The sequence below is a fragment of the Daucus carota genome, chromosome 2 (genome assembly GCF_001625215.2).
Source record: "Daucus carota subsp. sativus chromosome 2, DH1 v3.0, whole genome shotgun sequence".
NCBI lineage: Eukaryota > Viridiplantae > Streptophyta > Magnoliopsida > Apiales > Apiaceae > Daucus > Daucus carota.
Genome location: NC_030382.2, coordinates 7,736,407 through 7,808,495, shown reverse-complemented (window position 1 = coordinate 7,808,495; position 72,089 = coordinate 7,736,407).

Here is a 72,089-nt window from a genome sequence, read left to right as displayed (position 1 = left end):
TGAAGCTAAAAGTTGTTTCCAACTTCAATCTACCAATATGAAGCTACAGTTGTTTACGGGCTCAAACGAGTCAAGAATGAAACTACAAGTTGATTACAATTTCAAACAACCGAAAATGAGCTACAAGTTGTTTTTTACTTCAAACGAGTCTGGAATGAAGCTACAAGTTGTTTCCTTCCAACTTCAATCTACATCAATAATGAAGCTACAAGTTGTTACCGGGCTCAAACGAGTCAAGAATAAACTACAAGTTGATTAAAATTCAAACAACCGAAAATGAAGCTACAAGTTGTTTTTCAACTTCAAACGAGTCTGGAATGAAGCTACAAGTTGTTTCCAACTTCAATCTAGTCAATAATGAAGCTACAAGTTGTTTCCGGGCTCAAACGAGTCAAGAATGAAACTAAAGTTGATTACAATTTCAAAAACCGAAAATCAAGCTACAAGTTGTTTTTAACTTCAAACGAGTCTGGAATGAAAGCTACAGTTGTTTCCACTTCAATCTAGTCAATATGAAGCTACAAGTTGTTTCTCCCCGGCTCAAACGAGTCAAGAATGAAACTACAAGTTGATTACAATTTCAAACAACCGAAAATCAAGCTACAAGTTGTTTTTAACTTCAAACGAGTCTGAATGAAGCTAAAAGTTGTTTCCAACTTCAATCTACCAATAATGAAGCTACAAGTTGTTTACGGGCTCAAACGAGTAAGAATGGAAACTACAAGTTGATTACAATTTCAAACAACCGAAAATGAATATACAAGTTGTTTTTAACTTCGAACGAGTCTGGAATGAAGCTAAAAGTTGGTTTCCAACTTCAATCTACCAATAATGAAGCAACAAGTTGTGTTTCCGGGCTCAAACGAGTCAAGAATGAAACTACAAGTTGATTCAATTTCAAACAACCGAAAATGAAGTACAAGTTGTTTTTAACTTCGAACGAGTCTGGAATGAAGCTAAAGTTGTTTCCAACTTCAATCTAGTCAATAATGAAGCTACAAGTTGTTTCCTTCCGGGCTCAAACGAGTCAAGAATGAACTACAAGTTGATTACAATTTCAAACACCACCGAAAATGAAGCTACAAGGTTGTTTTTAACTTCAAACGAGTCTGGAATGAAGCTAAAAGTTGTTTCCTCCAACTTCAATCTACCAATAATGAAGCTACAAGTTGTTTCAGGGCTCAAACGAGTCAAGAATGAAACTACAAGTTGATTACAATTTCAAACAACCGAAAATGAAGCAAAAGTGTGTTTTAACTTCGAACGAGTCTGGAATGAAGCTAAAAGTTGTTTCCAACTTCAATCTACCAATAATTAAGCTACAAGTTGTTTACGGGCTCAAACGAGTCAAGGATGAAACTACAAGTTGATACAATTTCAAACAACCGAAAATGAAGCTACAAGTTGTTTTTAACTTCGAACGAGTCTGGAATGAAGCTACAGTTGTTTCCAACTTCAATCTACCAATAATGAAGCTACAAGTTGTTTCCACGGCTCCAAACGAGTCAAGAATGAAACTACAAGTTGATTACAATTTCAAACAACCGAAAATGAAGTACAAGTTGTTTTTAACTTCAAACGAGTCTGGAATGAAGCTACAAGTTGTTTCCAATCCAATCTAGTCAATAATGAAGCTACAAGTTGTTTCCGGGCTCAAACGAGTCAAGAATGAAACTACAAGTTGATTACAATTTCAAACAACCGAAATGAAGCTACAAGTTGTTTTTTAACTTCAAACGAGTCTGGAATGAAGCTACAAGTTGTTTCCAACTTCAATCTAGTCAATAATGAAGCTACAAGTTGTTTCGGGCTCAAACGAGTCAAGAATGAAACTACAAGTTGATTACAATTTCAAACAACCGAAAATGAAGCTACAAGTTGTTTTTAACTTCAAACGAGTCTGGAATGAAGCTAAAAGTTGTTTCCAACTTCAATCTACCAATAATGAAGCTACAAGTTGTTTTACGGGCTCAAACGAGTCAAGAATGAAACTACAAGTTGATTCCAATTTCAAACAACCGAAAATGATGTACAAGTTGTTTTTTTACTTCAAACGAGTCTGGAATGAAGCTAAAAGTTGTTTCCAACTTCAATCTAGTCAATAATGAAGCTACAAGTTGTTTTCCGGGCTCAAACGAGTCAAGAATGAAACTACAAGTTGATTACAATTTCAAACAACCGAAAATGAAGCTACAAGTTGTTTTTAACTTCAAACGAGTCTGGAATGAAGCTAAAGTTGTTTCCAACTTCAATCTACCAATAATGAAGCTACAAGTTGTTTTCGGGCTCAAACGAGTCAAGAATGAAACTACAAGTTGATTACAATTTCAAACACCGAAAATGAAGCTACAAGTTGTTTAAACTTCAAACGAGTCTGGAATGAAGCTAAAAGTTGTTTCCAACTTCAATCTACCAATAATGAAGCTACAAGTTGTTTCCGGCTCAAACGAGTCAAGAATGAAACTACAAGTTGATTACAATTTCAAACAACCGAAAATGAAGCTACAAGTTGTTTTTAACTTCAAACGAGTCTGGAATGAAGCTAAAAGTTGTTTCCAACTTCAATCTACCAATAATGAAGCTACAAGTTGTTTCCGGCTCAAACGAGTCAAGAATGAAACTACAAGTTGATTACAATTTCAAACAACCGAAAATGAAGCTACAAGTTGTTTTTTTAACTTCAAACGAGTCTGGAATGAAGCTAAAAGTTGTTTCCAACTTCAATCTACCAATAATGAAGCTACAAGTTGTTTACGGGCTCAAACGAGTCAAGAATGAAACTACAAGTTGATTACAATTTCAAACAACCGAAAATGAAGCTACAAGTTGTTTTTAACTTCGAACGAGTTGGAATGAAGCTACAAGTTGTTTCCAACTTCAATCTACCAATAATGAAGCTACAAGTTGTTTACGGGCTCAAACGAGTCAAGAATGAAACTAAAAGTTGATTTACAATTTCAACAAACCGAAAATGAAGCTACAAGTTGTTTTTAACTTCAAACGATTCGGAATGAAGCTAAAAGGTGTTTCCAACTTCAATCTAGTCAATAATTGAACTACAAGGTTGTTTCCGGGCTCAAACGAGTCAAGAATGAACTACAAGTTGATTACAATTTCAAACAACCGAAAATCAAGCTACAAGTTTGTTTTTAACTTCAAACGAGTCTGGAATGAAGCTAAAAGTTGTTTCCAACTTCAATCTACAATAATGAAGCTACAATTTGTTCCCGAGGCTCAAACGAGTCAAGAATGAACTACAAGTTGATTACAAATTCAAACAACCGAAAATGAAGCTACAAGTTGTTTTAACTTCGAACGAGTCTGGAATGAAGCTAAAAGTTGTTTCCAACTTCAATCTATCAATATGAAGCTACAAGTTGTTTCTCCTCCGGGGCTCAAACGAGTCAGAATGAAACGACAGTTTGATTACAATTTCAACACCGAAATTAAGCTACAAGTTGTTTTAACTTCGAACGAGTTTGGAATGAAGCTAAAAGTGTTTTCCAACTTCATCTACCAATAATGAATCTACAAGTTTGTTTCCTTCCGGGCTCAAACGAGTCAAGAATTAACTTACAAGTTGATTACAATTCAAACAACCGGAAATGAAGCTACAAGGTGTTTTTAACTTCAAACGAGTCTGGAATGAAGCTAAAGTTGTTTCCAACTTCAATCTATTCAATAATGAAAGCTACAAGTTTGTTTACACGGGCTCAAACGAGTTAAGATGAAACTACAAGTTGATTACAATTTCAAACAACCGAAAATGAAGCTACAAGTTGTTTTTAACTTCGAACGATTTTGGAATGAAGCTAAAATGTTTTTCCAACTTCAATCTATCCAATAATGAAAGCTACAAGTTGTTTTACGGGCTCAAACGAGTCAAGAATGAACGTACAAGTTATTACAATTTCAAACAACCGAAAATGAATGTACAAGTTTTTTTAACATTCGAACTAGTCTGGAATGAAGCTAAAAGTTGTTTCCAATCTCAATCTAGTCCAATAAACGAAGCTACAAGTTGTTCCGGGCTCAAACGAGTCAGAATGAAACTACAAGTTGATTACAATTTCAAAAACCGAAAATAGAATCTACAGTTGTTTTTAACTTCAAACGGTTGGAATGAAGCTAAAAGTTGTTTCCAACTTCAATCTACCAATAATGAAGCTATCAAGTTGTTTTTCCGGGCTCAAACGAGCAAGAAATAAACTACAAGTAGATCCAATTTCAAACAACCGAAAATGAATGTAACAAGTTGTTTTTTACTTCGAACGAGTCTGGAATGAAGCAAAAGTTGTTTCCAACTTCAATCTATCAATATACGAAGCTACAAGTTGTTTTCCGGCTCAACGAGTCAGAATAAACTACAAGTTGATTACAATTTCAAACAACCGAAAATCAAGCTACAAGTTGTTTTAACTTCAAACGAGTCTGGAATGAAGCTAAAAGTTGTTTCGCAACTTCAATCTACCAATAATGAAGCTACAAGTTGTTTCCGGGCTCAAACGAGTCAAGAATGAAACTACAAGTTGATTACAATTTCAAACAACCGAAAATGAAGTACAAGTTGTTTTTAACTTCGAACGAGTCTGGAATGAAGCTAAAAGTTGTTTCCAACTTCAATCTACCAATAATGAAGCTACAAGTTGTTTCCGGGCTCAAACGAGTCAAGAATGAAACTACAAGTTGATTACAATTTCAAACAACCGAAAATGAAGCTACAAGTTGTTTTTAACTTCAAACGAGTCTGGAATGAAGCTAAAGTTGTTTCCAACTTCAATCTACCAATAATGAAGCTACAAGTTGTTTCCGGGCTCAAACGAGTCAAGAATGAAACTACAAGTTGATTACAATTTCAAACAACCGAAAATGAAGCTACAAGTTGTTTTTAACTTCGAAAGAGTCTGGAATGAAGCTACAAGTTGTTTCCAACTTCAATCTACCAATAATGAAGCTACAAGTTGTTTACGGACTCAAACGAGTTAAAATGAAACTACAAGTTGATTTCCAATTTCAAAACAACCGAAAATGAATGTACAAGTTTTTTTTAACTTCTAACGAGTCTGGAATGAAGCTAAAAGTTGTTTCCAACTTCAATCTAGTCAATAATGAAGCTACAAGTTGTTTCCGGGCTCAACGAGTCAAGAATGAACTACAAGTTGATTACAATTTCAAACAACCGAAAATCAAGCTACAAGTTGTTTTAACTTCAAACGAGTCTGAAATAAGCTAAAGTTGTTTCCAACTTCATCTACCAATAATGAAGCTACAAGTTGTTCGGGCTTCAACGAGTCAAGAATGAAACTACAAGTAGATTACAATTTCAAACAACCGAAAATGAAGCTACAAGTTGTTTTTAACTTCGAACGAGTTTGGAATGAAGCTACAAGTTGTTTCCAACTTCAATCTACCAATAATGAGCGACAAGTTGTTTACGGGCTCAACGAGCAAGAATGAAACTACAAGTTGATTACAATTTCAAACAACCGAAATGAAGCTACAAGTTGTTTTTAAACTTCAACGAGTCTGGAATGAAGCTAAAAGTTGTTTCCAACTTCCATCTACCAATAATGAAGCTACAAGTTGTTTACGGGCTCAAACGAGTCAGAATGAAACTACAAGTAGATTACAATTTCAAACAACCGAAAATGAAGCTACAAGTTGTTTTAACTTCAAACGAGGTCTGGAATGAAGCTAAAAGTTGTTTCCAACTTCAATCTACCAATAATGAAGCTACAAGGTTGTTTACGGGCTCAAACGAGTCAAGAATGAAACTACAAGTAGATTACAATTTCAAACAACCGAAAATGAAGCTACAAGTTGTTTTTAACTTCAAACGAGTCTGGAATGAAGCTAAAAGTTGTTTCCAACTTCATCTACAATAATGAAGCTACAAGTTGTTTACGGGCTCAACGAGTCAAGAATGAAACTACAAGTTGATTCCAATTTCAAACAACCGAAAATGAATGTACAAGTTTATTTTAACTTCGAACGAGTCTGGAACTGAAGCTAAAAGTTGTTTCAACTTCAATCTAGTCATAACGAAGCTACAAGTTGTTTCCGGGCTCAACGAGTCAAGAATGAAACTACAAGTTGATTACAATTTCAAAAAACCGAAAATCAAGCTACAAGTTGTTTTAACTTCAAACGAGTCTGGAATGAAGCTAAAAGTTGTTTCCAACTTCAATCTACCAATAATGAAGCTACAAAGTTGTTTCCGGGCTCAAACGAGTCAAGAATGAAACTACAAGTAGATTACAATTCAAACAACCGAAAATGAAGCTAAAGTTGTTTTTAACTTCGAACGAGTCTGGAATGAAGCTAAAAGTTGTTTCCAACTTCAATCTACCAATAATTAAGCTACAAGTTGTTTACGGGCTCAAACGAGTCAAGAATGAAACTACAAGTTGATTCCAATTTCAAACAACCGAAAATGAATGTACAAGTTTTTTTAACTTCGAACGAGTCTGGAATGAAGCTAAAAGTTGTTTCCACTTCAATCTAGTCAATAACGAAGCTACAAGTTGTTTCCGGGCTCAAACGAGTCAAGAATGAAACTACAAGTTGATTACAATTTCAAAAACCGAAAATCAAGCAACAAGTTGTTTTTAACTTCAAACGAGTCTAGAATGAAGCTAAAAGTTGTTTCCAACTTCAATCTACCAATAATGAAGCTATAAGTTGTTTCCGGGCTCAAACGAGTCAAGAATGAAACTACAAGTAGACTACAATTTCAAACAACCGAAAATGAAGCTAAAGTTGTTTTAACTTCGAACGAGTCTGGAATGAAGCTAAAAGTTGTTTCCAAGTTCAATCTACCAATAATTAAGCTACAAGTTGTTTACGGGCTCAAACGAGTTAGGAATGAACTACAAGTTGATTACAATTTCAAACAACCGAAAATGAAGCTACATGTTGTTTTTAACTTCAAACGACTTTGGAATGAAGCTACAAGTTGTTTCCAACTTCAATCTACCAATAATGAAGCTACAAGTTGTTACGGGCTCAAACGAGTCAGAATTAAATTACAAGTGATTACAATTTCAAACAACCGAAAATGAATGTACAAGTTGTTTTCAACTTCAAACGAGTCTGTATGAAGCTACAAGTTGTTTCCAACTCCAATCTAGTCAATAACGAAGCTACAAGTTGTTTCCGGGCTCAACGAGTCAAGAATGAAACTACAAGTTGATTACAATTTCAACAACCGAAAATGAAGCTACAAGTTGTTTTTACTTCAAACGAGTCTGGAATGAAGCTACAAGTTGTTTCCGGGCTCAAACGAGTCAAGAATGAAACTACAAGTTGATTACAATTTCAAACAACCGAAAATCAAGCTACAAGTTGTTTTAACTTCAAACGAGTCTGGAATGAAGCTAAAGTTGTTTCCAACTTCAATCTACCAATAATGAAGCTACAAGTTGTTTACGGACTCAAACGAGTTAAAAATGAAACTACAAGTTGATTCCAATTTCAAACAACCGAAAATGAATGTACAAGTTTTTTTTAACTTCGAACGAGTCTGGAATGAAGCTAAAAGTTGTTTCCAACTTCAATCTAGTCAATAATGAAGCTACAAGTTGTTTCCGGGCTCAAACGAGTCAAGAATGAAACTACAAGTTGATTACAATTTCAAACAACCGAAAATCAAGCTACAAGTTGTTTTAACTTCAAACGAGTCTGAAATGAAGCTAAAAGTTGTTTCCAACTTCAATCTACCAATAATGAAGCTACAAGTTGTTTCCGGGTTCAAACGAGTCAAGAATGAAACTACAAGTAGATTACAATTTCAAACAACCGAAAATGAAGCTACAAGTTGTTTTTAACTTCGAAAGAGTTTGGAATGAAGCTACAAGTTGTTTCCAACTTCAATCTACCAATAATGAAGCTACAAGTTGTTTACGGGCTCAAACGAGCAAGAATTAAACTACAAGTTGATTACAATTTCAAACAACCGAAAATGAAGCTACAAGTTGTTTTTAACTTCAAACGAGTCTGGAATGAAGCTAAAAGTTGTTTCCAACTTCAATCTACCAATAAAGAACCTACAAGTTGTTTACGGGCTCAAACGAGTCAAGAATGAAACTACAAGTAGATTACAATTTCAAACAACCGAAAATGAAGCTACAAGTTGTTTTTAACTTCGAAAGAGTTTGGAATGAAGCTACAAGTTGTTTCCAACTTCAATCTACCAATAATGAAGCTACAAGTTGTTTCCGGGCTCAAACGAGTCAAGAATGAAACTACAAGTAGATTACAATTTCAAACAACCGAAAATGAAGCTAAAAGTTGTTTTTAACTTCGAACGAGTCTGGAATGAAGCTAAAAGTTGTTTCCAACTTCAATCTACCAATAATTAAGCTACAAGTTGTTTACGGGCTCAAACGAGTCAAGAATGAAACTACAAGTTGATTCCAATTTCAAACAACCGAAAATGAATGTACAAGTTTATTTTAACTTCGAACGAGTCTGGAATGAAGCTAAAAGTTGTTTCCAACTTCAATCTAGTCAATAACGAAGCTACAAGTTGTTTCCGGGCTCAAACGAGTCAAGAATGAAACTACAAGTAGATTACAATTTCAAAAACCGAAAATCAAGCTACAAGTTGTTTTTAACTTCAAACGAGTCTGGAATGAAGCTAAAAGTTGTTTCCAACTTCAATCTACCAATAATGAAGCTACAAGTTGTTTCCGGGCTCAAACGAGTCAAGAATGAAACTACAAGTAGATTACAATTTCAAACAACCGAAAATGAAGCTAAAAGTTGTTTTTAACTTCGAACGAGTCTGGAATGAAGCTAAAAGTTGTTTCCAACTTCAATCTACCAATAATTAAGCTACAAGTTGTTTACGGGCTCAAACGAGTCAAGAATGAAACTACAAGTTGATTCCAATTTCAACAACCGAAAATGAATGTACAAGTTTTTTTTAACTTCGAACGAGTCTGGAATGAAGCTAAAAGTTGTTTCCAACTTCAATCTAGTCAATAACGAAGCTACAAGTTGTTTCCGGGCTCAACGAGTCAAGAATGAAACTACAAGTTGATTACAATTTCAAAAACCGAAAATCAAGCAACAAGTTGTTTTTAACTTCAAACGAGTCTAGAATGAAGCTAAAAGTTGTTTCCAACTTCAATCTACCAATAATGAAGCTATAAGTTGTTTCCGGGCTCAAACGAGTCAAGAATGAAACTACAAGTAGACTACAATTTCAAACAACCGAAAATGAAGCTAAAAGTTGTTTTTAACTTCGAACGAGTCTGGAATGAAGCTAAAAGTTGTTTCCAAGTTCAATCTACCAATAATTAAGCCACAAGTTGTTTACGGGCTCAAACGAGTTAGGAATGAAACTACAAGTTGATTACAATTTCAAACAACCGAAAATGAAGCTACATGTTGTTTTTAACTTCAAACGACTTTGGAATGAAGCTACAAGTTGTTTCCAACTTCAATCTACCAATAATGAAGCTACAAGTTGTTTACGGGCTCAAACGAGTCAAGAATTAAATTAAAAGTTGATTACAATTTCAACAACCGAAAATGAATGTACAAGTTGTTTCAACTTCAACGAGTCTGTAATGAAGCTACAAGTTTTTTCCAACTCCAATCTAGTCAATAACGAAGCTACAAGTTGTTTCCGGGCTCAAACGAGTCAAGAATGAAACTACAAGTTGATTACAATTTCAAACAACCGAAAATGAAGCTACAAGTTGTTTTTAACTTCAAACGAGTCTGGAATGAAGCTACAAGTTGTTTCCGGGCTCAAACGAGTCAAGAATGAAACTACAAGTTGATTACAATTTCAAACAACCGAAAATCAAGCTACAAGTTGTTTTAACTTCAACGAGTCTGGAATGAAGCGAAAAGTTGTTTCCAACTTCAATCTACCAATAATGAAGCTACAAGTTGTTTACGGACTCAAACGAGTTAAAAATGAAACTACAAGTTGATTCCAATTTCAAACAACCGAAAATGAATGTACAAGTTTTTTTTAACTTCGAACGAGTCTGGAATGAAGCTAAAAGTTGTTTCCAACTTCAATCTAGTCAATAATGAAGCTACAAGTTGTTTCCGGGCTCAAACGAGTCAAGAATGAAACTACAAGTTGATTACAATTTCAAACAACCGAAAATCAAGCTACAAGTTGTTTTTAACTTCAAACGAGTCTGAAATGAAGCTAAAAGTTGTTTCCAACTTCAATCTACCAATAATGAAGCTACAAGTTGTTTCCGGGTTCAAACGAGTCAAGAATGAAACTACAAGTAGATTACAATTTCAAACAACCGAAAATGAAGCTACAAGTTGTTTTTAACTTCGAAAGAGTTTGGAATGAAGCTACAAGTTGTTTCCAACTTCAATCTACCAATAATGAAGCTACAAGTTGTTTACGGGCTCAAACGAGCAAGAATTAAACTACAAGTTGATTACAATTTCAAACAACCGAAAATGAAGCTACAAGTTGTTTTTAACTTCAAACGAGTCTGGAATGAAGCTAAAAGTTGTTTCCAACTTCAATCTAGTCAATAAAGAAGCCTACAAGTTTGTTTACGGGCTCAAACGAGTCAAGAATGAAACTACAAGTTGATTACAATTTCAAACAACCGAAAATGAAGCTACAAGTTGTTTTTAACTTCGAACGAGTTTGGAATGAAGCTACAAGTTGTTTCCAACTTCAATCTACCAATAATGAAGCTACAAGTGTTTCCGGGCTCAAACGAGTCAAGAATGAAACTACAAGTAGATTACAATTTCAAACAACCGAAAATGAAGCTAAAAGTTGTTTTTAACTTCGAACGAGTCTGGAATGAAGCTAAAAGTTGTTTCCAACTTCAATCTACCAATAATTAAGCTACAAGTTGTTTACGGGCTCAAACGAGTCAAGAATGAAACTACAAGTGATTCCAATTTCAAACAACCGAAAATGAATGTACAAGTTTTTTTTAACTTCGAACGAGTCTGGAATGAGCTAAAGTTGTTTCCAACTTCAATCTAGTCAATAACGAGCTACAAGTTGTTTCCGGGCTCAAACGAGTCAAGAATGAAACTACAAGTTGATTACAATTTCAAAAACCGAAAATCAAGCACAAGTTGTTTTTAACTTCAAACGAGTCTAGAATGAAGCTAAAAGTTGTTTCCAACTTCAATCTACCAATAATGAAGCTATAAGTTGTTTCCGGGCTCAAACGAGTCAAGAATGAAACTACAAGTAGATTACAATTTCAAACAACCGAAAATGAAGCTAAAAGTTGTTTTTAACTTCGAACGAGTCTGGAATGAAGCTAAAAGTTGTTTCCAAGTTCAATCTACCAATAATTAAGCTACAAGTTGTTTACGGGCTCAAACGAGTTAGGAATGAAACTACAAGTTGATTACAATTTCAAACAACCGAAAATGAAGCTACATGTTGTTTTTAACTTCAAACGACTTTGGAATGAAACTACAAGTTGTTTCCAACTTCAATCTACCAATAATGAAGCTACAAGTTGTTACGGGCTCAAACGAGTCAAGAATTAAATTACAAGTTGATTACAATTTCAAACAACCGAAAATGAATGTACAAGTTGTTTTCAACTTCAAACGAGTCTGTAATGAAGCTACAAGTTGTTTCCAACTCCAATCTAGTCAATAACGAAGCTACAAGTTGTTTCCGGGCTCAAACGAGTCAAGAATGAAACTACAAGTTGATACAATTTCAAACAAACCGAAATGAAGCTACAAGTTGTTTTTAACTTCAACGAGTCTGGAATGAAGCTACAAGTTGTTTCGGGCTCAAACGAGTCAAGAATGAAACTACAAGTTGATTACAATTTCAAACAACCGAAAATCAAGTTACAAGTTGTTCTTAACTTCAAACGAGTCTGGAATGAAGCTAAAAGTTGTTTCCAACTTCAATCTACCAATAATGAAGCTACAAGTTGTTTACCGGACTCAAACGAGTTAAAAATGAAACTACAAGTTGATTCCAATTTCAAACAACCGAAAATGAATGTACAAGTTTTTTTTAACTTCGAACGAGTCTGGAATGAAGCTAAAAGTTGTTTCCAACTTCAATCTAGTCAATAATGAAGCTACAAGTTGTTTCCGGGCTCAAACGAGTCAAGAATGAAACTACAAGTTGATTACAATTTCAACAACCGAAAATCAAGCTACAAGTTGTTTTAACTTCAAACGAGTCTGAAATGAAGCTAAAAGTTGTTTCCAACTTCAATCTACCAATAATGAAGCTACAAGTTGTTTCCGGGTTCAAACGAGTCAAGAATGAAACTACAAGTAGATTACAATTTCAAACAACCGAAAATGAAGCTACAAGTTGTTTTTAACTTCGAAAGAGTTTGGAATGAAGCTACAAGTTGTTTCCAACTTCAATCTACCAATAATGAAGCTACAAGTTGTTTACGGGCTCAAACGAGCAAGAATTAAACTACAAGTTTGATTACAATTTTCAAACAACCGAAAATGAAGCTACAAGTTGTTTTAACTTCAAACGAGTCTGGAATGAAGCTAAAAGTGTTTCAACTTCAATCTACCAATAAAGAACCTACAAGTTGTTTACGGGCTCAAACGAGTCAAGAATGAAACTACAAGTGATTACAATTTCAAAAACCGAAAATCAAGCTACAAGTTGTTTTTACTTCAAACGAGTCTGGAATGAAGCTAAAAGTTGTTTCCAACTTCAATCTACCAATAATGAAGCTACAAGTTGTTCCGGCTCAAACGAGTCAAGAATGAAACTACAAGTTGATTCCAATTTCAAACAACCGAAATGAATGTACAAGTTTTTTTTAACTTCGACGAGTCTGGAATGAAGCTAAAAGTTGTTTCTCCAACTTCAATCTAGTCAATAACGAAGCTACAAGTTGTTCCGGGCTCAAACGAGTCAAGAATGAAACTACAAGTTGATTACAATTTCAAACAACCGAAAATCAAGCTACAAGTTGTTTTTAACTTCAAACGAGTCTGGAATGAAGCTAAAAGTTGTTTCCAACTTCAATCTACCATAATGAAGCTACAAGTTGTTTCCGGGCTCAAACGAGTCAAGAATGAAACTACAAGTAGATTACAATTTCAAACAACCGAAAATGAAGCTAAAAGTTGTTTTTAACTTCGAACGAGTCTGGAATGAAGCTAAAAGTTGTTTCCAACTTCAATCTACCAATAATTAAGCTACAAGTTGTTTACGGGCTCAAACGAGTCAAGAATGAAACTACAAGTTGATTCCAATTTCAAACAACCGAAAATGAATGTACAAGTTTTTTTTAACTTCGAACGAGTCTGGAATGAAGCTAAAAGTTGTTTCCAACTTCAATCTAGTCAATAACGAAGCTACAAGTTGTTTCCGGGCTCAAACGAGTCAAGAATGAAACTACAAGTTGATTACAATTTCAAAAACCGAAAATCAAGCAACAAGTTGTTTTTAACTTCAAACGAGTCTAGAATGAAGCTAAAAGTTGTTTCCAACTTCAATCTACCAATAATGAAGCTATAAGTTGTTTCCGGGCTCAAACGAGTCAAGAATGAAACTACAAGTAGACTACAATTTCAAACAACCGAAAATGAAGCTAAAAGTTGTTTTTAACTTCGAACGAGTCTGGAATGAAGCTAAAAGTTGTTTCCAAGTTCAATCTACCAATAATTAAGCTACAAGTTGTTTACGGCTCAAACGAGTTAGGAATGAAACTACAAGTTGATTACAATTTCAAACAACCGAAAATGAAGCTACATGTTGTTTTAACTTCAAACGACTTTGGAATGAAGCTACAAGTTGTTTCCAACTTCAATCTACCAATAATGAAGCTACAAGTTGTTTACGGGCTCAAACGAGTCAAGAATTAAATTACAAGTTGATTACAATTTCAAACAACCGAAAATGAATGTACAAGTTGTTTTCAACTTCAAACGAGTCTGTAATGAAGCTACAAGTTGTTTCCAACTCCATCTAGTCAATAACGAAGCTACAGTTGTTTCCGGGCTCAAACGAGTCAAGAATGAAACTACAAGTTGATTACAATTTCAAACAACCGAAAATGAAGCTACAAGTTGTTTTTAACTTCAAACGAGTCTGGAATGAAGCTACAAGTTGTTTCCGGGCTCAAACGAGTCAAGAATGAAACTACAAGTTGATTACAATTTCAAACAACCGAAATCAAGCTACAAGTTGTTTTTAACTTCAAACGAGTCTGGAATGAGCTAAAAGTTGTTTCCAACTTCAATCTACCAATAATGAAGCTACAAGTTGTTTACGGACTCAAACGAGTTAAAAATGAAACTACAAGTTGATTCCAATTTCAAACAACCGAAAATGAATGTACAAGTTTTTTTTAACTTCGAACGAGTCTGGAATGAAGCTAAAAGTTGTTTCCAACTTCAATCTAGTCAATAATGAAGCTACAAGTTGTTTCCGGGCTCAAACGAGTCAAGAATGAAACTACAAGTTGATTACAATTTCAAACAACCGAAAATCAAGCTACAAGTTGTTTTTAACTTCAAACGAGTCTGGAATGAAGCTAAAAGTTGTTTCCAACTTCAATCTACCAATAATGAAGCTACAAGTTGTTTCCGGGTTCAAACGAGTCAAGAATGAAACTACAAGTAGATTACAATTTCAAACAACCGAAAATGAAGCTACAAGTTGTTTTTAACTTCGAACGACTTTGGAATGAAGCTACAAGTTGTTTCCAACTTCAATCTACCAATAATGAAGCTACAAGTTGTTTACGGGCTCAAACGAGTCAAGAATGAAACTACAAGTTGATTACAATTTCAAACAACCGAAATGAAGCTACAAGTTGTTTTTAACTTCAAACGAGTCTGGAATGAAGCTAAAAGTTGTTTCCAACTTCAATCTACCAATAATAACTACAAGTTGTTTACGGGCTCAAACGAGTCAAGAATTAAACTACAAGTTGATTACAATTTCAAACAACCGAAAATGAAGCTACAAGTTGTTTTTAACTTCGAACGAGTCTGGAATGAAGCTACAAGTTGTTTCCAACTTCAATCTAGTCAATAATGAAGCTACAAGTTGTTTCCGGGCTCAAACGAGTCAAGAATGAAACTACAAGTAGATTACAATTTCAAACAACCGAAAATGAAGCTACAAGTTGTTTTAACTTCAAACGAGTCTGGAATGAAGCTAAAAGTTGTTTCCAACTTCAATCTACCAATAATGAAGCTACAAGTTGTTTACGGGCTCAAACGAGTCAAGAATGAACTACAAGTTGATTACAATTTCAAACAACCGAAAATGAATGCTACAAGTTGTTTTTAACTTCAAACGAGTCTGGAATGAAGCTAAAAGTTGTTTCCAACTTCAATCTAGTCAATAATGAAGCTACAAGTTGTTTCCGGGCTCAAACGAGTCAAGAATGAAACTACAAGTTGATTACAATTTCAAACAACCGAAATCAAGCTACAAGTTGTTTTTAACTTCAAACGAGTCTAGAATGAAGCTAAAAGTTGTTTCCAACTTCAATCTACCAATAATGAGCTATAAGTTGTTTCCGGGCTCAAACGAGTCAAGAATGAAACTACAAGTTGATTACAATTTCAAACAACCGAAATGAAGCTAAAAGTTGTTTTTAACTTCGAACGAGTCTGGAATGAAGCTAAAGTTGTTTCCAACTTCAATCTACCAATAATTAAGCTACAAGTTGTTTACGGGCTCAAACGAGTTAAGAATGAAACTACAAGTTGATTACAATTTCAAACAACCGAAAATGAAGCTACAAGTTGTTTTAACTTCAAACGAGTTGGAATGAAGCTACAAGTTGTTTCCAACTTCAATCTACCAATAATGAAGCTACAAGTTGTTTACGGGCTCAAACGAGTCAAGAATGAAACTACAAGTTGATTACAATTTCAAACAACCGAAAATGAAGCTACAAGTTGTTTTCAACTTCAAACGAGTCTGTAATGAAGCTACAAGTTGTTTCCAACTCCAATCTAGTCAATAACGAAGCTACAAGTTGTTTCCGGGCTCAAACGAGTCAAGAATGAAACTACAAGTTGATTACAATTTCAAACAACCGAAAATGAAGCTACAAGTTGTTTTTAACTTCAAACGAGTCTGGAATGAAGCTACAAGTTGTTTCCGGGCTCAAACGAGTCAAGAATGAAACTACAAGTTGATTACAATTTCAAACAACCGAAAATCAAGTTACAAGTTGTTTTTAACTTCAAACGAGTCTGGAATGAAGCTAAAAGTTGTTTCCAACTTCAATCTACCAATAATGAAGCTACAAGTTGTTTACGGACTCAAACGAGTTAAAAATGAAACTACAAGTTGATTCCAATTTCAAACAACCGAAAATGAATGTACAAGTTTTTTTTAACTTCGAACGAGTCTGGAATGAAGCTAAAAGTTGTTTCCAACTTCAATCTAGTCAATAATGAAGCTACAAGTTGTTTCCGGGCTCAAACGAGTCAAGAATGAAACTACAAGTTGATTACAATTTCAAACAACCGAAAATCAAGCTACAAGTTGTTTTTAACTTCAAACGAGTCTGAAAAGCTAAAAGTTGTTTCCAACTTCAATCTACCAATAATGAAGCTACAAGTTGTTTCCGGGCTCAAACGAGTCAAGAATGAAACTACAAGTAGATTACAATTTCAAACAACCGAAAATGAAGCTACAAGTTGTTTTTAACTTCGAAAGAGTTTGGAATGAAGCTACAAGTTGTTTCCAACTTCAATCTACCAATAATGAAGCTACAAGTTGTTTACGGGCTCAAACGAGTCAAGAATGAAACTACAAGTTGATTACAATTTCAAACAACCGAAAATGAAGCTACAAGTTGTTTTTAACTTCAAACGAGTCTGGAATGAAGCTAAAAGTTGTTTCCAACTTCAATCTACCAATAATGAAGCTACAAGTTGTTTACGGGCTCAAACGAGTCAAGAATGAAACTACAAGTTGATTACAATTTCAAACAACCGAAAATGAAGCTACAAGTTGTTTTTAACTTCAAACGAGTCTGGAATGAAGCTAAAGTTGTTTCCAACTTCAATCTAGTCAATAATGAAGCTACAAGTTGTTTCCGGGCTCAAACGAGTCAAGAATGAAACTACAAGTTGATTACAATTTCAAACAACCGAAAATGAAGCTACAAGTTGTTTTAACTTCGAACGAGTCTGGAATGAAGCTAAAAGTTGTTTCCAACTTCAATCTAGTCCAATAATGAAGCTACAAGTTGTTTCCGGGCTCAAACGAGTCAAGAATGAAACTACAAGTTGATTACAATTTCAAACAACCGAAAATGAAGCTACAAGTTGTTTTTAACTTCAAACGAGTCTGGAATGAAGCTAAAAGTTGTTTCCAACTTCAATCTACCAATAATGAAGCTACAAGTTGTTTACGGGCTCAAACGAGTCAAGAATGAAACTACAAGTTGATTACAATTTCAAACAACCGAAAATGAAGCTAAAAGTTGTTTTTAACTTCGAACGAGTCTGGAATGAAGCTAAAAGTTGTTTCCAACTTCAATCTACCAATAATGAAGCTACAAGTTGTTTACGGGCTCAAACGAGTCAAGAATGAAACTACAAGTTGATTCCAATTTCAAACAACCGAAAATGAATGTACAAGTTTTTTTAACTTCGAACGAGTCTGGAATGAAGCTAAAAGTTGTTTCCAACTTCAATCTAGTCAATAACGAAGCTACAAGTTGTTTCCGGGCTCAAACGAGTCAAGAATGAAACTACAAGTTGATTACAATTTCAAAAACCGAAAATCAAGCTACAAGTTGTTTTTAACTTCAAACGAGTCTGGAATGAAGCTAAAAGTTGTTTCCAACTTCAATCTACCAATAATGAAGCTACAAGTTGTTTCCGGGCTCAAACGAGTCAAGAATGAAACTACAAGTAGATTACAATTTCAAACAACCGAAAATGAAGCTACAAGTTGTTTTTAACTTCGAACGAGTCTGGAATGAAGCTAAAAGTTGTTTCCAACTTCAATCTACCAATAATGAAGCTACAAGTTGTTTACGGGCTCAAACGAGTCAAGAATGAAACTACAAGTTGATTACAATTTCAAACACCGAAAATGAAGCTACAAGTGTTTTTAACTTCAAACGAGTCTGGAATGAAGCTAAAAGTTGTTTCCAACTTCAATCTACCAATAATGAAGCTACAAGTTGTTTCCGGGCTCAAACGAGTCAAGAATGAAACTACAAGTTGATTACAATTTCAAACAACCGAAAATGAAGCTACAAGTTGTTTTTAACTTCAAACGAGTCTGGAATGAAGCTACAAGTTGTTTCCAACTTCAATCTAGCCAATAATGAAGCTACAAGTTGTTTACGGGCTCAACGAGTCAAGAATGAAACTACAAGTTGATTACAATTTCAAACAACCGAAAATGAAGCTACAAGTTGTTTTTAACTTCAAACGAGTCTGGAATGAAGCTAAAAGTTGTTTCCAACTTCAATCTAGTCATAATGAAGCTACAAGTTGTTTCCGGGCTCAAACGAGTCAAGAATGAAACTACAAGTTGATTACAATTTCAAAAAACCGAAAATCAAGCTACAAGTTGTTTTTAACTTCAAACGAGTCTGGAATGAAGCTAAAAGTTGTTTCCAACTTCAATCTACCAATAATGAAGCTATAAGTTGTTTCCGGGCTCAAACGAGTCAAGAATGAAACTACAAGTAGATTACAATTTCAAACAACCGAAAATGAAGCTAAAAGTTGTTTTTAACTTCGAACGAGTCTGGAATGAAGCTAAAAGTTGTTTCCAACTTCAATCTACCAATAATTAAGCACAAGTTGTTTACGGGCTCAAACGAGTTAGAATGAAACTACAAGTTGATTACAATTTCAAACAACCGAAAATGAAGCTACAATGTTGTTTTTAACTTCAAACGACGTTGGAATGAAGCTACAAGTTGTTTCCAACTTCAATCTACCAATAATGAAGCTACAAGTTGTTTACGGGCTCAAACGAGTCAAGAATGAAACTACAAGTTGATTACAATTTCAAACAACCGAAAATGAAGCTACAAGTTGTTTTTAACTTCAAACGAGTCTGGAATGAAGCTAAAAGTTGTTTCCAACTTCAATCTACCAATAATGAAGCTACAAGTTGTTTACGGGCTCAAACGAGTCAAGAATGAAACTACAAGTTGATTACAATTTCAAACAACCGAAAATCAAGCTACAAGTTGTTTTTAACTTCAAACGAGTCTGGAATGAAGCTAAAAGTTGTTTCCAACTTCAATCTACCAATAATGAAGCTACAAGTTGTTTCCGGGCTCAAACGAGTCAAGAATGAAACTACAAGTTGATTCCAATTTCAAACAACCGAAAATGAATGTACAAGTTTTTTTTAACTTCGAACGAGTCTGGAATGAAGCTAAAAGTTGTTTCCAACTTCAATCTAGTCAATAATGAAGCTACAAGTTGTTTCCGGGCTCAAACGAGTCAAGAATGAAACTACAAGTTGATTACAATTTCAAACAACCGAAAATCAAGCTACAAGTTGTTTTTAACTTCAAACGAGTCTGGAATGAAGCTAAAAGTTGTTTCCAACTTCAATCTACCAATAATGAAGCTACAAGTTGTTTCCGGGCTCAAACGAGTCAAGAATGAAACTACAAGTTGATTACAATTTCAAACAACCGAAAATGAAGCTACAAGTTGTTTTTAACTTCGAACGAGTCTGGAATGAAGCTAAAAGTTGTTTCCAACTTCAATCTACCAATAATTAAGCTACAAGTTGTTTACGGGCTCAAACGAGTCAAGAATGAAACTACAAGTTGATTCCAATTTCAAACAACCGAAAATGAATGTACAAGTTTTTTTAACTTCGAACGAGTCTGGAATGAAGCTAAAAGTTGTTTCCAACTTCAATCTAGTCAATAACGAAGCTACAAGTTGTTTCCGGGCTCAAACGAGTCAAGAATGAAACTACAAGTTGATTACAATTTCAAAAACCGAAAATCAAGCTACAAGTTGTTTTTAACTTCAAACGAGTCTGGAATGAAGCTAAAAGTTGTTTCCAACTTCAATCTACCAATAATGAAGCTATAAGTTGTTTCCGGGCTCAAACGAGTCAAGAATGAAACTACAAGTAGATTACAATTTCAAACAACCGAAAATGAAGCTAAAAGTTGTTTTTAACTTCGAACGAGTCTGGAATGAAGCTAAAAGTTGTTTCCAACTTCAATCTACCAATAATTAAGCTACAAGTTGTTTACGGGCTCAAACGAGTTAGGAATGAAACTACAAGTTGATTACAATTTCAAACAACCGAAAATGAAGCTACAAGTTGTTTTTAACTTCAAACGACTTTGGAATGAAGCTACAAGTTGTTTCCAACTTCAATCTACCAATAATGAAGCTACAAGTTGTTTACGGGCTCAAACGAGTCAAGAATTAAATTACAAGTTGATTACAATTTCAAACAACCGAAAATGAATGTACAAGTTGTTTTCAACTTCAAACGAGTCTGGAATGAAGCTAAAAGTTGTTTCCAACTCAATCTAGTCAATAATGAAGCTACAAGTTGTTTCCGGGCTCAAACGAGTCAAGAATGAAACTACAAGTTGATTACAATTTCAAACAACCGAAAATGAAGCTACAAGTTGTTTTTAACTTCAAACGAGTCTGGAATGAAGCTAAAAGTTGTTTCCAACTTCAATCTACCAATAATGAAGCTACAAGTTGTTTCCGGGCTCAAACGAGTCAAGAATGAAACTACAAGTTGATTACAATTTCAAACAACCGAAAATCAAGCTACAAGTTGTTTTTAACTTCAAACGAGTCTGGAATGAAGCTAAAAGTTGTTTCCAACTTCAATCTACCAATAATGAAGCTACAAGTTGTTTACGGGCTCAAACGAGTCAAGAATGAAACTACAAGTTGATTCCAATTTCAAACAACCGAAAATGAATGTACAAGTTGTTTTTAACTTCAAACGAGTCTGGAATGAAGCTAAAAGTTGTTTCCAACTTCAATCTAGTCAATAATGAAGCTACAAGTTGTTTCCGGGCTCAAACGAGTCAAGAATGAAACTACAAGTTGATTACAATTTCAAACAACCGAAAATCAAGCTACAAGTTGTTTTTAACTTCAAACGAGTCTGGAATGAAGCTAAAAGTTGTTTCCAACTTCAATCTACCAATAATGAAGCTACAAGTTGTTTACGGGCTCAAACGAGTCAAGAATGAAACTACAAGTAGATTACAATTTCAAACAACCGAAAATGAAGCTACAAGTTGTTTTTAACTTCGAAAGAGTTTGGAATGAAGCTACAAGTTGTTTCCAACTTCAATCTACCAATAATGAAGCTACAAGTTGTTTCCGGGCTCAAACGAGTCAAGAATGAAACTACAAGTTGATTACAATTTCAAACAACCGAAAATGAAGCTACAAGTTGTTTTTAACTTCAAACGAGTCTGGAATGAAGCTAAAAGTTGTTTCCAACTTCAATCTACCAATAATGAAGCTACAAGTTGTTTACGGGCTCAAACGAGTCAAGAATGAAACTACAAGTTGATTCCAATTTCAAACAACCGAAAATGAATGTACAAGTTTTTTTTAACTTCGAACGAGTCTGGAATGAAGCTAAAAGTTGTTTCCAACTTCAATCTAGTCAATAACGAAGCTACAAGTTGTTTCCGGGCTCAAACGAGTCAAGAATGAAACTACAAGTTGATTACAATTTCAAAAACCGAAAATCAAGCAACAAGTTGTTTTTAACTTCAAACGAGTCTGAATGAAGCTAAAAGTTGTTTCCAACTTCAATCTACCAATAATGAAGCTACAAGTTGTTTCCGGGCTCAAACGAGTCAAGAATGAAACTACAAGTAGATTACAATTTCAAACAACCGAAAATGAAGCTAAAAGTTGTTTTTAACTTCGAACGAGTCTGGAATGAAGCTAAAAGTTGTTTCCAACTTCAATCTACCAATAATGAAGCTACAAGTTGTTTACGGGCTCAAACGAGTCAAGAATGAAACTACAAGTTGATTACAATTTCAAACAACCGAAAATGAAGCTACAAGTTGTTTTTAACTTCAAACGAGTCTGGAATGAAGCTAAAAGTTGTTTCCAACTTCAATCTACCAATAATGAAGCTACAAGTTGTTTACGGGCTCAAACGAGTCAAGAATGAAACTACAAGTTGATTACAATTTCAAACAACCGAAAATGAAGCTACAAGTTGTTTTTAACTTCGAACGAGTCTGGAATGAAGCTAAAAGTTGTTTCCAACTTCAATCTACCAATAATGAAGCTACAAGTTGTTTACGGGCTCAAACGAGTCAAGAATGAAACTACAAGTTGTTTACAATTTCAAACAACCGAAAATGAAGCTACAAGTTGTTTTTAACTTCAAACGAGTCTGGAATGAAGCTAAAAGTTGTTTCCAACTTCAATCTACCAATAATGAAGCTACAAGTTGTTTCCGGGCTCAAACGAGTCAAGAATGAAACTACAAGTTGATTACAATTTCAAACAACCGAAAATGAAGCTACAAGTTGTTTTTAACTTCAAACGAGTCTGGAATGAAGCTAAAAGTTGTTTCCAACTTCAATCTACCAATAATGAAGCTACAAGTTGTTTACGGACTCAACGAGTCAAGAATGAAACTACAAGTTGATTCCAATTTCAAACAACCGAAAATGAATGTACAAGTTTTTTTTAACTTCGAACGAGTCTGGAATGAAGCTAAAAGTTGTTTCCAACTTCAATCTAGTCAATAATGAAGCTACAAGTTGTTTCCGGCTCAACGAGTCAAGAATGAAACTACAAGTTGATTACAATTTCAAACAACCGAAAATCAAGCTACAAGTTGTTTTTAACTTCAAACGAGTCTGGAATGAAGCTAAAAGTTGTTTCCAACTTCAATCTACCAATAATGAAGCTACAAGTTGTTTCCGGGCTCAAACGAGTCAAGAATGAAACTACAAGTAGATTACAATTTCAAACAACCGAAAATGAAGCTACAAGTTGTTTTTAACTTCGAAAGAGTTTGGAATGAAGCTACAAGTTGTTTCCAACTTCAATCTACCAATAATGAAGCTACAAGTTGTTTACGGGCTCAAACGAGTCGAGAATTAAACTATAAGTTGATTACAATTTCAAACAACCGAAAATGAAGCTACAAGTTGTTTTTAACTTCAAACGAGTCTGGAATGAAGCTAAAAGTTGTTTCCAACTTCAATCTACCAATAAGAAGCCTACAAGTTGTTTACGGGCTCAAACGAGTCAAGAATGAAACTACAAGTTGATTACAATTTCAAAAACCGAAAATCAAGCTACAAGTTGTTTTTAACTTCAAACGAGTCTGGAATGAAGCTAAAAGTTGTTTCCAACTTCAATCTACCAATAATGAAGCTACAAGTTGTTTCCGGGCTCAAACGAGTCAAGAATGAAACTACAAGTTGATTCCAATTTCAAACAACCGAAAATGAATGTACAAGTTTTTTTAACTTCGAATGAGTCTGGAATGAAGCTAAAAGTTGTTTCCAACTTCAATCTAGTCAATAACGAAGCTACAAGTTGTTTCCGGGCTCAAACGAGTCAAGAATGAAACTACAAGTTGATTACAATTTCAAACAACCGAAAATCAAGCTACAAGTTGTTTTTAACTTCAAACGAGTCTGGAATGAAGCTAAAAGTTGTTTCCAACTTCAATCTACTAATAATGAAGCTACAAGTTGTTTCCGGGTTCAAACGAGTCAAGAATGAAACTACAAGTAGATTACAATTTCAAACAACCGAAAATGAAGCTACAAGTTGTTTTTAACTTCGAAAGAGTTTGGAATGAAGCTACAAGTTGTTTCCAACTTCAATCTACCAATAATGAAGCTACAAGTTGTTTACGGGCTCAAACGAGTCAAGAATGAAACTACAAGTTGATTACAATTTCAAACAACCGAAAATGAAGCTACAAGTTGTTTTTAACTTCAAACGAGTATGGAATGAAGCTAAAAGTTGTTTCCAACTTCAATCTAGTCAATAATGAAGCTACAAGTTGTTTCCGGGCTCAAACGAGTCAAGAATGAAACTACAAGTTGATTACAATTTCAAACAACCGAAAATCAAGCTACAAGTTGTTTTTAACTTCAAACGAGTCTGGAATGAAGCTAAAAGTTGTTTCCAACTTCAATCTACCAATAATGAAGCTACAAGTTGTTTCCGGGCTCAAACGAGTCAAGAATGAAACTACAAGTTGATTACAATTTCAAACAACCGAAAATGAAGCTACAAGTTGTTTTTAACTTCAAACGAGTCTGGAATGAAGCTAAAAGTTGTTTCCAACTTCAATCTACCAATAATGAAGCTACAAGTTGTTTACGGGCTCAAACGAGTCAAGAATGAAACTACAAGTTGATTACAATTTCAAACAACCGAAAATGAATGCTACAAGTTGTTTTTAACTTCGAACGAGTCTGGAATGAAGCTAAAAGTTGTTTCCAACTTCAATCTAGTCAATAACGAAGCTACAAGTTGTTTCCGGGCTCAAACGAGTCAAGAATGAAACTACAAGTTGATTACAATTTCAAAAACCGAAAATCAAGCAACAAGTTGTTTTTAACTTCAAACGAGTCTAGAATGAAGCTAAAAGTTGTTTCCAACTTCAATCTACCAATAATGAAGCTATAAGTTGTTTCCGGGCTCAAACGAGTCAAGAATGAAACTACAAGTAGATTACAATTTCAAACAACCGAAAATGAAGCTAAAAGTTGTTTTTAACTTCGAACGAGTCTGGAATGAAGCTAAAAGTTGTTTCCAAGTTCAATCTACCAATAATTAAGCTACAAGTTGTTTACGGGCTCAAACGAGTTAGGAATGAAACTACAAGTTGATTACAATTTCAAACAACCGAAAATGAAGCTACATGTTGTTTTTAACTTCAAACGACTTTGGAATGAAGCTACAAGTTGTTTCCAACTTCAATCTACCAATAATGAAGCTACAAGTTGTTTACGGGCTCAAACGAGTCAAGAATTAAATTACAAGTTGATTACAATTTCAAACAACCGAAAATGAATGTACAAGTTGTTTTCAACTTCAAACGAGTCTGGAATGAAGCTAAAAGTTGTTTCCAACTTCAATCTAGTCAATAATGAAGCTACAAGTTGTTTCCGGGCTCAAACGAGTCAAGAATGAAACTACAAGTTGATTACAATTTCAAACAACCGAAAATGAAGCTACAAGTTGTTTTTAACTTCAAACGAGTCTGGAATGAAGCTAAAAGTTGTTTCCAACTTCAATCTACCAATAATGAAGCTACAAGTTGTTTCCGGGCTCAAACGAGTCAAGAATGAAACTACAAGTTGATTACAATTTCAAACAACCGAAAATCAAGCTACAAGTTGTTTTTAACTTCAAACGAGTCTGGAATGAAGCTAAAAGTTGTTTCCAACTTCAATCTACCAATAATGAAGCTACAAGTTGTTTACGGGCTCAAACGAGTCAAGAATGAAACTACAAGTTGATTACAATTTCAAACAACCGAAAATGAAGCTACAAGTTGTTTTTAACTTCGAACGAGTCTGGAATGAAGCTAAAAGTTGTTTCCAACTTCAATCTAGTCAATAATGAAGCTACAAGTTGTTTCCGGGCTCAAACGAGTCAAGAATGAAACTACAAGTTGATTACAATTTCAAACAACCGAAAATCAAGCTACAAGTTGTTTTTAACTTCAAACGAGTCTGAATGAAGCTAAAAGTTGTTTCCAACTTCAATCTACCAATAATGAAGCTACAAGTTGTTTCCGGGCTCAAACGAGTCAAGAATGAAACTACAAGTAGATTACAATTTCAAACAACCGAAAATGAAGCTACAAGTTGTTTTTAACTTCGAAAGAGTTGGAATGAAGCTACAAGTTGTTTCCAACTTCAATCTACCAATAATGAAGCTACAAGTTGTTTACGGGCTCAAACGAGTCAAGAATGAAACTACAAGTTGATTACAATTTCAAACAACCGAAAATGAAGCTACAAGTTGTTTTTAACTTCAAACGAGTCTGGAATGAAGCTAAAAGTTGTTTCCAACTTCAATCTACCAATAATGAAGCTACAAGTTGTTTACGGGCTCAAACGAGTCAAGAATGAAACTACAAGTTGATTACAATTTCAAAAACCGAAAATCAAGCTACAAGTTGTTTTTAACTTCAAACGAGTCTGGAATGAAGCTAAAAGTTGTTTCCAACTTCAATCTACCAATAATGAAGCTACAAGTTGTTTCCGGGCTCAAACGAGTCAAGAATGAAACTACAAGTTGATTACAATTTCAAACAACCGAAAATGAATGTACAAGTTGTTTTTAACTTCGAACGAGTCTGGAATGAAGCTAAAAGTTGTTTCCAACTTCAATCTAGTCAATAACGAAGCTACAAGTTGTTTCCGGGCTCAAACGAGTCAAGAATGAAACTACAAGTTGATTACAATTTCAAACAACCGAAAATCAAGCTACAAGTTGTTTTTAACTTCAAACGAGTCTGGAATGAAGCTAAAAGTTGTTTCCAACTTCAATCTACCAATAATGAAGCTACAAGTTGTTTCCGGCTCAAACGAGTCAAGAATGAAACTACAAGTTGATTACAATTTCAAACAACCGAAAATGAAGCTACAAGTTGTTTTTAACTTCGAACGAGTCTGGAATGAAGCTAAAAGTTGTTTCCAACTTCAATCTACCAATAATGAAGCTACAAGTTGTTTACGGGCTCAAACGAGTCAAGAATGAAACTACAAGTTGATTACAATTTCAAACAACCGAAAATGAAGCTACAAGTTGTTTTTAACTTCAAACGAGTCTGGAATGAAGCTAAAAGTTGTTTCCAACTTCAATCTAGTCAATAATGAAGCTACAAGTTGTTTCCGGGCTCAAACGAGTCAAGAATGAAACTACAAGTTGATTACAATTTCAAACAACCGAAAATCAAGCTACAAGTTGTTTTTAACTTCAAACGAGTCTGGAATGAAGCTAAAAGTTGTTTCCAACTTCAATCTACCAATAATGAAGCTACAAGTTGTTTCCGGGCTCAAACGAGTCAAGAATGAAACTACAAGTTGATTACAATTTCAAACAACCGAAAATGAAGCTACAAGTTGTTTTTAACTTCGAACGAGTCTGGAATGAAGCTAAAAGTTGTTTCCAACTTCAATCTACCAATAATGAAGCTACAAGTTGTTTACGGGCTCAAACGAGTCAAGAATGAAACTACAAGTTGATTACAATTTCAAACAACCGAAAATGAAGCTACAAGTTGTTTTTAACTTCAAACGAGTCTGGAATGAAGCTAAAAGTTGTTTCCAACTTCAATCTACCAATAATGAAGCTACAAGTTGTTTCCGGGCTCAAACGAGTCAAGAATGAAACTACAAGTTGATTACAATTTCAAACAACCGAAAATGAAGCTACAAGTTGTTTTTAACTTCAAACGAGTCTGGAATGAAGCTAAAAGTTGTTTCCAACTTCAATCTACCAATAATGAAGCTACAAGTTGTTTACGGGCTCAAACGAGTCAAGAATGAAACTACAAGTTGATTACAATTTCAAACAACCGAAAATGAAGCTACAAGTTGTTTTTAACTTCGAACGAGTCTGGAATGAAGCTAAAAGTTGTTTCCAACTTCAATCTACCAATAATGAAGCTACAAGTTGTTTCCGGGCTCAAACGAGTCAAGAATGAAACTACAAGTTGATTACAATTTCAAACAACCGAAAATGAAGCTACAAGTTGTTTTTAACTTCAAACGAGTCTGGAATGAAGCTAAAAGTTGTTTCCAACTTCAATCTACCAATAATGAAGCTACAAGTTGTTTCCGGGCTCAAACGAGTCAAGAATGAAACTACAAGTTGATTACAATTTCAAACAACCGAAAATGAATGCTACAAGTTGTTTTTAACTTCAAACGAGTCTGGAATGAAGCTAAAAGTTGTTTCCAACTTCAATCTAGTCAATAATGAAGCTACAAGTTGTTTCCGGGCTCAAACGAGTCAAGAATGAAACTACAAGTTGATTACAATTTCAAACAACCGAAAATCAAGCTACAAGTTGTTTTTAACTTCAAACGAGTCTGGAATGAAGCTAAAAGTTGTTTCCAACTTCAATCTACTAATAATGAAGCTACAAGTTGTTTCCGGGCTCAAACGAGTCAAGAATGAAACTACAAGTAGATTACAATTTCAAACAACCGAAAATGAAGCTACAAGTTGTTTTTAACTTCGAAAGAGTCTGGAATGAAGCTACAAGTTGTTTCCAACTTCAATCTACCAATAATGAAGCTACAAGTTGTTTCCGGGCTCAAACGAGTCAAGAATGAAACTACAAGTTGATTACAATTTCAAACAACCGAAAATGAAGCTACAAGTTGTTTTTAACTTCAAACGAGTATGGAATGAAGCTAAAAGTTGTTTCCAACTTCAATCTAGTCAATAATGAAGCTACAAGTTGTTTCCGGGCTCAAACGAGTCAAGAATGAAACTACAAGTTGATTACAATTTCAAACAACCGAAAATGAAGCTACAAGTTGTTTTTAACTTCAAACGAGTCTGGAATGAAGCTAAAAGTTGTTTCCAACTTCAATCTACCAATAATGAAGCTATAAGTTGTTTCCGGGCTCAAACGAGTCAAGAATGAAACTACAAGTTGATTACAATTTCAAACAACCGAAAATGAAGCTACAAGTTGTTTTTAACTTCAACGAGTCTGGAATGAAGCTAAAAGTTGTTTCCAACTTCAATCTACCAATAATGAAGCTACAAGTTGTTTACGGGCTCAAACGAGTCAAGAATGAAACTACAAGTTGATTACAATTTCAAACAACCGAAAATGAAGCTACAAGTTGTTTTTAACTTCGAACGAGTCTGGAATGAAGCTAAAAGTTGTTTCCAACTTCAATCTACCAATAATGAAGCTACAAGTTGTTTCCGGGCTCAAACGAGTCAAGAATGAAACTACAAGTTGATTACAATTTCAAACAACCGAAAATGAAGCTACAAGTTGTTTTTAACTTCAAACGAGTCTGGAATGAAGCTAAAAGTTGTTTCCAACTTCAATCTACCAATAATGAAGCTACAAGTTGTTTACGGGCTCAAACGAGTCAAGAATGAAACTACAAGTTGATTCCAATTTCAAACAACCGAAAATGAATGTACAAGTTGTTTTTAACTTCGAACGAGTCTGGAATGAAGCTAAAAGTTGTTTCCAACTTCAATCTAGTCAATAATGAAGCTACAAGTTGTTTCCGGGCTCAAACGAGTCAAGAATGAAACTACAAGTTGATTACAATTTCAAACAACCGAAAATCAAGCTACAAGTTGTTTTTAACTTCAAACGAGTCTGAATGAAGCTAAAAGTTGTTTCCAACTTCAATCTACCAATAATGAAGCTACAAGTTGTTTCCGGGCTCAAACGAGTCAAGAATGAAACTACAAGTAGATTACAATTTCAAACAACCGAAAATGAAGCTACAAGTTGTTTTTAACTTCGAACGAGTCTGGAATGAAGCTAAAAGTTGTTTCCAACTTCAATCTACCAATAATGAAGCTACAAGTTGTTTACGGGCTCAAACGAGTCAAGAATGAAACTACAAGTTGATTACAATTTCAAACAACCGAAAATGAAGCTACAAGTTGTTTTTAACTTCAAACGAGTCTGGAATGAAGCTAAAAGTTGTTTCCAACTTCAATCTAGTCAATAATGAAGCTACAAGTTGTTTCCGGGCTCAAACGAGTCAAGAATGAAACTACAAGTTGATTACAATTTCAAACAACCGAAAATCAAGCTACAAGTTGTTTTTAACTTCAAACGAGTCTGGAATGAAGCTAAAAGTTGTTTCCAACTTCAATCTACCAATAATGAAGCTACAAGTTGTTTCCGGGCTCAAACGAGTCAAGAATGAAACTACAAGTTGATTACAATTTCAAACAACCGAAAATGAAGCTACAAGTTGTTTTTAACTTCAAACGAGTCTGGAATGAAGCTAAAAGTTGTTTCCAACTTCAATCTACCAATAATGAAGCTACAAGTTGTTTACGGGCTCAAACGAGTCAAGAATGAAACTACAAGTTGATTACAATTTCAAACAACCGAAAATGAAGCTACAAGTTGTTTTTAACTTCGAACGAGTCTGGAATGAAGCTAAAAGTTGTTTCCAACTTCAATCTACCAATAATGAAGCTACAAGTTGTTTACGGGCTCAAACGAGTTAAGAATGAAACTACAAGTTGATTACAATTTCAAACAACCGAAAATGAAGCTACAAGTTGTTTTTAACTTCAAACGAGTCTGGAATGAAGCTAAAAGTTGTTTCCAACTTCAATCTACCAATAATGAAGCTACAAGTTGTTTACGGGCTCAAACGAGTCAAGAATGAAACTACAAGTTGATTCCAATTTCAAACAACCGAAAATGAATGTACAAGTTTTTTTTAACTTCGAACGAGTCTGGAATGAAGCTAAAAGTTGTTTCCAACTTCAATCTAGTCAATAACGAAGCTACAAGTTGTTTCCGGGCTCAAACGAGTCAAGAATGAAACTACAAGTTGATTACAATTTCAAACAACCGAAAATCAAGCTACAAGTTGTTTTTAACTTCAAACGAGTCTGAATGAAGCTAAAAGTTGTTTCCAACTTCAATCTACTAATAATGAAGCTACAAGTTGTTTCCGGGCTCAAACGAGTCAAGAATGAAACTACAAGTAGATTACAATTTCAAACAACCGAAAATGAAGCTACAAGTTGTTTTTAACTTCGAAAGAGTTTGGAATGAAGCTACAAGTTGTTTCCAACTTCAATCTACCAATAATGAAGCTACAAGTTGTTTACGGGCTCAAACGAGTCAAGAATGAAACTACAAGTTGATTACAATTTCAAACAACCGAAAATGAAGCTACAAGTTGTTTTTAACTTCAAACGAGTATGGAATGAAGCTAAAAGTTGTTTCCAACTTCAATCTAGTCAATAATGAAGCTACAAGTTGTTTCCGGGCTCAAACGAGTCAAGAATGGAACTACAAGTTGATTACAATTTCAAACAACCGAAAATCAAGCTACAAGTTGTCTTTAACTTCAAACGAGTCTGGAATGAAGCTAAAAGTTGTTTCCAACTTCAATCTACCAATAATGAAGCTACAAGTTGTTTCCGGGCTCAAACGAGTCAAGAATGAAACTACAAGTTGATTACAATTTCAAACAACCGAAAATGAAGCTACAAGTTGTTTTTAACTTCAAACGAGTCTGGAATGAAGCTAAAAGTTGTTTCCAACTTCAATCTACCAATAATGAAGCTACAAGTTGTTTACGGGCTCAAACGAGTAAGAATGAAACTACAAGTTGATTACAATTTCAAACAACCGAAAATGAAGCTACAAGTTGTTTTTAACTTCGAACGAGTCTGGAATGAAGCTAAAAGTTGTTTCCAACTTCAATCTACCAATAATGAAGCTACAAGTTGTTTACGGGCTCAAACGAGTCAAGAATGAAACTACAAGTTGATTACAATTTCAAACAACCGAAAATGAAGCTACAAGTTGTTTTTAACTTCAAACGAGTCTGGAATGAAGCTAAAAGTTGTTTCCAACTTCAATCTACCAATAATGAAGCTACAAGTTGTTTACGGGCTCAAACGAGTCAAGAATGAAACTACAAGTTGATTACAATTTCAAACAACCGAAAATAAAGCTACAAGTTGTTTTTAACTTCAAACGAGTCTGGAATGAAGCTAAAAGTTATTTCCAACTTCAATCTACCAATAATGAAGCTACAAGTTGTTTACGGACTCAAACGAGTCAAGAATGAAACTACAAGTTGATTCCAATTTCAAACAACCGAAAATGAATGTACAAGTTTATTTTAACTTCGAACGAGTCTGGAATGAAGCTAAAAGTTGTTTCCAACTTCAATCTAGTCAATAACGAAGCTACAAGTTGTTTCCGGGCTCAAACGAGTCAAGAATGAAACTACAAGTTGATTACAATTTCAAAAACCGAAAATCAAGCTACAAGTTGTTTTTAACTTCAAACGAGTCTGGAATGAAGCTAAAAGTTGTTTCCAACTTCAATCTACCAATAATGAAGCTACAAGTTGTTTCCGGGCTCAAACGAGTCAAGAATGAAACTACAAGTAGATTACAATTTCAAACAACCGAAAATGAAGCTAAAAGTTGTTTTTAACTTCGAACGAGTCTGGAATGAAGCTAAAAGTTGTTTCCAACTTCAATCTACCAATAATTAAGCTACAAGTTGTTTACGGGCTCAAACGAGTCAAGAATGAAACTACAAGTTGATTCCAATTTCAAACAACCGAAAATGAATGTACAAGTTTTTTTAACTTCGAACGAGTCTGGAATGAAGCTAAAAGTTGTTTCCAACTTCAATCTAGTCAATAACGAAGCTACAAGTTGTTTCCGGGCTCAAACGAGTCAAGAATGAAACTACAAGTTGATTACAATTTCAAAAACCGAAAATCAAGCAACAAGTTGTTTTTAACTTCAAACGAGTCTAGAATGAAGCTAAAAGTTGTTTCCAACTTCAATCTACCAATAATGAAGCTATAAGTTGTTTCCGGGCTCAAACGAGTCAAGAATGAAACTACAAGTAGATTACAATTTCAAACAACCGAAAATGAAGCTAAAAGTTGTTTTTAACTTCGAACGAGTCTGGAATGAAGCTAAAAGTTGTTTCCAAGTTCAATCTACCAATAATTAAGCTACAAGTTGTTTACGGGCTCAAACGAGTTAGGAATGAAACTACAAGTTGATTACAATTTCAAACAACCGAAAATGAAGCTACATGTTGTTTTTAACTTCAAACGACTTTGGAATGAAGCTACAAGTTGTTTCCAACTTCAATCTACCAATAATGAAGCTACAAGTTGTTTACGGGCTCAAACGAGTCAAGAATTAAATTACAAGTTGATTACAATTTCAAACAACCGAAAATGAATGTACAAGTTGTTTTCAACTTCAAACGAGTCTGTAATGAAGCTACAAGTTGTTTCCAACTCCAATCTAGTCAATAACGAAGCTACAAGTTGTTTCCGGGCTCAAACGAGTCAAGAATGAAACTACAAGTTGATTACAATTTCAAACAACCGAAAATGAAGCTACAAGTTGTTTTTAACTTCAAACGAGTCTGGAATGAAGCTAAAAGTTGTTTCCAACTTCAATCTACCAATAATGAAGCTACAAGTTGTTTCCGGGCTCAAACGAGTCAAGAATGAAACTACAAGTTGATTACAATTTCAAACAACCGAAAATCAAGCTACAAGTTGTTTTTAACTTCAAACGAGTCTGGAATGAAGCTAAAAGTTGTTTCCAACTTCAATCTACCAATAATGAAGCTACAAGTTGTTTACGGACTCAAACGAGTCAAGAATGAAACTACAAGTTGATTCCAATTTCAAACAACCGAAAATGAATGTACAAGTTTTTTTAACTTCGAACGAGTCTGGAATGAAGCTAAAAGTTGTTTCCAACTTCAATCTAGTCAATAATGAAGCTACAAGTTGTTTCCGGGCTCAAACGAGTCAAGAATGAAACTACAAGTTGATTACAATTTCAAACAACCGAAAATCAAGCTACAAGTGTTTTTAACTTCAAACGAGTCTGGAATGAAGCTAAAAGTTGTTTCCAACTTCAATCTACCAATAATGAAGCTACAAGTTGTTTCCGGGCTCAAACGAGTCAAGAATGAAACTACAAGTTGATTACAATTTCAAACAACCGAAAATGAAGCTACAAGTTGTTTTTAACTTCGAACGAGTCTGGAATGAAGCTAAAAGTTGTTTCCAACTTCAATCTACCAATAATGAAGCTACAAGTTGTTTCCGGGCTCAAACGAGTCAAGAATGAAACTACAAGTTGATTACAATTTCAAACAACCGAAAATGAAGCTACAAGTTGTTTTTAACTTCAAACGAGTCTGGAATGAAGCTAAAAGTTGTTTCCAACTTCAATCTACCAATAATGAACCTACAAGTTGTTTACGGGCTCAAACGAGTCAAGAATGAAACTACAAGTAGATTACAATTTCAAACAACCGAAAATGAAGCTACAAGTTGTTTTTAACTTCGAACGAGTCTGGAATGAAGCTAAAAGTTGTTTCCAACTTCAATCTACCAATAATGAAGCTACAAGTTGTTTCCGGGCTCAAACGAGTCAAGAATGAAACTACAAGTAGATTACAATTTCAAACAACCGAAAATGAAGCTACAAGTTGTTTTTAACTTCGAACGAGTCTGGAATGAAGCTAAAAGTTGTTTCCAACTTCAATCTACCAATAATGAAGCTACAAGTTGTTTACGGGCTCAAACGAGTCAAGAATGAAACTACAAGTTGATTCCAATTTCAAACAACCGAAAATGAATGTACAAGTTGTTTTTAACTTCAAACGAGTCTGAAATGAAGCTAAAAGTTGTTTCCAACTTCAATCTAGTCAATAACGAAGCTACAAGTTGTTTCCGGGCTCAAACGAGTCAAGAATGAAACTACAAGTTGATTACAATTTCAAAAACCGAAAATCAAGCTACAAGTTGTTTTTAACTTCAAACGAGTCTGGAATGAAGCTAAAAGTTGTTTCCAACTTCAATCTACCAATAATGAAGCTACAAGTTGTTTCCGGGCTCAAACGAGTCAAGAATGAAACTACAAGTAGATTACAATTTCAAACAACCGAAAATGAAGCTAAAAGTTGTTTTTAACTTCGAACGAGTCTGGAATGAAGCTAAAAGTTGTTTCCAACTTCAATCTACCAATAATGAAGCTACAAGTTGTTTACGGCTCAAACGAGTCAAGAATGAAACTACAAGTTGATTACAATTTCAAACAACCGAAAATGAAGCTACAAGTTGTTTTTAACTTCGAACGAGTCTGGAATGAAGCTAAAAGTTGTTTCCAACTTCAATCTAGTCAATAATGAAGCTACAAGTTGTTTCCGGGCTCAAACGAGTCAAGAATGAAACTACAAGTTGATTACAATTTCAAACAACCGAAAATAAAGCTACAAGTTGTTTTTAACTTCAAACGAGTCTGGAATGAAGCTAAAAGTTGTTTCCAACTTCAATCTACCAATAATGAAGCTACAAGTTGTTTCCGGGCTCAAACGAGTCAAGAATGAAACTACAAGTTGATTACAATTTCAAACAACCGAAAATGAAGCTACAAGTTGTTTTTAACTTCAAACGAGTCTGGAATGAAGCTAAAAGTTGTTTCCAACTTCAATCTAGTCAATAATGAAGCTACAAGTTGTTTCCGGGCTCAAACGAGTCAAGAATGAAACTACAAGTTGATTACAATTTCAAACAACCGAAAATCAAGCTACAAGTTGTTTTTAACTTCAAACGAGTCTGGAATGAAGCTAAAAGTTGTTTCCAACTTCAATCTACCAATAATGAAGCTACAAGTTGTTTACGGGCTCAAACGAGTCAAGAATGAAACTACAAGTTGATTACAATTTCAAACAACCGAAAATGAATGCTACAAGTTGTTTTTAACTTCGAACGAGTCTGGAATGAAGCTAAAAGTTGTTTCCAACTTCAATCTAGTCAATAATGAAGCTACAAGTTGTTTCCGGGCTCAAACGAGTCAAGAATGAAACTACAAGTTGATTACAATTTCAAACAACCGAAAATCAAGCTACAAGTTGTTTTTAACTTCAAACGAGTCTGGAATGAAGCTAAAAGTTGTTTCCAACTTCAATCTACCAATAATGAAGCTACAAGTTGTTTCCGGGCTCAAACGAGTCAAGAATGAAACTACAAGTAGATTACAATTTCAAACAACCGAAAATGAAGCTACAAGTTGTTTTTAACTTCAAACGAGTCTGGAATGAAGCTAAAAGTTGTTTCCAACTTCAATCTACCAATAATGAAGCTACAAGTTGTTTACGGGCTCAAACGAGTCAAGAATGAAACTACAAGTTGATTACAATTTCAAACAACCGAAAATGAAGCTACAAGTTGTTTTTAACTTCAAACGAGTCTGGAATGAAGCTAAAAGTTGTTTCCAACTTCAATCTACCAATAATGAAGCTACAAGTTGTTTACGGGCTCAAACGAGTCAAGAATGAAACTACAAGTTGATTACAATTTCAAACAACCGAAAATGAAGCTACAAGTTGTTTTTAACTTCAAACGAGTCTGGAATGAAGCTAAAAGTTGTTTCCAACTTCAATCTACCAATAATGAAGCTACAAGTTGTTTCCGGGCTCAAACGAGTCAAGAATGAAACTACAAGTAGATTACAATTTCAAACAACCGAAAATGAAGCTACAAGTTGTTTTTAACTTCGAACGAGTCTGGAATGAAGCTAAAAGTTGTTTCCAACTTCAATCTACCAATAATGAAGCTACAAGTTGTTTACGGGCTCAAACGAGTCAAGAATGAAACTACAAGTTGATTCCAATTTCAAACAACCGAAAATGAATGTACAAGTTTTTTTAACTTCGAACGAGTCTGGAATGAAGCTAAAAGTTGTTTCCAACTTCAATCTAGTCAATAACGAAGCTACAAGTTGTTTCCGGGCTCAAACGAGTCAAGAATGAAACTACAAGTTGATTACAATTTCAAAAACCGAAAATCAAGCTACAAGTTGTTTTTAACTTCAAACGAGTCTGAATGAAGCTAAAAGTTGTTTCCAACTTCAATCTACCAATAATGAAGCTACTAAGTTGTTTCCGGGCTCAAACGAGTCAAGAATGAAACTACAAGTAGATTACAATTTCAAACAACCGAAAATGAAGCTAAAAGTTGTTTTTAACTTCGAACGAGTCTGGAATGAAGCTAAAAGTTGTTTCCAACTTCAATCTACCAATAATTAAGCTACAAGTTGTTTACGGGCTCAAACGAGTCAAGAATGAAACTACAAGTTGATTACAATTTCAAACAACCGAAAATGAAGCTACATGTTGTTTTTAACTTCAAACGACTTTGGAATGAAGCTACAAGTTGTTTCCAACTTCAATCTACCAATAATGAAGCTACAAGTTGTTTACGGGCTCAAACGAGTCAAGAATGAAACTACAAGTTGATTACAATTTCAAACAACCGAAAATGAATGTACAAGTTGTTTTAAACTTCAAACGAGTCTGTAATGAAGCTACAAGTTGTTTCCAACTCAATCTAGTCAATAATGAAGCTACAAGTTGTTTCCGGGCTCAAACGAGTCAAGAATGAAACTACAAGTTGATTACAATTTCAAACAACCGAAAATGAAGCTACAAGTTGTTTTTAACTTCAAACGAGTCTGGAATGAAGCTAAAAGTTGTTTCCAACTTCAATCTACCAATAATGAAGCTACAGTTGTTTCCGGGCTCAAACGAGTCAAGAATGAAACTACAAGTTGATTACAATTTCAAACAACCGAAAATCAAGCTACAAGTTGTTTTTAACTTCAAACGAGTCTGGAATGAAGCTAAAAGTTGTTTCCAACTTCAATCTACCAATAATGAAGCTACAAGTTGTTTACGGGACTCAAACGAGTCAAGAATGAAACTACAAGTTGATTCCAATTTCAAACAACCGAAAATGAATGTACAAGTTGTTTTAACTTCAAACGAGTCTGGAATGAAGCTAAAAGTTGTTTCCAACTTCAATCTAGTCAATAATGAAGCTACAAGTTGTTTCCGGGCTCAAACGAGTCAAGAATGAAACTACAAGTTGATTACAATTTCAAACAACCGAAAATAAAGCTACAAGTTGTTTTTAACTTCAAACGAGTCTGGAATGAAGCTAAAAGTTGTTTCCAACTTCAATCTACCAATAATGAAGCTACAAGTTGTTTCCGGGCTCAAACGAGTCAAGAATGAAACTACAAGTAGATTACAATTTCAAACAACCGAAAATGAAGCTACAAGTTGTTTTTAACTTCGAAAGAGTCTGGAATGAAGCTACAAGTTGTTTCCAACTTCAATCTACCAATAATGAAGCTACAAGTTGTTTACGGGCTCAAACGAGTCAAGAATGAAACTACAAGTTGATTACAATTTCAAACAACCGAAAATGAAGCTACAAGTTGTTTTAACTTCAAACGAGTCTGGAATGAAGCTAAAAGTTGTTTCCAACTTCAATCTACCAATAATGAAGCTACAAGTTGTTTACGGGCTCAAACGAGTCAAGAATGAAACTACAAGTGATTACAATTTCAAACAACCGAAAATGAAGCTACAAGTTGTTTTTAACTTCAAACGAGTCTGGAATGAAGCTAAAAGTTGTTTCCAACTTCAATCTACCAATAATGAAGCTACAAGTTGTTTACGGGCTCAAACGAGTCAAGAATGAAACTACAAGTTGATTCCAATTTCAAACAACCGAAAATGAATGTACAAGTTTTTTTTAACTTCGAACGAGTCTGGAATGAAGCTAAAAGTTGTTTCCAACTTCAATCTAGTCAATAATGAAGCTACAAGTTGTTTCCGGGCTCAAACGAGTCAAGAATGAAACTACAAGTTGATTACAATTTCAAACAACCGAAAATCAAGCTACAAGTTGTTTGAACTTCAAACGAGTCTGGAATGAAGCTAAAAGTTGTTTCCAACTTCAATCTACCAATAATGAAGCTACAAGTTGTTTCCGGGCTCAAACGAGTCAAGAATGAAACTACAAGTAGATTACAATTTCAAACAACCGAAAATGAAGCTAAAAGTTGTTTTTAACTTCGAACGAGTCTGGAATGAAGCTAAAAGTTGTTTCCAACTTCAATCTACCAATAATTAAGCTACAAGTTGTTTACGGGCTCAAACGAGTTAGAATGAAACTACAAGTTGATTACAATTTCAAACAACCGAAAATGAAGCTAAATGTGTTTTTAACTTCAAACGACGTCTGGAATGAAGCTACAAGTTGTTTCCAACTTCAATCTACCAATAATGAAGCTACAAGTTGTTTACGGGCTCAAACGAGTCAAGAATGAAATACAAGTTGATTACAATTTCAAACAACCGAAAATGAATGTACAAGTTGTTTTTAACTTCAAACGAGTCTGGAATGAAGCTACAAGTTGTTTCCAACTCCAATCTAGTCAATAACGAAGCTACAAGTTGTTTCCGGGCTCAAACGAGTCAAGAATGAAACTACAAGTTGATTACAATTTCAAACAACCGAAAATGAAGCTACAAGTGTTTTTAACTTCAAACGAGTCTGGAATGAAGCTACTAAGTTGTTTCCGGGCTCAAACGAGTCAAGAATGAAACTACAAGTTGATTACAATTTCAAACAACCGAAAATCAAGCTACAAGTTGTTTTTAACTTCAAACGAGTCTGGAATGAAGCTAAAAGTTGTTTCCAACTTCAATCTACCAATAATGAAGCTACAAGTTGTTTACGGACTCAAACGAGTTAAAAATGAAACTACAAGTTGATTCCAATTTCAAACAACCGAAAATGAATGTACAAGTTTTTTTTAACTTCGAACGAGTCTGGAATGAAGCTAAAAGTTGTTTCCAACTTCAATCTAGTCAATAATGAAGCTACAAGTTGTTTCCGGGCTCAAACGAGTCAAGAATGAAACTACAAGTTGATTACAATTTCAAACAACCGAAAATCAAGCTACAAGTGTTTTTAACTTCAAACGAGTCTGAATGAAGCTAAAAGTTGTTTCCAACTTCAATCTACCAATAATGAAGCTACAAGTTGTTTCCGGGTTCAAACGAGTCAAGAATGAAACTACAAGTAGATTACAATTTCAACAACCGAAAATGAAGCTACAAGTTGTTTTTAACTTCGAACGAGTCTGGAATGAAGCTAAAAGTTGTTTCCAACTTCAATCTACCAATAATGAAGCTACAAGTTGTTTCCGGGCTCAAACGAGTCAAGAATGAAACTACAAGTTGATTACAATTTCAAACAACCGAAAATAAAGCTACAAGTTGTTTTTAACTTCAAACGAGTCTGGAATGAAGCTAAAAGTTGTTTCCAACTTCAATCTACCAATAATGAAGCTACAAGTTGTTTACGGGCTCAAACGAGTCAAGAATGAAACTACAAGTTGATTACAATTTCAAACAACCGAAAATCAAGCTACAAGTTGTTTTTAACTTCAAACGAGTCTGGAATGAAGCTAAAAGTTGTTTCCAACTTCAATCTACCAATAATGAAGCTACAAGTTGTTTCCGGGCTCAAACGAGTCAAGAATGAAACTACAAGTAGATTACAATTTCAAACAACCGAAAATGAAGCTACAAGTTGTTTTTAACTTCAAACGAGTCTGGAATGAAGCTAAAAGTTGTTTCCAACTTCAATCTAGTCAATAATGAAGCTACAAGTTGTTTCCGGGCTCAAACGAGTCAAGAATGAAACTACAAGTTGATTACAATTTCAAACAACCGAAAATCAAGCTACAAGTTGTTTTTAACTTCAAACGAGTCTGGAATGAAGCTAAAAGTTGTTTCCAACTTCAATCTACCAATAATGAAGCTACAAGTTGTTTACGGGCTCAAACGAGTCAAGAATGAAACTACAAGTTGATTACAATTTCAAACAACCGAAAATGAAGCTACAAGTTGTTTTTAACTTCGAACGAGTCTGGAATGAAGCTAAAAGTTGTTTCCAACTTCAATCTACCAATAATGAAGCTACAAGTTGTTTCCGGGCTCAAACGAGTCAAGAATGAAACTACAAGTTGATTACAATTTCAAACAACCGAAAATGAAGCTACAAGTTGTTTTTAACTTCAAACGAGTCTGGAATGAAGCTAAAAGTTGTTTCCAACTTCAATCTACCAATAATGAAGCTACAAGTTGTTTCCGGGCTCAAACGAGTCAAGAATGAAACTACAAGTGATTACAATTTCAAACAACCGAAAATAAAGCTACAAGTTGTTTTTAACTTCAAACGAGTCTGGAATGAAGCTAAAAGTTGTTTCCAACTTCAATCTACCAATAATGAAGCTACAAGTTGTTTACGGGCTCAAACGAGTCAAGAATGAAACTACAAGTTGATTCCAATTCAAACAACCGAAAATGAATGTACAAGTTTTTTTAACTTCGAACGAGTCTGGAATGAAGCTAAAAGTTGTTTCCAACTTCAATCTAGTCAATAACGAAAGCTACAAGTTGTTTCCGGGCTCAAACGAGTCAAGAATGAAACTACAAGTTGATTACAATTTCAAAAAACCGAAAATCAAGCTACAAGTTGTTTTTAACTTCAAACGAGTCTGGAATGAAGCTAAAGTTGTTTCCAACTTCAATCTACCAATAATGAAGCTACAAGTTGTTTCCGGGTTCAAACGAGTCAAGAATGAAACTACAAGTAGATTACAATTTCAAACAACCGAAAATGAAGCTACAAGTTGTTTTTAACTTCAAACGAGTCTGGAATGAAGCTAAAAGTTGTTTCCAACTTCAATCTACAATAATGAAGCTACAAGTTGTTTACGGGCTCAAACGAGTCAAGAATGAAACTACAAGTTGTTTACAATTTCAAACAACCGAAAATGAAGCTACAAGTTGTTTTTAACTTCAAACGAGTATGGAATGAAGCTAAAGTTGTTTCCAACTTCAATCTAGTCAATAACTGAAGCTACAAGGTGTTTCCGGGCTCAAACGAGGTCAAGAATGAAACTACAAGTTGATTACAATTTCAAACAACCGAAAATGAAGCTACAAGGTGTCTTTAACTCGAAAGAGTCTGAATGAGCTAAAAGTTGGTTTCCAACCTTCAAGCTACCAATAATGAAGCTACAAGTTGTTTCCGGGTCAAACGAGTCAAGAATGAAACTACAAGTTGATTACAATTTCACAACCGAAAATGAAGCTACAAGTTGTTTAACTTCAAACGAGTCTGGAATGAAGCTACAAGTTGTTTTTTAACTTCAAACGAGTCTGGATGAAGCTAAACGTTGTTTCCAACTTCAATCTACCAATAATGAAGCTATAAGTTGTTTCCGGGTTCAAACGAGTCAGAATGAATGAAACTACAAGTAGATTACAATTTCAAACAACGGAAAATGAAGCTACAAGTTGTTTTTAACTTCGAAAGAGTGGAATGAAGCTACAAGTTGTCCAACTTCAATGTACCAATAATGACGCTACAAGTTGTTTACGGGCTCAAACGAGTCAAGAATGAACTACAAGTTGATTCCAATTTCAAACAACCGAAAATGAATGTACAAGTGTGTTCAACTTAAAACGAGTCTGGAATGAAGCTAAAAGTTGTTTCCAACTTCAATCTACCAATAATGAAGCTACAAGTTGTTTACGGTCTCAAACGAGTCAAGAATGAAACTACAAGTTGATTACAATTTCAAACAACCGAAAATGAAGCTACAAGTTGTTTTTAACTTCAAACGAGTCTGGAATGAAGCTACAAGTTGTTTCAACCTTCAATCTAGTCAATAATCAAGCTACAAGTTGTTTCCGGGCTCAAACGAGTCAAGAATGAAACTACAAGTTGATTACAATTTCAAACAACCGAAAATCAAGCCACAAGTTGTTTTTAACTTCAAACGAGTCTGGAATGAAGCTAAAAGTTGTTTCCAACTTCAATCTACCAATAATGAAGCTACAAGTTGTTTCCGGGTTCAAACGAGTCAAGAATGAAACTACAAGTAGATTACAATTTCAAACAACCGAAAATGAAGCTACAAGTTGTTTTTAACTTCGAAAGAGTGGAATGAAGCTACAAGTTGTTTCCAACTTCAATCTACCAATAATGAAGCTACAAGTTGTTTACGGGCTCAAACGAGTCAAGAATGAAACTACAAGTTGATTCCAATTTCAAACAACCGAAAATGAATGTACAAGTTGTGTTCAACTTCAAACGAGTCTGGAATGAAGCTAAAAGTTGTTTCCAACTTCAATCTACCAATAATGAAGGTACAAGTTGTTTACGGTCTCAAACGAGTCAAGAATGAAACTACAAGTTGATTCCAATTTCAAACAACCGAAAATGAATGTACAAGTTGTTTTTAACTTCAAACGAGTCTGGAATGAAGCTACAAGTGTTCCAACTCCAATCTAGTCAATAATGAAGCTACAAGTTGTTTCCGGGCTCAAACGAGTCAAGAATGAAACTACAAGTTGATTACAATTTCAAACAACTGAAAATCAAGCTACAAGTTGTTTTTAACTTCAAACGAGTCTGGAATGAAGCTAAAAGTTGTTTCCAACTTCAATCTACCAATAATGAAGCTACAAGTTGTTTACGGACTCAACCGAGTCAAGAATGAAACTACAAGTTGATTCCAATTTCAAACAACCGAAAATGAATGTACAAGTTTTTTTAACTTCGAACGAGTCTGGAATGAAGCTAAAAGTTGTTTCCAACTTCAATCTAGTCAATAATGAAGCTACAAGTTGTTTCCGGGCTCAAACGAGTCAAGAATGAAACTACAAGTTGATTACAATTTCAAACAACCGAAAATCAAGCTACAAGTTGTTTTAACTTCAAACGAGTCTGGAATGAAGCTAAAAGTTGTTTCCAACTTCAATCTACCAATAATGAAGCTACAAGTTGTTTCCGGGTTCAAACGAGTCAAGAATGAAACTACAAGTAGATTACAATTTCAAACAACCGAAAATGAAGCTACAAGTTGTTTTTAACTTCGAAAGAGTGGAATGAAGCTACAAGTTGTTTCCAACTTCAATCTACCAGTAATGAAGCTACAAGTTGTTTACGGGCTCAAACGAGTCAAGAATGAAACTACAAGTTGATTCCAATTTCAAACAACCGAAAATGAATGTACAAGTTGTGTTCAACTTCAAACGAGTCTGGAATGAAGCTAAAAGTTGTTTCCAACTTCAATCTACCAATAATGAAGCTACAAGTTGTTTACGGTCTCAAACGAGTCAAGAATGAAACTACAAGTTGATTACAATTTCAAACAACCGAAAATGAAGCTACAAGTTGTTTTTAACTTCGAACGAGTTTGGAATGAAGCTACAAGTTGTTTCCAACTTCAATCTACCAATAAAGAAGCTACAAGTTGTTTACGGGCTCAAACGAGTCAAAAATGAAACTACAAGTTGATTCCAATTTCAAACAACCGAAAATGAATGTACAAGTTGTTTTCAACTTCAAACGAGTCTGGAATGAAGCTACAAGTTGTTTCCAACTCCAATCTAGTCAATAATGAAGCTACAAGTTGTTTCCGGGCTCAAACGAGTCAAGAATGAAACTACAAGTTGATTACAATTTCAAACAACTGAAAATCAAGCTACAAGTTGTTTTTAACTTCAAACGAGTCTGGAATGAAGCTAAAAGTTGTTCCAACTTCAATCTACCAATAATGAAGCTACAAGTTGTTTACGGACTCAACCGAGTCAAGAATGAAATTACAAGTTGATTCCAATTTCAAACAAACGAAAATGAATGTACAAGTTTTTTTTAACTTCGAACGAGTCTGGAATGAAGCTAAAAGTTGTTTCCAACTTCAATCTAGTCAATAATGAAGCTACAAGGTGTTGCCAGACTCAAACGAGTCAAGAATGAAACTACAACTTGTTTACAATTTCAAACAACCGAAAATGAAGCTACAAGTTGTTTTTAACTTCAAACGAGTATGGAATGAAGCTACAAGTTGTTTCCAACTTCAATCTAGTCAATAATGAAGCTACAAGTTGTTTCCGGGCTCAAACGAGTCAAGAATGAAACTACAAGTTGATTACAATTTCAAACAACCGAAAATGAAGCTAAAAGTTGTTTTTTAACTTCGAACGAGTCTGGAATGAAGCTAAAAGTTGTTTCCAACTTTAATCTACCAATAATTTAGCTACAAGTTGTTTACGGGCTCAAACGAGTTAATAATGAAACTACACGTTGATTACAATTTCAAACAACCGAAAATGAAGCTACAAGTTGTTTTTAACTTCGAACGAGTTTGGAATGAAGCTACAAGTTGTTTCCAACTTCAATCTACCAATAATGAAGCTACAAGTTGTTTACGGGCTCAAACGAGTCAAGAATTAAACTACAAGTTGATTACAATTTCAAAGAACCGAAAATGAAGCTACAAGTTGTTTTTAACTTCAAACGAGCCTGGAATGAAGCTAAAAGTTGTTTCCAACTTCAATCTACCAATAATGAACCTACAAGTTGTTTACGGGCTCAAACGAGTCAAAAATTAAATTACAAGTTGATTACAATTTCAAACAACCGAAAATGAAGCTAAAAGTTGTTTTTTAACTTCGAACGAGTCTGGAATGAAGCTAAAAGTTGTTTCCAACTTTAATCTACCAATAATTAAGCTACAAGTTGTTTACGGGCTCAAACGAGTTAATAATGAAACTACACGTTGATTACAATTTCAAACAACCGAAAATGAAGCTACAAGTTGTTTTTAACTTCGAACGAGTTTGGAATGAAGCTACAAGTTGTTTCCAACTTCAATCTACCAATAATGAAGCTACAAGTTGTTTACGGGCTCAAACGAGTCAAGAATTAAACTACAAGTTGATTACAATTTCAAAGAACCGAAAATGAAGCTACAAGTTGTTTTTAACTTCAAACGAGCCTGGAATGAAGCTAAAAGTTGTTTCCAACTTCAATCTACCAATAATGAACCTACAAGTTGTTTACGGGCTCAAACGAGTCAAAAATGAAATTACAAGTTGATTACAATTTCAAACAACCGAAAATCAAGCTACAAGTTGTTTTTAACTTCAAACGAGTCTGGAATGAAGCTAAAAGTTGTTTCCAACTTCAATCTACCAATAATGAAGCTACAAGTTGTTTACGGACTCAACCGAGTCAAGAATGAAACTACAAGTTGATTCCAATTTCAAACAACCGAAAATGAATGTACAAGTTTTTTTTAACTTCGAACGAGTCTGGAATGAAGCTAAAAGTTGTTTCCGGGCTCAAACGAGTCAAGAATGAAACTACAAGTTGATTACAATTTCAAACAACCGAAAATCAAGCTACAAGTTGTTTTTAACTTCAAACGAGTCTGGAATGAAGCTAAAAGTTGTTTCCAACTTCAATCTACCAATAATGAAGCTACAAGTTGTTTCCGGGTTCAAACGAGTCAAGAATGAAACTACAAGTAGATTACAATTTCAAACAACCGAAAATGAAGCTACAAGTTGTTTTTAACTTGTTTCCAGTGATGAGGAGCCTCTCTCACCTCGTGCAGCTCGTGATATCTCAAAGAATGAGACTAGCGCCACGGTTCAAGCGGTGTTGAGGACTTCGAAACATGAACGGGATGCTCTTTTGATAGCGCGTAGTAAGCTTACTAGTGTTCTGGGGTTCCTTAAATCAAAGGGGTTTTCGGAGGAACAGGTTTATGAGAGTCTGAATCTTGATGGGTTCGGCCCTCGTTTACCTGTTAGGGATGAATTTGGCCTTCCGCAGCTTAGTCAGGCTGTTGGTAAAGCTAAATGTGACCCCTTTGTGGATAAATTGAAAGCAAAAATTGATGCTCGAGAAGTGTTTGAGGAAATGCCTACTCAAGGTGAAGCTCTGAATTGTGATGTGAATAATGATGTTCCAAAGGAGTTTGTGGATTTGCCTCACAGCAAAAAGCCCTCTGTTGATGCTGAAACTTCTGGTAATGTTCAAGGTAAGGGAGCTGAGCGTGCTTCTTGGGCTAATGTGGTAAAATCTGAAACTTCTCCGAGAGTTAATTTTAAGTATTATCCTGTTGATAAGGGTTCCACGGAAGTTAATCCTCCAGATGAAGTACTAATGAAGGGGAATGAAAAATTCAGGAATTGTGTTGTTGGCACTTTTTCGAAGGGTACTCACTCTTACAAAATCGTATCTGATTTTGCTTTTCAATTCTGGAAATCCAAGGGATTAATCTCAGTTTGTCAAAAGGATGTCTCTACTTATGTATTTCGTTTTGCTGATGAATCTGGTGTTAATGAAGTCCTCTCTCGAGGCACTTGGTATATAAGTCGTCGACCTCTGATAGTTACTGCTTGGGGTATGAAACCTGGTTTGTCCACCATTACTACTATGCCGCTTTGGATCAAGCTCTCTAATGTGCCTGGTTGTTATTGGACCGAAGAGGGGCTTGCTCGTTTAGCTAGTGTTGTTGGAGAGCCTATTGGAGCTGACCCTCTCACTGCAAAGCTGGATTTGCTACCTTTTGCAAAAATGCAAGTGCGTTATAATCTTGGTGATCCCCTCCCTTCTGAAATTCAAGCTGCGGTGTTGGACCCTGTTACCATGGTACGTTCCTCTGTGAAAGTCTCAATTTCTTATCCTGTCAAACCTCTCTTTTGCTCTGGTTGCAACTCTCTAGGGCATTCCTCAGCTGCTTGCCCGAAGATTATTCGTATTTGGAAGCCAAAGGAATCATCAGTAGATGTGCCCCTTCAAAAGGGGTCTGAGAATACTTCGAACAATGATACTGCAGCTGATAAACACGATGTGCCTGAAGGATCTGTTAAGGCTACGCCTAGTAAAGAAAATGAATGGACTGATGTTAAGAGAAAGAAGTCTGGGACACCTTCTGATTTTGAGGCCTCCCCTTCCCCTCCGGTAACTTTTCGAAATTTGAGAGTTGTGGATGAAATTGACGTGAAACGTGGGGCTTCTGAACAATCTGATCCTAAAGCCACTCCAAAGCGGCCTACTAAATCGCAGAAGAAGAGGTTGAAAGCCTCTAGGGGTATTGATACCCCCCCCTCTATCTTAATTTTTTATGATAGTGGATTTTTGTTCCTACAATGTTCGTGGGCTGAATAATAAAGTGTCTTTTGTTAAAGACTTTTTGAGCGTCAACAAATTTGGTATTACAGCCCTTTTGGAGACTCATGTTAAACAGGAAGACGCTAATCACTTATCTGCGATTATTGCCCCTCGGTACAAATGGTTTTTCAACTATGGCTTTCACAATAATGGTCGTCTTCGGTTTGGTTGGGATGAGACTCTTTGGAGAGTGAATCTTCTTGACTCCTCTGCTCAGCATATCACCTGCGAGGTTGCCCATATTGATGGTAATTCCTCTTGTCTTCTCACTGTGATTTATGCCTTCAATGATGGTATTTTGCGTCGGCAACTTTGGTCTGATTTGACAAGTTTCCAGCAGCGTTATTCTGATAGTAACATGCCTCCATGGTGCTTAATGGGTGATTTTAACACATTTCTGCACTCCTTTGAAACTAACGGTAATATGCCTCGTCACAGAATTTATTATGAGGAATTTAGCAGCTGCGTTTCTTCTTTGGGGCTGACTGATTTGAGGTATCTTGGGCCTGTTTTTACTTGGTGGGATGGCAATCTTTCTGACCCAGTTACTCGTAAATTGGACAGAGTCATGGTAAATGATTCTTGGCTCTCTACTTTTGATCAGTCTTTGGCTCATTTTCTGCCAAGAGGGTTGTCCGATCATAGTCCTGCGGGCGTTCACAAGCATTGTCCGTGAGAATATTCATAAACCTTTTCAGTTGTTCCAACATGTCATGGACAATGAATTGTTTTTATCTACTGTTCAAGCAGCCTGGAGTGGCCCTGTTTGTGGAAATTTGTGGTACACTCTTACTACTAAGTTGAAATGTGTTAAGATTGCTCTTAAGGAACTCAATAGTAAAGGTGGTAATCTGCATAACAAAGTTACTCAGGCCAGGGCTGATCTTCTTCAATTTCAAGCATCTCTCCCAAACTTACCTTCTTATTCTCAGAGACAAGATGAAGGTGTTCTCTGTTTACAACTGCAGAATGCTCTTTGTGCTGAAGAAATATTCTTGCGGCAGAAATCCAGAATTCGATGGCTTAAACATGGTGATAATAATAATAAGTTCTTCTTTAATTCTTGCAAAGGTCGCTGGAACTCCAATAAGATCCTAAGTATTACGGATGATGCGGGTGTTGTGCATGTTGGGCATTCTAATATTTCCGCTGTTGCTATTGACTACTATAAAAATCTCCTTGGGACTGGCTTCGATGTAAATGAGGACTTTGTTAATTGGCCTGAGCTGCAGAACTTAAAAAAGTTGACTAATGATGAAAAGTTGGCGATTGACAAGCCTTTCACTGCTGATGATGTGTTTAAAACTTTTAAGGCAATGGCTAAGGGGAAGAGTCCAGGCCCTGATGGTTTTCCCCCGGAATTTTTTGTCAAAACGTGGCACATTGTTGGTAAAGACACTTCTAATGCTATTCTTCATTTCTTTGCTACTGGTCAGCTCCCCAGAATGATAAACTCCTCGGCTATAGCTCTTATTCCGAAGGTATCTAATGCCATTCACATGAGACAATTTCGTCCCATTTCATGCTGTAATGCAATTTATAAGTGTATTGGTAAGATGATTGCAAATCGAATGTCTTCTGTAATGTCATCTCTTGTTTCTTTAAATCAGACCGCATTTGTTCCTGGAAGATGTCTCGGGGATAATGTCTCCCTAGCTCAATCTTTATGTCGTGATTACCATCTTCAGTCCGGTCCTTCTCGAATTGCTTGCAAGCTTGACATTAGGAAGGCTTTTGACACCTTAAATTGGTCATTTATTTTCAATGTTTTGGCTGCCATGAACTTCTCGGGTTTGTTTATCAATTGGATTCGTGTTTGTGTTACTTCATGTATGCATTCCGTTAAAGTAAATGGTGCTCTTGAGGGCTATTTTTCTGCTAAGTCTGGTCTACGGCAGGGAGATCCTATTAGCCCTTATCTCTTTGTTTTAGCAATGGAAGTTCTTAACATCTGTTTCACAAAAGTTATGGAAGGCAGCAGCTTCTCTTACCATTGGAGATGTAGTAAACTGAATTTAACTCATCTTGTGTTCGCTGATGACTTATTGGTTTTCTGTAAAGGTGATTTCCAGTCTTTTAAAGTGTTGATTGATGCTGTCAGAATGTTCTCTTCCATCTCTGGATTGAATCTTAACGCTGAGAAATGACATGCTTTCTTTGGGAATGTGTCTGTTGATGTTAGGTTGGCTGTCTTGGTGCATTCTGGTTTTACCGAGGGACAGCTCCCAATTACTTATCTGGGTGTGCCTCTTCTGTCCAAGAGATTATCTGCAAGGGATTGTCAGCCTTTAATTCAAAGAATTTGTAGTCGAATTGAGATGTGGACTAATAGATGTATTAGCCAAGCGGGGCGACTTCAGCTTATCACCTCCATTCTGGGAGCTTTTCATAGTTATTGGGCTCGCATGCTTCTTTTTCTGCCTGTTTTGGTAGTAAAGAAGATCAATAGTATATTGTCAAGATTTCTTTGGGCTGGTAACTTAACAACCAGGTGTGTTCACAAGATTGCTTGGAAAGATTGTTGTTTTCCGAAAGATGAAGGAGGTTTGGGTGTCTCTAATTTTTCTACCTGGAACGACGCCGCTGCTATATTTCAGTTATGGAGGATTATTTCTAAAGCTGAATCCTTGTGGGTTAACTGGATTTATTGTTATGAACTTAAGAACAAAGGGTTTTGGACTATGTCGGTTCCTGAGAAGAGCTCCTGGATTTGGAGAAATATACTAAATTGTCGTTCTAAAGCTGCTGAGTTTATCAAATATATTCCTGGCAATGATTCTGGTTTTCTTTTGTGGCATGACCCGTGGATTAACAGTAAACCTCTGCTACATCAATTTGATACTTCTATAATTTCTGCTCTCAATTCACAATCTTTGGCGACTATTGGTAGTATTCAAAATGATGGTGTGTGGTCTTTGGGTGTGAGTAATTATCAACCAGTGCGTGATCTTCGTACCTTATGTGATAATATTTCGATTTGGGGTTTTGATCGTCTAGTCTGGGATGATGGAGGTGGTAGAATAGTCACTATTTCTGCCATTTATCATTCTCTTCGCAGCCGTTGTATCCCCCCCCCTTGTGGTTACAGTTTGTTTGGAGCAAGTTCAAAGTAACTAAGTTTGCTTTCACCACTTGGCTTATTATGAGGGAAAGACTTCTTACTAAGGATAGGATGCAGAACTTTAACATGAATATTTGTCAAGTTTGCATACTCTGTGGTGTCACCAATGAAACTCACCAGCATCTTTTCTGTGACTGTGTTTACACGAGATCTATTCTTAATGCTTGCCCCATGAATGTCTCTACTTCATGGAATGATATTTGCACGGGAAGTGTCCTAACATCTACTGCAGATTCGGTTCGCACTCACATTGCCTATTTATTTATCTCTGCCACTTTTTATTATGTTTGGATGGAGCGGAATTGTAGATTGCACTCTCCTGGTGTTTATTCCCAGCCGCCTGTTATCATTCGAAAAATACACGAGACAATGAAAAATAGATTATTTTCATGTGATGCTTTTATTAAAGCTACGCGCTTGGACATCTCTCTACTTAGCTTTATTTTCTGAACTGTTAGTTTGGAGGTATTAGTTTGGTGGGTCTTGTTTTACGACCTATTGTATGCCTAGTCGAATACCTTTTGTATTATCTTTAACTGTTTGTTTGGCCTTGTTTGTTCTTGGCTTTTCTTTCCGCGGGGTATGCCCCTAGAATTGTATTCCTTTTTCCTTTTATAAAATCTTTATTTAGCAAAAAAAAAAAGTTGTTTTTAACTTCGAAAGAGTTTGGAATGAAGCTACAAGTTGTTTCCAACTTCAATCTACCAATAATGAAGCTACAAGTTGTTTACGGGCTCAAACGAGTCAAGAATGAAACTACAAGTTGATTCCAATTTCAAACAACCGAAAATGAATGTACAAGTTGTGTTCAACTTCAAACGAGTCTGAAATGAAGCTAAAAGTTGTTTCCAACTTCAATCTACCAATAATGAAGCTACAAGTTGTTTACGGTCTCAAACGAGTCAAGAATGAAACTACAAGTTGATTCCAATTTCAAACAACCGAAAATGAATGTACAAGTTGTTTTCAACTTCAAACGAGTCTGGAATGAAGCTAAAAGTTGTTTCCAACTTCAATCTAGTCAATAATGAAGCTACAAGTTGTTTCCGGGCTCAAACGAGTCAAGAATGAAACTACAAGTTGATTACAATTTCAAACAACCGAAAATCAAGCTACAAGTTGTTTTTAACTTCAAACGAGTCTGGAATGAAGCTAAAAGTTGTTTCCAACTTCAATCTACCAATAATGAAGCTACAAGTTGTTTCCGGGTTCAAACGAGTCAAGAATGAAACTACAAGTAGATTACAATTTCAAACAACCGAAAATAAAGCTACAAGTTGTTTTTAACTTCGAAAGAGTGGAATGAAGCTACAAGTTGTTTCCAACTTCAATCTACCGATAATGAAGCTACAAGTTGTTTACGGGCTCAAACGAGTCAAGAATGAAACTACAAGTTGATTCCAATTTCAAACAACCGAAAATGAATGTACAAGTTGTGTTCAACTTCAAACGAGTCTGGAATGAAGCTAAAAGTTGTTTCCAACTTCAATCTTCCAATAATGAAGCTACAAGTTGTTTACGGTCTCAAACGAGTCAAGAATGAAACTACAAGTTGATTCCAATTTCAAACAACCGAAAATGAATGTACAAGTTGTTTTCAACTTCAAACGAGTCTGGAATGAAGCTACAAGTTGTTTCCAACTCCAATCTAGTCAATAATGAAGCTACAAGTTGTTTCCGGGCTCAAACGAGTCAAGAATGAAACTACAAGTTGATTACAATTTCAAACAACCGAAAATCAAGCTACAAGTTGTTTTTAACTTCAAACGAGTCTGGAATGAAGCTAAAAGTTGTTTCCAACTTCAATCTACCAATAATGAAGCTACAAGTTGTTTACGGACTCAACCGAGTCAAGAATGAAACTACAAGTTGATTCCAATTTCAAACAACCGAAAATGAATGTACAAGTTTTTTTTAACTTCGAACGAGTCTGGAATGAAGCTAAAAGTTGTTTCCAACTTCAATCTAGTCAATAATGAAGCTACAAGGTGTTTCCAGACTCAAACGAGTCAAGAATGAAACTACAACTTGTTTACAATTTCAAACAACCGAAAATGAAGCTACAAGTTGTTTTTAACTTCAAACGAGTATGGAATGAAGCTACAAGTTGTTTCCAACTTCAATCTAGTCAATAATGAAGCTACAAGTTGTTTCCGGGCTCAAACGAGTCAAGAATGAAACTACAAGTTGATTACAATTTCAAACAACCGAAAATGAAGCTAAAAGTTGTTTTTAACTTCGAACGAGTCTGGAATGAAGCTAAAAGTTGTTTCCAACTTTAATCTACCAATAATTAAGCTACAAGTTGTTTACGGGCTCAAACGAGTTAAGAATGAAACTACAAGTTGATTACAATTTCAAACAACCGAAAATGAAGCTACAAGTTGTTTTTAACTTCGAACGAGTTTGGAATGAAGCTACAAGTTGTTTCCAACTTCAATCTACCAATAATGAAGCTACAAGTTGTTTACGGGCTCAAACGAGTCAAGAATGAAACTACAAGTTGATTACAATTTCAAACAACCGAAAATGAAGCTACAAGTTGTTTTTAACTTCAAACGAGTCTGGAATGAAGCTAAAAGTTGTTTCCAACTTCAATCTACCAATAATGAAGCTACAAGTTGTTTACGGGCTCAAACGAGTCAAGAATGAAACTACAAGTTGATTACAATTTCAAACAACCGAAAATGAAGCTACAAGTTGTTTTTAACTTCAAACGAGTCTGGAATGAAGCTAAAAGTTGTTTCCAACTTCAATCTACCAATAATGAAGCTACAAGTTGTTTACGGGCTCAAACGAGTCAAGAATGAAACTACAAGTTGATTACAATTTCAAACAACCGAAAATGAATGTACAAGTTGTTTTTAACTTCAAACGAGTCTGGAATGAAGCTAAAAGTTGTTTCCAACTTCAATCTAGTCAATAATGAAGCTACAAGTTGTTTCCGGGCTCAAACGAGTCAAGAATGAAACTACAAGTTGATTACAATTTCAAACAACCGAAAATCAAGCTACAAGTTGTTTTTAACTTCAAACGAGTCTGGAATGAAGCTAAAAGTTGTTTCCAACTTCAATCTACCAATAATGAAGCTACAAGTTGTTTACGGACTCAACGAGTCAAGAATGAAACTACAAGTTGATTCCAATTTCAAACAACCGAAAATGAAGCTACAAGTTTTTTTAACTTCGAACGAGTCTGGAATGAAGCTAAAAGTTGTTTCCAACTTCAATCTAGTCAATAATGAAGCTACAAGTTGTTTCCGGGCTCAAACGAGTCAAGAATGAAACTACAAGTTGATTACAATTTCAAACAACCGAAAATGAAGCTACAAGTTGTTTTTAACTTCAAACGAGTCTGGAATGAAGCTACAAGTTGTTTCCAACTTCAATCTACCAATAATGAAGCTACAAGTTGTTTCCGGGCTCAAACGAGTCAAGAATGAAACTACAAGTTGATTACAATTTCAAACAACCGAAAATGAAGCTACAAGTTGTTTTTAACTTCAAACGAGTCTGGAATGAAGCTACAAGTTGTTTCCAACTTCAATCTACCAATAATGAAGCTACAAGTTGTTTCCGGGCTCAAACGAGTCAAGAATGAAACTACAAGTTGATTACAATTTCAAACAACCGAAAATGAATGCTACAAGTTGTGTTTAACTTCAAACGAGTCTGGAATGAAGCTAAAAGTTGTTTCCAACTTCAATCTACCAATAATGAAGCTACAAGTTGTTTACGGTCTCAAACGAGTCAAGAATGAAACTACAAGTTGATTACAATTTCAAACAACCGAAAATGAATGCTACAAGTTGTTTTTAACTTCAAACGAGTCTGGAATGAAGCTACAAGTTGTTTCCAACTTCAATCTAGTCAATAATGAAGCTACAAGTTGTTTCCGGGCTCAAACGAGTCAAGAATGAAACTACAAGTTGATTACAATTTCAAACAACCGAAAATCAAGCTACAAGTTGTTTTTAACTTCAAACGAGTCTGGAATGAAGCTAAAAGTTGTTTCCAACTTCAATCTACCAATAATGAAGCTACAAGTTGTTTACGGCTCAAACGAGTCAAGAATGAAACTACAAGTTGATTACAATTTCAAACAACCGAAAATGAAGCTACAAGTTGTTTTTAACTTCGAACGAGTCTGGAATGAAGCTAAAAGTTGTTTCCAACTTCAATCTAGCCAATAATGAAGCTACAAGTTGTTTCCGGCTCAAACGAGTCAAGAATGAAACTACAAGTTGATTACAATTTCAAACAACCGAAAATGAAGCTACAAGTTGTTTTTAACTTCAAACGAGTCTGGAATGAAGCTACAAGTTGTTTCCAACTTCAATCTAGTCAATAATGAAGCTACAAGTTGTTTACGGGCTCAAACGAGTCAAGAATGAAACTACAAGTTGATTACAATTTCAAACAACCGAAAATGAAGCTACAAGTTGTTTTTAACTTCGAACGAGTCTGGAATGAAGCTAAAAGTTGTTTCCAACTTCAATCTACCAATAATGAAGCTACAAGTTGTTTACGGGCTCAAACGAGTCAAGAATGAAACTACAAGTTGATTACAATTTCAAACAACCGAAAATGAAGCTACAAGTTGTTTTTAACTTCAAACGAGTCTGGAATGAAGCTACAAGTTGTTTCCAACTTCAATCTACCAATAATGAAGCTACAAGTTGTTTACGGGCTCAAACGAGTCAAGAATGAAACTACAAGTTGATTACAATTTCAAACAACCGAAAATGAAGCTACAAGTTGTTTTTAACTTCAAACGAGTCTGGAATGAAGCTAAAAGTTGTTTCCAACTTCAATCTACCAATAATGAAGCTACAAGTTGTTTACGGGCTCAAACGAGTCAAGAATGAAACTACAAGTTGATTACAATTTCAAACAACCGAAAATGAAGCTACAAGTTGTTTTAACTTCAAACGAGTCTGGAATGAAGCTAAAAGTTGTTTCCAACTTCAATCTACCAATAATGAAGCTACAAGTTGTTTACGGTCTCAAACGAGTCAAGAATGAAACTACAAGTTGATTCCAATTTCAAACAACCGAAAATGAATGCTACAAGTTGTTTTTAACTTCAAACGAGTCTGGAATGAAGCTACAAGTTGTTTCCAACTTCAATCTAGTCAATAATGAAGCTACAAGTTGTTTCCGGGCTCAAACGAGTCAAGAATGAAACTACAAGTTGATTACAATTTCAAACAACCGAAAATCAAGCTACAAGTTGTTTTTAACTTCAAACGAGTCTGGAATGAAGCTAAAAGTTGTTTCCAACTTCAATCTACCAATAATGAAGCTACAAGTTGTTTACGGCTCAACCGAGTCAAGAATGAAACTACAAGTTGATTCCAATTTCAAACAACCGAAAATGAATGCTACAAGTTGTTTTTAACTTCGAACGAGTCTGGAATGAAGCTAAAAGTTGTTTCCAACTTCAATCTAGTCAATAATGAAGCTACAAGGTGTTGCCGGCTCAAACGAGTCAAGAATGAAACTACAAGTTGATTACAATTTCAAACAACCGAAAATGAAGCTACAAGTTGTTTTTAACTTCAAACGAGTCTGGAATGAAGCTACAAGTTGTTTCCAACTTCAATCTACCAATAATGAAGCTACAAGTTGTTTCCGGGCTCAAACGAGTCAAGAATGAAACTACAAGTTGATTACAATTTCAAACAACCGAAAATGAAGCTACAAGTTGTTTTTAACTTCAAACGAGTCTGGAATGAAGCTACAAGTTGTTTCCAACTTCAATCTACCAATAATGAAGCTACAAGTTGTTTACGGGCTCAAACGAGTCAAGAATGAAACTACAAGTTGATTACAATTTCAAACAACCGAAAATGAAGCTACAAGTTGTTTTTAACTTCAAACGAGTCTGGAATGAAGCTAAAAGTTGTTTCCAACTTCAATCTACCAATAATGAAGCTACAAGTTGTTTACGGGCTCAAACGAGTCAAGAATGAAACTACAAGTTGATTACAATTTCAAACAACCGAAAATGAAGCTACAAGTTGTTTTTAACTTCAAACGAGTCTGGAATGAAGCTAAAAGTTGTTTCCAACTTCAATCTACCAATAATGAAGCTACAAGTTGTTTCCGGGCTCAAACGAGTCAAGAATGAAACTACAAGTTGATTACAATTTCAAACAACCGAAAATGAAGCTACAAGTTGTTTTTAACTTCAAACGAGTCTGGAATGAAGCTAAAAGTTGTTTCCAACTTCAATCTACCAATAATGAAGCTACAAGTTGTTTACGGGCTCAAACGAGTCAAGAATGAAACTACAAGTTGATTACAATTTCAAACAACCGAAAATGAAGCTACAAGTTGTTTTTAACTTCAAACGAGTCTGGAATGAAGCTAAAAGTTGTTTCCAACTTCAATCTACCAATAATGAAGCTACAAGTTGTTTACGGGCTCAAACGAGTCAAGAATGAAACTACAAGTTGATTACAATTTCAAACAACCGAAAATGAAGCTACAAGTTGTTTTTAACTTCAAACGAGTCTGGAATGAAGCTAAAAGTTGTTTCCAACTTCAATCTACCAATAATGAAGCTACAAGTTGTTTACGGGCTCAAACGAGTCAAGAATGAAACTACAAGTTGATTACAATTTCAAACAACCGAAAATGAAGCTACAAGTTGTTTTTAACTTCAAACGAGTCTGGAATGAAGCTACAAGTTGTTTCCAACTTCAATCTACCAATAATGAAGCTACAAGTTGTTTCCGGGCTCAAACGAGTCAAGAATGAAACTACAAGTTGATTACAATTTCAAACAACCGAAAATGAAGCTACAAGTTGTTTTTAACTTCAAACGAGTCTGGAATGAAGCTAAAAGTTGTTTCCAACTTCAATCTACCAATAATGAAGCTACAAGTTGTTTCCGGGCTCAAACGAGTCAAGAATGAAACTACAAGTTGATTACAATTTCAAACAACCGAAAATGAAGCTACAAGTTGTTTTTAACTTCAAACGAGTCTGGAATGAAGCTACAAGTTGTTTCCAACTTCAATCTACCAATAATGAAGCTACAAGTTGTTTACGGGCTCAAACGAGTCAAGAATGAAACTACAAGTTGATTACAATTTCAAACAACCGAAAATGAAGCTACAAGTTGTTTTTAACTTCAAACGAGTCTGGAATGAAGCTACAAGTTGTTTCCAACTTCAATCTACCAATAATGAAGCTACAAGTTGTTTACGGGCTCAAACGAGTCAAGAATGAAACTACAAGTTGATTACAATTTCAAACAACCGAAAATGAAGCTACAAGTTGTTTTTAACTTCAAACGAGTCTGGAATGAAGCTACAAGTTGTTTCCAACTTCAATCTACCAATAATGAAGCTACAAGTTGTTTACGGGCTCAAACGAGTCAAGAATGAAACTACAAGTTGATTACAATTTCAAACAACCGAAAATGAAGCTACAAGTTGTTTTTAACTTCAAACGAGTCTGGAATGAAGCTAAAAGTTGTTTCCAACTTCAATCTACCAATAATGAAGCTACAAGTTGTTTACGGGCTCAAACGAGTCAAGAATGAAACTACAAGTTGATTACAATTTCAAACAACCGAAAATGAAGCTACAAGTTGTTTTTAACTTCAAACGAGTCTGGAATGAAGCTAAAAGTTGTTTCCAACTTCAATCTACCAATAATGAAGCTACAAGTTGTTTACGGGCTCAAACGAGTCAAGAATGAAACTACAAGTTGATTACAATTTCAAACAACCGAAAATGAAGCTACAAGTTGTTTTTAACTTCAAACGAGTCTGGAATGAAGCTAAAAGTTGTTTCCAACTTCAATCTACCAATAATGAAGCTACAAGTTGTTTCCGGGCTCAAACGAGTCAAGAATGAAACTACAAGTTGATTACAATTTCAAACAACCGAAAATGAAGCTACAAGTTGTTTTTAACTTCAAACGAGTCTGGAATGAAGCTAAAAGTTGTTTCCAACTTCAATCTACCAATAATGAAGCTACAAGTTGTTTACGGGCTCAAACGAGTCAAGAATGAAACTACAAGTTGATTACAATTTCAAACAACCGAAAATGAAGCTACAAGTTGTTTTTAACTTCAAACGAGTCTGGAATGAAGCTAAAAGTTGTTTCCAACTTCAATCTACCAATAATGAAGCTACAAGTTGTTTACGGGCTCAAACGAGTCAAGAATGAAACTACAAGTTGATTACAATTTCAAACAACCGAAAATGAAGCTACAAGTTGTTTTTAACTTCAAACGAGTCTGGAATGAAGCTACAAGTTGTTTCCAACTTCAATCTAGTCAATAATGAAGCTACAAGTTGTTTCCGGGCTCAAACGAGTCAAGAATGAAACTACAAGTTGATTACAATTTCAAACAACCGAAAATGAAGCTACAAGTTGTTTTTAACTTCAAACGAGTCTGGAATGAAGCTACAAGTTGTTTCCAACTTCAATCTACCAATAATGAAGCTACAAGTTGTTTACGGGCTCAAACGAGTCAAGAATGAAACTACAAGTTGATTACAATTTCAAACAACCGAAAATGAAGCTACAAGTTGTTTTTAACTTCAAACGAGTCTGGAATGAAGCTAAAAGTTGTTTCCAACTTCAATCTACCAATAATGAAGCTACAAGTTGTTTACGGGCTCAAACGAGTCAAGAATGAAACTACAAGTTGATTACAATTTCAAACAACCGAAAATGAAGCTACAAGTTGTTTTTAACTTCAAACGAGTCTGGAATGAAGCTACAAGTTGTTTCCAACTTCAATCTACCAATAATGAAGCTACAAGTTGTTTACGGGCTCAAACGAGTCAAGAATGAAACTACAAGTTGATTACAATTTCAAACAACCGAAAATGAAGCTACAAGTTGTTTTTAACTTCAAACGAGTCTGGAATGAAGCTAAAAGTTGTTTCCAACTTCAATCTACCAATAATGAAGCTACAAGTTGTTTACGGGCTCAAACGAGTCAAGAATGAAACTACAAGTTGATTACAATTTCAAACAACCGAAAATGAAGCTACAAGTTGTTTTTAACTTCAAACGAGTCTGGAATGAAGCTAAAAGTTGTTTCCAACTTCAATCTACCAATAATGAAGCTACAAGTTGTTTCCGGGCTCAAACGAGTCAAGAATGAAACTACAAGTTGATTACAATTTCAAACAACCGAAAATGAAGCTACAAGTTGTTTTTAACTTCAAACGAGTCTGGAATGAAGCTAAAAGTTGTTTCCAACTTCAATCTACCAATAATGAAGCTACAAGTTGTTTACGGGCTCAAACGAGTCAAGAATGAAACTACAAGTTGATTACAATTTCAAACAACCGAAAATGAAGCTACAAGTTGTTTTAACTTCAAACGAGTCTGGAATGAAGCTAAAAGTTGTTTCCAACTTCAATCTACCAATAATGAAGCTACAAGTTGTTTACGGGCTCAAACGAGTCAAGAATGAAACTACAAGTTGATTACAATTTCAAACAACCGAAAATGAATGCTACAAGTTGTTTTTAACTTCAAACGAGTCTGGAATGAAGCTACAAGTTGTTTCCAACTTCAATCTAGTCAATAATGAAGCTACAAGTTGTTTCCGGGCTCAAACGAGTCAAGAATGAAACTACAAGTTGATTACAATTTCAAACAACCGAAAATAAAGCTACAAGTTGTTTTTAACTTCAAACGAGTCTGGAATGAAGCTAAAAGTTGTTTCCAACTTCAATCTACCAATAATGAAGCTACAAGTTGTTTACGGGCTCAAACGAGTCAAGAATGAAACTACAAGTTGATTACAATTTCAAACAACCGAAAATGAAGCTACAAGTTGTTTTTAACTTCAAACGAGTCTGGAATGAAGCTAAAAGTTGTTTCCAACTTCAATCTACCAATAATGAAGCTACAAGTTGTTTACGGGCTCAAACGAGTCAAGAATGAAACTACAAGTTGATTACAATTTCAAACAACCGAAAATGAAGCTACAAGTTGTTTTTAACTTCAAACGAGTCTGGAATGAAGCTACAAGTTGTTTCCAACTTCAATCTACCAATAATGAAGCTACAAGTTGTTTACGGGCTCAAACGAGTCAAGAATGAAACTACAAGTTGATTACAATTTCAAACAACCGAAAATGAAGCTACAAGTTGTTTTTAACTTCAAACGAGTCTGGAATGAAGCTACAAGTTGTTTCCAACTTCAATCTATCAATAATGAAGCTACAAGTTGTTTCCGGGCTCAAACGAGTCAAGAATGAAACTACAAGTTGATTACAATTTCAAACAACCGAAAATGAAGCTACAAGTTGTTTTTAACTTCAAACGAGTCTGGAATGAAGCTAAAAGTTGTTTCCAACTTCAATCTACCAATAATGAAGCTACAAGTTGTTTCCGGGCTCAAACGAGTCAAGAATGAAACTACAAGTTGATTACAATTTCAAACAACCGAAAATGAAGCTACAAGTTGTTTTTAACTTCAAACGAGTCTGGAATGAAGCTACAAGTTGTTTCCAACTTCAATCTACCAATAATGAAGCTACAAGTTGTTTACGGGCTCAAACGAGTCAAGAATGAAACTACAAGTTGATTACAATTTCAAACAACCGAAAATGAAGCTACAAGTTGTTTTTAACTTCAAACGAGTCTGGAATGAAGCTAAAAGTTGTTTCCAACTTCAATCTACCAATAATGAAGCTACAAGTTGTTTACGGGCTCAAACGAGTCAAGAATGAAACTACAAGTTGATTACAATTTCAAACAACCGAAAATGAAGCTACAAGTTGTTTTTAACTTCAAACGAGTCTGGAATGAAGCTACAAGTTGTTTCCAACTTCAATCTAGTCAATAATGAAGCTACAAGTTGTTTCCGGGCTCAAACGAGTCAAGAATGAAACTACAAGTTGATTACAATTTCAAACAACCGAAAATGAAGCTACAAGTTGTTTTTAACTTCAAACGAGTCTGGAATGAAGCTAAAAGTTGTTTCCAACTTCAATCTACCAATAATGAAGCTACAAGTTGTTTACGGGCTCAAACGAGTCAAGAATGAAACTACAAGTTGATTACAATTTCAAACAACCGAAAATGAAGCTACAAGTTGTTTTTAACTTCAAACGAGTCTGGAATGAAGCTACAAGTTGTTTCCAACTTCAATCTACCAATAATGAAGCTACAAGTTGTTTCCGGGCTCAAACGAGTCAAGAATGAAACTACAAGTTGATTACAATTTCAAACAACCGAAAATGAAGCTACAAGTTGTTTTTAACTTCAAACGAGTCTGGAATGAAGCTACAAGTTGTTTCCAACTTCAATCTACCAATAATGAAGCTACAAGTTGTTTACGGGCTCAAACGAGTCAAGAATGAAACTACAAGTTGATTACAATTTCAAACAACCGAAAATGAAGCTACAAGTTGTTTTTAACTTCAAACGAGTCTGGAATGAAGCTAAAAGTTGTTTCCAACTTCAATCTACCAATAATGAAGCTACAAGTTGTTTACGGGCTCAAACGAGTCAAGAATGAAACTACAAGTTGATTACAATTTCAAACAACCGAAAATGAAGCTACAAGTTGTTTTTAACTTCAAACGAGTCTGGAATGAAGCTACAAGTTGTTTCCAACTTCAATCTACCAATAATGAAGCTACAAGTTGTTTACGGGCTCAAACGAGTCAAGAATGAAACTACAAGTTGATTACAATTTCAAACAACCGAAAATGAATGCTACAAGTTGTTTTTAACTTCAAACGAGTCTGGAATGAAGCTAAAAGTTGTTTCCAACTTCAATCTACCAATAATGAAGCTACAAGTTGTTTACGGGCTCAAACGAGTCAAGAATGAAACTACAAGTTGATTACAATTTCAAACAACCGAAAATGAAGCTACAAGTTGTTTTTAACTTCAAACGAGTCTGGAATGAAGCTACAAGTTGTTTCCAACTTCAATCTAGTCAATAATGAAGCTACAAGTTGTTTCCGGGCTCAAACGAGTCAAGAATGAAACTACAAGTTGATTACAATTTCAAACAACCGAAAATAAAGCTACAAGTTGTTTTTAACTTCAAACGAGTCTGGAATGAAGCTAAAAGTTGTTTCCAACTTCAATCTACCAATAATGAAGCTACAAGTTGTTTACGGGCTCAAACGAGTCAAGAATGAAACTACAAGTTGATTACAATTTCAAACAACCGAAAATGAAGCTACAAGTTGTTTTTAACTTCAAACGAGTCTGGAATGAAGCTAAAAGTTGTTTCCAACTTCAATCTACCAATAATGAAGCTACAAGTTGTTTACGGGCTCAAACGAGTCAAGAATGAAACTACAAGTTGATTACAATTTCAAACAACCGAAAATGAAGCTACAAGTTGTTTTTAACTTCAAACGAGTCTGGAATGAAGCTACAAGTTGTTTCCAACTTCAATCTAGTCAATAATGAAGCTACAAGTTGTTTCCGGGCTCAAACGAGTCAAGAATGAAACTACAAGTTGATTACAATTTCAAACAACCGAAAATGAAGCTACAAGTTGTTTTTAACTTCAAACGAGTCTGGAATGAAGCTACAAGTTGTTTCCAACTTCAATCTACCAATAATGAAGCTACAAGTTGTTTCCGGGCTCAAACGAGTCAAGAATGAAACTACAAGTTGATTACAATTTCAAACAACCGAAAATGAAGCTACAAGTTGTTTTTAACTTCAAACGAGTCTGGAATGAAGCTAAAAGTTGTTTCCAACTTCAATCTACCAATAATGAAGCTACAAGTTGTTTACGGGCTCAAACGAGTCAAGAATGAAACTACAAGTTGATTACAATTTCAAACAACCGAAAATGAAGCTACAAGTTGTTTTTAACTTCAAACGAGTCTGGAATGAAGCTACAAGTTGTTTCCAACTTCAATCTAGTCAATAATGAAGCTACAAGTTGTTTACGGGCTCAAACGAGTCAAGAATGAAACTACAAGTTGATTACAATTTCAAACAACCGAAAATGAAGCTACAAGTTGTTTTAACTTCAAACGAGTCTGGAATGAAGCTAAAAGTTGTTTCCAACTTCAATCTACCAATAATGAAGCTACAAGTTGTTTACGGGCTCAAACGAGTCAAGAATGAAACTACAAGTTGATTACAATTTCAAACAACCGAAAATGAAGCTACAAGTTGTTTTTAACTTCAAACGAGTCTGGAATGAAGCTAAAAGTTGTTTCCAACTTCAATCTAGTCAATAATGAAGCTACAAGTTGTTTCCGGGCTCAAACGAGTCAAGAATGAAACTACAAGTTGATTACAATTTCAAACAACCGAAAATGAAGCTACAAGTTGTTTTTAACTTCAAACGAGTCTGGAATGAAGCTAAAAGTTGTTTCCAACTTCAATCTACCAATAATGAAGCTACAAGTTGTTTACGGGCTCAAACGAGTCAAGAATGAAACTACAAGTTGATTACAATTTCAAACAACCGAAAATGAAGCTACAAGTTGTTTTTAACTTCAAACGAGTCTGGAATGAAGCTACAAGTTGTTTCCAACTTCAATCTACCAATAATGAAGCTACAAGTTGTTTACGGGCTCAAACGAGTCAAGAATGAAACTACAAGTTGATTACAATTTCAAACAACCGAAAATGAAGCTACAAGTTGTTTTAACTTCAAACGAGTCTGGAATGAAGCTAAAAGTTGTTTCCAACTTCAATCTACCAATAATGAAGCTACAAGTTGTTTACGGGCTCAAACGAGTCAAGAATGAAACTACAAGTTGATTACAATTTCAAACAACCGAAAATGAAGCTACAAGTTGTTTTAACTTCAAACGAGTCTGGAATGAAGCTACAAGTTGTTTCCAACTTCAATCTAGTCAATAATGAAGCTACAAGTTGTTTCCGGGCTCAAACGAGTCAAGAATGAAACTACAAGTTGATTACAATTTCAAACAACCGAAAATAAAGCTACAAGTTGTTTTTAACTTCAAACGAGTCTGGAATGAAGCTAAAAGTTGTTTCCAACTTCAATCTACCAATAATGAAGCTACAAGTTGTTTACGGGCTCAAACGAGTCAAGAATGAAACTACAAGTTGATTACAATTTCAAACAACCGAAAATGAAGCTACAAGTTGTTTTTAACTTCAAACGAGTCTGGAATGAAGCTAAAAGTTGTTTCCAACTTCAATCTAGTCAATAATGAAGCTACAAGTTGTTTCCGGGCTCAAACGAGTCAAGAATGAAACTACAAGTTGATTACAATTTCAAACAACCGAAAATGAAGCTACAAGTTGTTTTTAACTTCAAACGAGTCTGGAATGAAGCTACAAGTTGTTTCCAACTTCAATCTACCAATAATGAAGCTACAAGTTGTTTCCGGGCTCAAACGAGTCAAGAATGAAACTACAAGTTGATTACAATTTCAAACAACCGAAAATGAAGCTACAAGTTGTTTTTAACTTCAAACGAGTCTGGAATGAAGCTAAAAGTTGTTTCCAACTTCAATCTACCAATAATGAAGCTACAAGTTGTTTACGGGCTCAAACGAGTCAAGAATGAAACTACAAGTTGATTACAATTTCAAACAACCGAAAATGAAGCTACAAGTTGTTTTTAACTTCAAACGAGTCTGGAATGAAGCTAAAAGTTGTTTCCAACTTCAATCTACCAATAATGAAGCTACAAGTTGTTTACGGGCTCAAACGAGTCAAGAATGAAACTACAAGTTGATTACAATTTCAAACAACCGAAAATGAAGCTACAAGTTGTTTTTAACTTCAAACGAGTCTGGAATGAAGCTAAAAGTTGTTTCCAACTTCAATCTACCAATAATGAAGCTACAAGTTGTTTACGGGCTCAAACGAGTCAAGAATGAAACTACAAGTTGATTACAATTTCAAACAACCGAAAATGAATGCTACAAGTTGTTTTCAACTTCAAACGAGTCTGGAATGAAGCTACAAGTTGTTTCCAACTTCAATCTACCAATAATGAAGCTACAAGTTGTTTCCGGGCTCAAACGAGTCAAGAATGAAACTACAAGTTGATTACAATTTCAAACAACCGAAAATGAAGCTACAAGTTGTTTTTAACTTCAAACGAGTCTGGAATGAAGCTACAAGTTGTTTCCAACTTCAATCTACCAATAATGAAGCTACAAGTTGTTTACGGGCTCAAACGAGTCAAGAATGAAACTACAAGTTGATTACAATTTCAAACAACCGAAAATGAAGCTACAAGTTGTTTTTAACTTCAAACGAGTCTGGAATGAAGCTAAAAGTTGTTTCCAACTTCAATCTACCAATAATGAAGCTACAAGTTGTTTACGGGCTCAAACGAGTCAAGAATGAAACTACAAGTTGATTACAATTTCAAACAACCGAAAATGAAGCTACAAGTTGTTTTTAACTTCAAACGAGTCTGGAATGAAGCTAAAAGTTGTTTCCAACTTCAATCTAGTCAATAATGAAGCTACAAGTTGTTTCCGGGCTCAAACGAGTCAAGAATGAAACTACAAGTTGATTACAATTTCAAACAACCGAAAATGAAGCTACAAGTTGTTTTTAACTTCAAACGAGTCTGGAATGAAGCTAAAAGTTGTTTCCAACTTCAATCTACCAATAATGAAGCTACAAGTTGTTTACGGGCTCAAACGAGTCAAGAATGAAACTACAAGTTGATTACAATTTCAAACAACCGAAAATGAAGCTACAAGTTGTTTTTAACTTCAAACGAGTCTGGAATGAAGCTACAAGTTGTTTCCAACTTCAATCTAGTCAATAATGAAGCTACAAGTTGTTTACGGGCTCAAACGAGTCAAGAATGAAACTACAAGTTGATTACAATTTCAAACAACCGAAAATGAAGCTACAAGTTGTTTTTAACTTCAAACGAGTCTGGAATGAAGCTAAAAGTTGTTTCCAACTTCAATCTACCAATAATGAAGCTACAAGTTGTTTACGGGCTCAAACGAGTCAAGAATGAAACTACAAGTTGATTACAATTTCAAACAACCGAAAATGAAGCTACAAGTTGTTTTTAACTTCAAACGAGTCTGGAATGAAGCTACAAGTTGTTTCCAACTTCAATCTACCAATAATGAAGCTACAAGTTGTTTCCGGGCTCAAACGAGTCAAGAATGAAACTACAAGTTGATTACAATTTCAAACAACCGAAAATGAAGCTACAAGTTGTTTTTAACTTCAAACGAGTCTGGAATGAAGCTAAAAGTTGTTTCCAACTTCAATCTACCAATAATGAAGCTACAAGTTGTTTACGGGCTCAAACGAGTCAAGAATGAAACTACAAGTTGATTACAATTTCAAACAACCGAAAATGAAGCTACAAGTTGTTTTAACTTCAAACGAGTCTGGAATGAAGCTAAAAGTTGTTTCCAACTTCAATCTACCAATAATGAAGCTACAAGTTGTTTCCGGGCTCAAACGAGTCAAGAATGAAACTACAAGTTGATTACAATTTCAAACAACCGAAAATGAAGCTACAAGTTGTTTTTAACTTCAAACGAGTCTGGAATGAAGCTACAAGTTGTTTCCAACTTCAATCTAGTCAATAATGAAGCTACAAGTTGTTTCCGGGCTCAAACGAGTCAAGAATGAAACTACAAGTTGATTACAATTTCAAACAACCGAAAATGAAGCTACAAGTTGTTTTTAACTTCAAACGAGTCTGGAATGAAGCTAAAAGTTGTTTCCAACTTCAATCTACCAATAATGAAGCTACAAGTTGTTTACGGGCTCAAACGAGTCAAGAATGAAACTACAAGTTGATTACAATTTCAAACAACCGAAAATGAAGCTACAAGTTGTTTTTAACTTCAAACGAGTCTGGAATGAAGCTACAAGTTGTTTCCAACTTCAATCTACCAATAATGAAGCTACAAGTTGTTTACGGGCTCAAACGAGTCAAGAATGAAACTACAAGTTGATTACAATTTCAAACAACCGAAAATGAAGCTACAAGTTGTTTTTAACTTCAAACGAGTCTGGAATGAAGCTACAAGTTGTTTCCAACTTCAATCTACCAATAATGAAGCTACAAGTTGTTTACGGGCTCAAACGAGTCAAGAATGAAACTACAAGTTGATTACAATTTCAAACAACCGAAAATGAAGCTACAAGTTGTTTTTAACTTCAAACGAGTCTGGAATGAAGCTACAAGTTGTTTCCAACTTCAATCTACCAATAATGAAGCTACAAGTTGTTTACGGGCTCAAACGAGTCAAGAATGAAACTACAAGTTGATTACAATTTCAAACAACCGAAAATGAAGCTACAAGTTGTTTTTAACTTCAAACGAGTCTGGAATGAAGCTACAAGTTGTTTCCAACTTCAATCTACCAATAATGAAGCTACAAGTTGTTTCCGGGCTCAAACGAGTCAAGAATGAAACTACAAGTTGATTACAATTTCAAACAACCGAAAATGAAGCTACAAGTTGTTTTTAACTTCAAACGAGTCTGGAATGAAGCTACAAGTTGTTTCCAACTTCAATCTACCAATAATGAAGCTACAAGTTGTTTCCGGGCTCAAACGAGTCAAGAATGAAACTACAAGTTGATTACAATTTCAAACAACCGAAAATGAAGCTACAAGTTGTTTTTAACTTCAAACGAGTCTGGAATGAAGCTACAAGTTGTTTCCAACTTCAATCTACCAATAATGAAGCTACAAGTTGTTTACGGGCTCAAACGAGTCAAGAATGAAACTACAAGTTGATTACAATTTCAAACAACCGAAAATGAAGCTACAAGTTGTTTTTAACTTCAAACGAGTCTGGAATGAAGCTAAAAGTTGTTTCCAACTTCAATCTACTCAATAATGAAGCTACAAGTTGTTTCCGGGCTCAAACGAGTCAAGAATGAAACTACAAGTTGATTACAATTTCAAACAACCGAAAATGAAGCTACAAGTTGTTTTTAACTTCAAACGAGTCTGGAATGAAGCTACAAGTTGTTTCCAACTTCAATCTAGCCAATAATGAAGCTACAAGTTGTTTACGGGCTCAAACGAGTCAAGAATGAAACTACAAGTTGATTACAATTTCAAACAACCGAAAATGAAGCTACAAGTTGTTTTTAACTTCAAACGAGTCTGGAATGAAGCTAAAAGTTGTTTCCAACTTCAATCTACCAATAATGAAGCTACAAGTTGTTTACGGGCTCAAACGAGTCAAGAATGAAACTACAAGTTGATTACAATTTCAAACAACCGAAAATGAAGCTACAAGTTGTTTTTAACTTCAAACGAGTCTGGAATGAAGCTAAAAGTTGTTTCCAACTTCAATCTACCAATAATGAAGCTACAAGTTGTTTACGGGCTCAAACGAGTCAAGAATGAAACTACAAGTTGATTACAATTTCAAACAACCGAAAATGAAGCTACAAGTTGTTTTAACTTCAAACGAGTCTGGAATGAAGCTAAAAGTTGTTTCCAACTTCAATCTACCAATAATGAAGCTACAAGTTGTTTACGGGCTCAAACGAGTCAAGAATGAAACTACAAGTTGATTACAATTTCAAACAACCGAAAATGAAGCTACAAGTTGTTTTTAACTTCAAACGAGTCTGGAATGAAGCTACAAGTTGTTTCCAACTTCAATCTACCAATAATGAAGCTACAAGTTGTTTCCGGGCTCAAACGAGTCAAGAATGAAACTACAAGTTGATTACAATTTCAAACAACCGAAAATGAAGCTACAAGTTGTTTTTAACTTCAAACGAGTCTGGAATGAAGCTACAAGTTGTTTCCAACTTCAATCTACCAATAATGAAGCTACAAGTTGTTTACGGGCTCAAACGAGTCAAGAATGAAACTACAAGTTGATTACAATTTCAAACAACCGAAAATGAAGCTACAAGTTGTTTTAACTTCAAACGAGTCTGGAATGAAGCTACAAGTTGTTTCCAACTTCAATCTACCAATAATGAAGCTACAAGTTGTTTACGGGCTCAAACGAGTCAAGAATGAAACTACAAGTTGATTACAATTTCAAACAACCGAAAATGAAGCTACAAGTTGTTTTAACTTCAAACGAGTCTGGAATGAAGCTACAAGTTGTTTCCAACTTCAATCTAGTCAATAATGAAGCTACAAGTTGTTTCCGGGCTCAAACGAGTCAAGAATGAAACTACAAGTTGATTACAATTTCAAACAACCGAAAATGAAGCTACAAGTTGTTTTTAACTTCAAACGAGTCTGGAATGAAGCTAAAGTTGTTTCCAACTTCAATCTACCAATAATGAAGCTACAAGTTGTTTCCGGGCTCAAACGAGTCAAGAATGAAACTACAAGTTGATTACAATTTCAAACAACCGAAAATGAAGCTACAAGTTGTTTTTTAACTTCGAACGAGTCTGGAATGAAGCTAAAAGTTGTTTCCAACTTCAATCTACCAATAATGAAGCTACAAGTTGTTTACGGGCTCAAACGAGTCAAGAATGAAACTACAAGTTGATTACAATTTCAAACAACCGAAAATGAATGTACAAGTTTTTTTAACTTCAAACGAGTCTGGAATGAAGCTACAAGTTGTTTCCAACTTCAATCTAGTCAATAATGAAGCTACAAGTTGTTTACCGGCTCAAACGAGTCAAGAATGAAACTACAAGTTGATTACAATTTCAAACAACCGAAAATGAAGCTACAAGTTGTTTTTAACTTCAAACGAGTCTGGAATGAAGCTAAAAGTTGTTTCCAACTTCAATCTACCAATAATGAAGCTATTCTCTTGTTATGTGGTATTGCAGTATCCCTAATATAACTTTTTATGCGATATAATTTCTACGCGATATATTTTGTACGCGAGTAACTAGTTCTTGTTACGCGATTTAGTGATAATTGGGATTTATACATGACTTGATGGCATAATTAGATTATATTTCGTGTATAAATAGTCGTATGCAAGAAATTTAGCTACGCGATTAATATCTTGCACGATTCGATGTTAATTTAATAGTTGCGGCTACGCGATTTAATAATAGTAGAGAATTATCGTAAATAGTGGTAAATTGTAATGCGAGCGATTACGTGATATGAATACATATATAATTGTAGTGGAAAGTCGTTTTGTTGTGAATTATTATGTGTATTATTGTGTGTAAATTCTTTTTACATAGATTATATATTAGAGTGTAATACTTGAAAATGCTTTAAAAATATTTCTTTGTCCAAAATTTTGATCATGATTTTGTTAAACTTGTAAAATCTCATAGTATTTATAGTATAATTTGATGATTTATGGAATTGTAGTTTTATTTATATTAAATCCATTCATTTTATTCATACTTTTGTAATTATAGATTACACTAGTACCCTTGCATGCATTTTGGTAGAGAATAGAGTCCAAGGGCATGACCGACTATTCACACCATTTGACTCTGTAATTACCACTAAAAACCTTGCATGCATTCTCACCTAAAGCCACAGACGGATAGATTGTAACTACCCAAATCCACTCACTTCTACCTAGTCAAAAGCACAAGACTTCATCATTTCTACACCACACTACACACAAAATCAAACCCACCAAACATCGCCTCCTCTCTCTCATTTCAGCTGAGTAGAAACCCCCTCCCAAACCCTTAAAATTTTCTCTTCATAACCTCATATACACACATAGTTTGCAACTCATCCAAGAGAGAAAAATCATCTCCTAGTCACAAGCTTTCCATTTAAGGTTAGTTTGAGTACTTGCATGTCATCAAGCCAAGAGTTTTCGACTTGGTTCTCATGGACCTAGAGTTGAACTCATTGTGGCTTAATACTTGGACAAGGAGTGGTCTTGAGGGAGTGTATCACCCCCATTTGTCAAGCCATAACCTTGGTTCAAGCCTCGGCAATGACTCCCAAGGAGCCGAAGGGAATCCATTGATTTGGATGATTTTTGTGGATGGAATGAGATGTTTCTTGCTGGGATCTTTGAGTTTCAGTCTTTACAAGATTGTTTTACAACGTTTTAAACATTGCATGTCAAGATCTTGCCAAGAAAGTTAGAGTTTATAAGTGCATGTCATGATTTTCATAGTATAAAGTGTATGCTGATTTTTGTCACTTTTTAAACTGGTTTTTGATCATTGCATGCCTCGGTTTTTGCCATAAAATGCTAGTATAATATGTGCCATGATTAGTCATGTTCAGTTTTGATGTATTATGTGATTTTATATGGAGTATTAGATCGAAATCATGCTTAGAAATGCTGAAAACCAATCTGCTCTGCTCTGCTGTATTTTTGGCTTCGGTAATGTGATTTTTGAGGCTTGATTTGTGTTGTAATTTCTTGTATAAGGCTATACAATAGTGGTATATAGATTATAGACTAGAGTTGTTGGCTTGGTTGTTGTTGAATGGTGTTAAGATGGGTGATAAGGTGGAAGGAGGCACACACTAGCACTGGACAGATTTTTGCACATAGAAA